The sequence below is a fragment of the Phragmites australis genome, chromosome 8, assembly GCF_958298935.1.
Source record: "Phragmites australis chromosome 8, lpPhrAust1.1, whole genome shotgun sequence".
NCBI classification, from domain to species: Eukaryota; Viridiplantae; Streptophyta; class Magnoliopsida; order Poales; family Poaceae; genus Phragmites; species Phragmites australis.
Genome location: NC_084928.1, coordinates 23483873 through 23555961, shown reverse-complemented (window position 1 = coordinate 23555961; position 72089 = coordinate 23483873). Strand labels below are relative to the sequence as shown.

General features: G+C 44.0%; 2 protein-coding genes and 1 pseudogene across 2 annotated transcripts; 2 read left to right on the top strand and 1 right to left on the bottom strand.

Annotated features, from left to right (window-relative positions):
* Positions 1 to 19165: 19165 nt before the first annotated feature.
* Positions 19166 to 20164, top strand: LOC133925889 (probable CCR4-associated factor 1 homolog 11). Its single transcript, XM_062371630.1, has one exon. It carries the CDS (start codon positions 19191 to 19193, stop codon positions 20061 to 20063), a length of 873 nt encoding a protein of 290 aa, XP_062227614.1. The 5' UTR covers positions 19166 to 19190; the 3' UTR covers positions 20064 to 20164.
* A 2278-nt stretch (positions 20165 to 22442) lies between these two features.
* On the bottom strand, positions 22443 to 24165 carry LOC133926812 (uncharacterized). Its single transcript, XM_062372923.1, has one exon. It carries the CDS (start codon positions 24032 to 24034, stop codon positions 22547 to 22549), a length of 1488 nt encoding a protein of 495 aa, XP_062228907.1. The 5' UTR covers positions 24035 to 24165; the 3' UTR covers positions 22443 to 22546.
* Positions 24166 to 56252: 32087 nt separating this feature from the next.
* On the top strand, positions 56253 to 58884 carry LOC133925888 (uncharacterized; annotated as a pseudogene).
* Positions 58885 to 72089: the final 13205 nt, after the last annotated feature.

Here is a 72089-nt window from a genome sequence, read left to right as displayed (position 1 = left end):
TCCATTTCTAGCGGTCTCGATCATCTCCAGAAATAGTTGAAACGCTTCCGACAGAGCCCACCGGCCTTCAAAAGTGCTCGCGCATTTCGTCGAGCACTTTGAATGCATGCAGTATTTCCATATCGCCATTCTTGAGGCTGGGGTGGCGGAAGCGGAGCTGTCACAGCGACGGGGCAGGAACGGGACTCGGGAGGCGGCTGGCGGCGCGAGTACCAGATATTGTGGCTTCGGACGCAGCTCCGTATGATGGGCTGATTCGGCAGGTAGACTGGCGCTAACAGGCCGAGGCTGGCGGACATGCGGGCCTCGAACAAGCAGGATATCCTGCGGTCGCATTGGCCTGTTGGCTGCGTGCGGGGCGCTTTGGACCAGGCAAGCGTCACATAAAAGTCCAAGGTGATAAACCATCATATGTACACCGTGAAATATGTAGGAGTATGTGGTCTGTTGCCACCTAGATGCAGCCGCGGCCGTCGATGACGTTGATCAAAGAGGACGTGGCGTGGCGTGGCGCTGCGAAGGGAAATTTCCCGGCTTCGGCTTAGTTTGGAAACAAAGGGGGAGAACCTAGGGAAGTACTCCCTCCGATTACAAATGTAGGTCGTTTTAGACTTATACGCAATGATTAAGAAAATAGATCAAATGATCTTGTTACCCTTTATTTATTCTACATTGAAAAAGATAACCATTTATTTATAAGAGTAATAGCATTTATTAAACAAGGGCAAGAAGAGAATAAAAGAGAAAAAAGTACATAAAAATTTAAAAATAACTTATATTTAGATAATAGTTGAGGAGACTAAAACGAAATATATTTATAATCAGAGAGAGTATTCTCCTAGCTGAAATTTAAGTGGCATACAGAACCTGGGGAAATCCCTACTAGGATATATTCCCAGCTGCCATTTAGAAGGCAAAGGGATAAAATCATGAGAAAACAAAAAAGTTAAACAAATCATAAAAAACAAGGGAAATTAAGAGAATATCAGTAACATGATAATTACAAGATTTGCATCGACATTATGAAATGATGAAATATTTGAGAAAAGATGTAGCTAAAATCTGCATAACATTCAAATTACAGTTATGTCATCCATACAACCACATACATCAGCACATCATAGATGAATTCTTGCATTCCTTAATTGCCACTAGAAATTTTGGAACTCCCTTGCTATGATCTAAATATTGGAATCCAATCATCTAGTTCTAGTCTCATACGTTGGTTGATCATCTTCAAGAATAACTAGCCATGCATATATGAATCTAAGAAGCATAGAAAGTGGAAAACATATCATAAACAGAGGTGATCACGTTCAGAATTCAGGTCAGGCTCAAGGTACAACTAGCTAATTTTATTTGGCTTCATTTATGACTGAAATTGAATATGACTTCATTTAGCTAATTTCATTTGGCTTGATTCCAACCCCAAGAAGCATGGGTTAAGCATGCATACAACCCAAAGAAGCATGGGTTATCCCTTGATGATTTATTAAAAACAGGATATCACATATTTTCTGCCACATTCTTTGAGTAGATTCTAGACCAAAACTAACTAGATTATATACATGTATATACATTAACACATCATACCACCCAATCAATCAGTTCTATTAAAAGAACTGCTAACAAGATCTACCAAATTTTGCACAAAATCAATACATGTAACTCCCGGATCTACCAAGAACAAATACCATCCACCTCTCTGTGTTCATAACTTGTTCCTCTGTGTTTGTATCTCACCAGAGATTAACTGGTTCCTAGACTCCTATCATCCCTCCAGACATTGTGCTTCTCTCACTGCGACAACATGACCTCTGTACTAGAAAACATGGTTGACCTTACCTCTCTCCAGGAACTGATCATCGACGGATGCCATGGCATTAATTCTTTGCCATGGAGCATGACTAAACTCAGCAATCTAAAGAGCCTTCCTATTTGGGAGTGTCCAAAACTGGAGAAGTGGTGTGAGCTAGAAGAGAACAGGGCAAAAGTCGCTCACATCCGACAAATATTTACCCAAGGATCACATATGAAAAAGTTTGATACGAACCCTAGCACCTCACTGTGGCCGACGAGCACGAGAGGAAGAAGAGATGACTCACATAGTTTCCCGCGAGCGAGGGAGCGGAGCCGGATGCGGAGTCACGGAAGCCGAAGGTGGAGACCCGAAGGCCGTGGAGGTGGAGACCAGGAGGACAAAGGCGGAGACGGCTTGGGAGTCACGAGAGTCACGGAGGACACAGGAAAGCAATCCTGACCTAGGTTGGCATGCATGTTTTCCCCACGAAAAACAAGTGGATCAGGCCATGAAATCCTAAAGAATGGGCTTACCAAATGGCCCTGAGGAGCTTGCCCCGTGGCACTCCGAGTTTTTTTTATATTTTTTTATTAAAAATTTAAATAAATAGATTCCCTGTAAGATAAATTGCAAAACTAGGCGCCTGTAGCCCTCTGAGATGGCGGTTAGGCCACCTAACTGCCCCCTGAGAGGGTGGGAGGTCTAACCGCCCCCTCAGAGGGCGGGCGGCCCGCCCGTGCCAAGCGCCTCACCGCCCCCCGAAGGGGCGGGTAGGGGTCCTTACCGCCCTCTCAGGGGGCGGTAAGGGGCTTCTCTCCCCCCCTCCGACCTCTTCTATAAAAGGGGCTAAAATTAGCCCAAAATCTCATTTTATTCAGAAAAAAGAAAAATTTGAGAAGAGGGATAAAGATGCGTCTGTGGAGAAGGTGCCAAAGCATTCCACAGCTCACATCAGCACTCAAACAAAAACTCCAACTTGCACACTTAGCACCATAACAAAGCTCACACTAACAATATTATTACCCTTAACGATTACATCGACGCTAGGTTCTAACAAGGATAAGACTACCTATGGAAAGACCACACTACTGGGACTCCTCTCTAGTGTGAGACCCTGAGGGGGAGGAATCAACTGATCCATCCTCAAAAGTGGCAGGGGTGTCGAAGCAGTTCCTCTTGCGCGGGGGCGAGTGGATAGACAAGTCTTCTTCATCATCTTCAGATCCTTCTTGGTTGGCAGCTTGTTCATCCTCCAGAGAAGCGGAGACGAAGGCAAGGTGTTGGCGAACTTCTCCCAACTCCCATAAAGCACAGTCGAGTTCGTTCTCCAAAGCCATAGTAAGGGAAACTTGCTCTCGTAGCTTGGGGTTTTCTCCAAAGGAACTCTTCACGAACGGTTCGTTACTCCCACGAGTTCTGCGGGGACAATATGCATAAGGAGAGTTGTCCATCTTGCTGTTATATTGATCACGAACACGGGATATGGCTTGACGAGCTGCATCTTGAACATCAGCGGTGAAGGTTGCTCTTGGGACCATTGCTGAGTGAATGCCCACCGCTCTTCGCACTTCCATTCCCCATCTTGACTTCGCTTGTAATCATAAATAGTGACTTCAAACTTCCATTCCACATATCCAGAGTGTTGTTTCTTCACTCCCCTGTAGACTGGCTTCTGAGTATGTTCAAGTCCAGAAAGTATCCCCCAAAGGAGGCGCGGAAGGTGTCCAGCATGAAGGCCATCACTTTCATAGACGTCGGGAAAGGGATCCATACTCCGGAAAGTGGGGTCATCAATCTCCTCTTCAATTGGTACACGTTGAAGAATGGGTGGACGTCCTCCGGTTGATTTGCAGGCAGTAAGTAGCTGGCGAACCATCTAACAAGGAAGAGATGGGATATAAGAAATAAACTTATGGATAGCAAGAGACAAGTTTGAGAACTATGGAAAGGCTTTGATGGGTTTAGATGACTAGGTAATTCCTTAGGACGACCATTCTAACTAGACTTACGATCCTACAGTCAGTATGGCTCTGATACCACCTCTTTCACACCCGGTTTTAACGGACAAAACCAAGTACGGCTTATGTGTGCCCAGGAAGTTTAATACACATAAGGACGTCATAGGTGAAGTAGCAAAAGTAATACTTTAATGAAATAAACATTCATTTCTTACAATTAAGAGACTTCACCTAAACAACCTCAAAATTTAACCTAAACGACAACATCTAATCGACGGCAGCGGGACGAAAACATTGGCGACCAACACTCCACAGGCACCGACTGGAAGACACGCTCCTTAGAACACCAGGTCGTCGTCTTGGAAATCCTCAAAGTCTTCCACTGAGCAGCATATATTTTTGTAGGAGAAAGCAAGGGTGAGCACATAAAGTACTCAGTAAGTGTGAGAAAATAATGACATGCAGGCTTATATCAAGAATAGGCTAACATATGGTAATATTTGTGTAAATGCGAGTAATAAAAACACATTTAGACTCAAAAGGATTAATCAGGTATTAAATGAATGTAACCCAAATAATCAATCATATAGCATACAAGGTTCCCCACCCTGCATACCACAATCGTCTAGTACTCCCTGTACTATGACCAAAACCACACCATCTAGTACTCCCTGTACCAGAACCAAAACCATCCACCCTCTAATCATGTGAGGATTCAAGTCTCTCATATCCGTGAGCACGGCTGTTATAACAGTTTTACACTCTGCAGAGGTTGTCCAGCTTTCCCACGAGTCAGTAAATTTCATATTGCCGTGTTTGCAAGACACTTAACACACGCCAGTGGTGTGACACCAAGAATCACTGTATGAAATTTTCCACTAACCAGAGACTAATCCAGTATGTGTCTGCCCACTAGGTTTCACCGCCAGGTTTTACGCAAGCAAAGCTCCTACCCAGAAGCCCCCTTTTGTGCTGACCCAACACACACTGGACATACTCTAATCAGTATGTCATGCCTTACCCATATCAGCCTCGTGGTTGGTACATTACTTCTTGGGTTGTCGCTCCACGAACCGATCCTTACTTAGGTTACTTGAGCAAACACTAATCCAACATCATAACCATGACAACCATCAACACCACTTTGCTCAAGGCCTAAGGTTCCATGTCGCTAGACCATTAACATATTAACTATCATTATTGCATATGTTCATTAGTCAAGATTATGATACTTTTCAACATCACAAAAGTATGGCTAAACAATCTACCCATAAAAGACACCTAACCATAAACCATCTAGGTTCCAAGGGATGATAAGGGAAAATCTAGGGAAAAACCCTAACATAGGTGACTACCCATCATATTGACAGACATTGCATTCAATTTTGTAAAACAAAATATTTAAAAACATAGGTTCAATAAGATCAAGGACACTTGCCTTCTCCTTGCTGCTGCATAGTGTATTCTTGCTCCTGGTCTTGATGTTCCTCAAATTGATCCGGGACGTTGTCGGCTAATCGCACAATAATCGGCAAATAAACAAACAAGATACATGAAGAACAGAGCACAAAATAAAAGAACAACGAGATAAAAACTGATTAGAAAGAAAGAGAACTGAAAACGAATCCATCGACGCAAGAATCGCTTAAATCGGAGTTACGATGAAAAAGTTAGGGCTAAAACAAGTCTAGGGTTAAATCTGGAAAAGAAAAGGGCTTATTTTGAATTAAACAGAAAGTTCAAGGACCTTTTTGCAAAAATAGAGGGACCTAAATGTAATTATGAAAAAGTATAGGGACTTAACTGTAAAAAGATAGGGCTCTTTTGTTATTTTAGAAAAGTCTTGGGGCTAATTTGCAAAATTACCAATTTCCAGGAATTATCAGATTTATTTTTATACTGGAAAACACCTTTTATTGCGTGGCAGCTGATTGGATCTGACTAGGCATGACACATGGACTGAGCATCTGAGGTGTCGCACACGTGGAAGGGTGACGAGGCATGGGATGCTGACTGGTTTAAAGGTGACACGTGGCGAACTGCTACTGGCCAACGAAGGGGTATAGATGCGATCTAATCTCGGCCGTGGGTTTCGGATTCGACGACTGAGGGGGAATCAGGCGACCGGAGAGGAGCGAGACGGCGGCGACCGAGGGGTAGCGGCGGTGCTTTCGGCGGAGGCAGGTGCTGACCTCGTCGCCAGCCTCGGAGCACGATGACGAGCGGCTGAAAATGACTGGAAGGTGACGGCGAACCCGTTTTGAGGCTTACCGAAAGCGGCGCGGCACTGGAGAAGCTCGGCGACGACAGCGGTGACTTCGGGCGGTCAGAGCTTCGCGGGGATGGCGCTACGGCTTCGGGAACTCGTCGATGAGCTGGGGAAAAGTTGTGTGGTGCTTCGGGGGAGGCGTAGGGGCGCACATATATAGGCGGGGAGGCTCGGGTTGGCCGGGCAAGTCCGAGTAGGGTTCGGCGATGGTGGGGCCAAATCCGAGCTCGGTTTCCTCGTTTAAACAGGCAATTTTTAGGGATAAGGCTGGTTAGAGATAGAGGAGGTCTAGGGCTTTGATTTGGCAAATTTCTAGAAGCTCTAGGGTTCGGGATGGCTCGGATTTGAACGGGAGGCAGCGGCCAGCATGTGTTCGTGTCTGAGTCGGAGTCCGACCGAAGGAAGAAGAAAGGCCTGACATATGGGGCCCACATGTCGGCGGCTCAAGAGAAAACGGCTCGGCGCGGGGCGTCTTCGGCTGGCGCGTGGGAGTGGGCCGAGGCAGGGCACGGCCGAGGCGGGAGAGAAGGCCGAGGCCGGCTGCTGGGCTCAGGCTGAAGGAGATCTGGGCCGGGGAAAAAAACAGCCCAAGAAAGGATTTATTCTTTTTCTTTTCTTTCTAAATTCAAATCCAAGTTTCAAATTCAAAATCAAAGCAAAATCTCTTCAAATAAATTCCATCAAAACCCAAATAAAAATCCTATTTGCCTAATTCAGCATGAATGCAAAATAATCAATTATATCCTATGTCAAATATATATTCTTTCATATAAAATAGGATTTTACTCTTTTAAATTATTTAAAGTCATTTTAAATTTTAGCAAATTTTAAGAAATTTCTAAAGGTGGAAAAATTAGGGTGTTACAAACCTACCTCCTTGGAATGAATCTCGCCCTCGAGATTCACATGGAGAAGAGAAGAGATGAGGAAACCCCGCTTTCAGATCTTCTTCTCTTTCCCAAGTTGCTTCATCTTCCGAGTGGTGACTCCATTGCACTTTGCACATTGGTATTACCTTGGTTCTGGTTACTCCTTCCAATCTCTCAAGAATTTTCTCAGGATACTCTATATAAGAGTGATCTTCCTGAACATCCAGTTCCTCCATTAGTAATTGTTCCTCCGGCACTCGAAGACACTTCTTCAACTGGGAAACATGGAAAACATCGTGCACATCTGACAGTTGAGGCGGTAATTCTAACTGATAAGCTACCTCTCCTCTCTTATCCAATATCTTGAAGGGTCCAATGAATCTTGGCGATAACTTTCCTTTAACCTTAAATCTATGAAGATGTCACACCCGGTTTTAAGACCAAAACCAGATGTAAACTATATGTATGTCAGGATCAGTTTAATCATATATATAGCGACTTCATTAGTGTAACAGACACAGTGCTTCTTATTACAACGCTAAATTATTACAAAATGACCACACACGGGTCTAAAGAAAAGAACACCACAGCGGAAAAAAGGAACGGCGCAGCTCCAAGCCAACAGGCAGCCGACCGAGAGTTCCACAAGCCTAGAACTCGGCATCATCCTCGGGGAAGTCGTCCTCAGGAAATTCTTCAAAGGTTTCACCTTCTGAAACAGCAAGCATGAGTATTTCCAATACTCAACAAGTGGGGAAAAAATGAATTTGATATGGTGGCTTGAAACAAGTTTTCCTATTCTAGAGTTTCATTTGCATAAAAGCCGATTTTTAGCCCTAAACTATGGAAAACAAATTTTTATTTTAACCGAGAAAAGATGTACCAAAGATTTTCTTTAACCTCTGAGAATTCAACCCAATTCCCAAACCAAGAAAAACAACCACCCGACTAATCATGTGAGGGTCCATGCTGCTCAAAACCGTGAGCACGGCTGAATATTCAGTTTGACACTCTACAGAGTTTGCACACTTTACCCACGAGTCGTGATCTTCTCTGTTGCCGGCACCTGATGGTACCTTACACACTTCCAGGGTGTGCGCCAAGAGATCACTACGAGGCTTTTCCAAAGAGTCTCTCAGTATGCACTTGTCCACTGAGGTTTCACCGCCGTACATAAGTGGAGTAACCCTCCACCCCAGAAACCCCCTCTTGTGCCGGGTAGAATCGGGAAGTAACCCTTCCTTATCTACACATCCGATTGGCTCATACAACACTGGGAGAACATCTAGTTACTAGACCAAGCCGTACCATATTGGTCTTGTGGTTGCTCTGTTTGCCATGGATGTTCGCTCCACGAACCAGTCCTTAAAATGGTCTGGGCAAGACCTCCAATAACCCCATAAGGGTATACTACCAAACAACCAACCATACTGGAAAAAGTAACCCTTTCTTGCCCAAAACCCCAATTATCTTTGTTGTTAACTCCCTTAACAACATCAGTTTCCATGATATTCTTCCTATATCAATTTTTTAGTTCATAACTCAAGATTCATCACCTACACGCTACATGTTCATCTAAAGCATGGCTAAGCATAAACATGATGATCTTGTATGGATAAAACATCTATATCTAACACTAGTATTTGCTATACTACCCATCTTTGTAAAACAGCATGCGTATTGGACAAAGACTAGCTTTGTGTAAAATCTAGGTTTGCAACATGGTCAAGACACTTTCCTTCGTCGAAGTGTTGCACAGGTCCTTCAAAATCTTCCTCCTGAAAGTTGCCGAACTCCTGGACTGAATCGTCTACACGAGCACACAATCTAACATAAGAACAGTACACAAAATATTCCTAAAACTAGATAAAACCTTATAAACAGATTCTACGCGACGCTATGATCGTATGAGCGCGAAAATCGCCTAAATCGGAGCTACGAACAAAAAGTTATGATTATTTGAAGTTCCAGGGGTGTTTCTGCAAAATTTCCTTATTATCAGAGAAAATCCGAATTGTTTTTATACTGGAAAATTGGATTTATGATGTCATAAATATTATTGGTTTATTCTTCTATTAGAAAGGAAATGGAATAGGTTCATGAGCCGATGGACCAGGGCCGGTTGGCCGGTCCATGAGTCCACGGTGGACCGAAGTTCAAATAATGAAGAGGTTTTAATCCTGGCCGTAGAAGGGAGATCGACAGCCGAGGTTGTTCTGGGTTCGGTACAGTGGCGCGAACGGCGTCGGGGTAGCCGACGGGTGGCCGGAGTTGGCCGGATCGGGGTTCCGGCGGCTGGGCTGCTCCGACGAGCGGCAGAAGGGAGAGAGGGGAGCCCGGCGAACTCACCTTGAGCTAAAGGGTGGCCGGAGGGGCGTCGGGGTGACCGGGCGACGATGAGGGTGGCGGCGGTGGTCGGTGCGGCGGCGGGGATGGCTCTCCGGTGGCTAAACGGCGATGACGACGCACGGGATCGGCTCCGGAGGCACCTACGGGTCCAAAGGAGCGGTTAGCTCGGCTGGAGACAGTGCGCACGCGAAGAACGACGGCGGTGGCGCATCTCACTGGAGCCGAAGAAGAAAAGGGCGGCGACGGCGTTCCAAGCGGAAAAGCGAGGCGTGAGCGAGCGTGTGGTGTGCGGACTCTTGCCGGGAAGGTAGAGGGTGGCTTAAATAGGGGAGATGGTGGTCGGAGTGGCCGGAATTTGAAGGGGAAAGGGGCGGCGGTCATGGCCTTAATGGCCGGCGGTTTCTACTCTGAGTTGAGCTCCAAAACGGCTATAAATGGAGGGGAAAGGAAGGGGGAGGGGCACGTGCATGTGGCGGAGGTGATTCGGGGCGGGGAGATGAACGGGGAGGCCGTAAATGAAATCGGCGGCGGCGGTGTTTAAGCAGGGAGGCGGGCGGACGGAGGAAGAAGAAGGAGAGCCGTCGACTTCGAGGCTCGGCGCGCGTCTTTGGCTCGGGGCTCAGCGGGTCCACACGGCAGCGGGAGCGGGGCGCCGGCTCAGAACTCTAGCAGGCCGGCTCGGCCTGTGGGCCGGCACGGGGAAAGGGGGGTCAGCAGCCCACGCGGGAGGGAAGGAAAAGGGGAGGAGGGGGGGTTTGGGCCGAGGGAGAAGGAGGATTTCGGCCCGAGAGCATTTTCTTATTTTCCAAAACTTTTTCCATTAGAGTTTTCATCAAATTTCAAAAGAGGTTTTAAAGCGGCGAATTCTAGCGAAATTTTGCAAACTTTTTCCACCCAATAAAACCTTATTGCATCTATAACGGCATGAATGAAACCAAACAATTCTCTTAGCCAGGTTAATTTTAGAAATTAATTTCCTATTAAACTAAGTTGCAACACTTGATTTAAATTTCTAGAATAATTTTAAATTATTGCAAAAATTTGAATTTTGGGTGTTACAGAAGACCCCTTATAGGCGAAACCTTAAGGTAGACGAAATCTCCAATTTCGAAAACTAATTCTCTTCGCCTGTTATCAGCATAACTTTTCTGTCTAGATTGTGCAATCCTCAGATTTTCTCGAATTATCTGAACTTGCTTTTCTGCATCTCGTAGAAACTCTGGGCTAAAAACCTGACTCTCTCCTGTCTCATTCCAGAACAATGGTGTACTAATTTCCTTCCATACAAGGCTTCAAACGGAGATATTTGGAGGCTTGTCTGATAATTGTTGTTATACGAGAACTCAGCATAAGGCAGACTTTTGTCCCAACTCTTACCATACTTCAGAGCACACGCTCTCAGCATATTTTTCAGTATCTGATTTACCCTTTCTGTCTGACCATCTGTTTGAGGATGATAGGCATAACTAAAATTCAACTTTGTGTCCATAGACTCATGTAGCTTCTGCCAAAATTTGGAGGTAAACTGAGTTCCTCTATCCAGAACAATCTTCTTTGGTACTCCATGCAAACATACTATTCTTGACATATACAACTCTGCTAGTCTAGCTCCACTATATGTAGTCTTTACTGGAATAAAATGGGCGACCTTAGTCAAACGATCAATTACCACCCAAATAGAATCATATCCATTCTGGGTACGGAGCAATCCAACAATGAAATCCATATCAATCTCCTCCCATTTCCATTCAGGTATCTTCAAGGGTTGCAGTAAACCTGTTGGTCTCTGATGTTCTGCTTTGACTTTCTGACAAGTATCACACAGAGCTACGTATTCTGCAACTTCTCTTTTCATTCCATACCACCAATAACTATCCTTAAGATCATGATACATCTTAGTACTTCCAGGGTGAATTGAATATGCTGATTCGTGAGCTTCTCTCAGAGGGCTGAGGCTGCAGGAGATCTGGGCCAGGGGAAAAAATAGCCCGGGAAAGGATTTATTCATTTTCTTTTCTTTCTAAATTCAAATCCAAGTTTCAAATTCAAAATAAAAGCAAAATCTCTTCAAATAAATTCCATCAAAACCCAAATAAAAATCCTATTTGCCTAATTCAGCATGAATGCAAAATAATCAATTATATCCTATGTCAAATATATATTCTTTCATATAAAATAGGATTTTACTCTTTTAAATTATTTAAAGTCATTTTAAATTTTAGCAAATTTTAAGAAATTTCTAAAGGTGGAAAAATTAGGGTGTTACAGTTTTTCCAACTGGATCCGCAGCAACATGAGTTGAAGTTGAAAGCTGTCCTCAGCCCTGCTAGTCATGGATACTTTGGTGAGCTTGTTCCCATAGAAGCCATATCAACTTGGAGGCAGTATATAGATATATGTTGTGAACGTGGCCTGCCACTGGTTTTGTTAGCTGAGGCGTACCTGAAAAATCAAACTGAGGTGAACTCTGCAGAAGCAGTAGCAGGACCAAGTGAGGCAGTGGAAGATGAATCAGAGGTGGCTAATGTCAGGTCCAGGGAGGATGTTGGTGATATTCCAGAGCTGCAACCAATGGGTGTAGCTGATGAAGGGGAGCACATCCCTTGCATCATTGAAGATATGGAGTTGGAGGAAGGCCTTGCCGATGAGGATTCATCTGACGAGGAGGGTAATGCTCCAGTTCCTGCAGAGTGGAGGGATCATGAATTTTCAAAGCTGGTGGTTATCGAGGCTGACTGGATACCGTGGCAGTACCATGAGAATGAGGTGTCACAGGGTGCTATGTACCCTACAAAGGAGGCAGTTATTGATGCAGTGAAATTCTGGTCGTTGTCTCTTCGGAGGCAATTCAAGGTTGTTAAATCCAGTAAAAGGGAGTATGATGTGAAGTGTTTGGTACCGTAGTGTCCTTGGCGGGTGCACGCATTCAGAGGGAAAAGGGTAGACTACTGGCAGTGCTCAATAGTTAAGGAACATAATTGTCACATTGAGGAAATAGAGTTCGCCCACCGGAACCTATCATCTGCGTTCATTGCAAATGTTATGTACGGGGAGATTTTGGACAACCTAAGGTATGAGCCACGATCAATAATCCATGCTATTGAGCAAAGGTTCCAGTACACAATAAACTATGCGAAGGCATGGATGGCAAAACAAAAGGCTATTGAGATGAGGTTCGGAACATATGAAGATTCATATCACAATCTACCTCGTCAATTAGCCACAATTTGCAAAAGGAACCCAGACAGCTACTATGATATCAAGCATTACCCCTCTACTGATGTGGAGTACAACAGGAAAAGAGTGTTGCAGCGTGCTTTCTTTGCATTCGTCGCAACTATCAAAACATTTTGATATTGCCGACCCATCATATGCCTAGATGGAACATTCCTGACCTGACTGGGAAGTACAAAGGGCAGATATTGTCTGCAATTGGGGTCGACAGTAACAATCAAGTCTTGCCACTAGGGTTTACTTTCAGAGAGAGTGAGAATGGGGACAGCTGGTATTGGTTCCTAGAGCGGGTCAAACATGCTATTGTTCTTGACCGAACAGATGTGTGTCTCATTCATGATAGACATGCAGGATTGTTGCAGGTTTTGCTGGATATGCAACATGGTAGTGTTCGACGAGGTGTAGCAGCACAGTGGCCTGACCTCAAAAGCAGGTGGTGCATGCGCCATATGGGTGCGAACTTCTATATATAGTTTGAAAACAAAGAGTTGATGAAACTTTTCAATAAGTTGTGCAGTCAAAACCAGCAACGGAAGTTCAATGTGCTATGGGCAAGACTTGATGAACTGACTCTAAAACAAACTGCGGAGGCTGCACCTAACGGTGATGAACCAATAGCTCTCGGACCTCTTCCAACAGATACTCTGCAGATAGTAAGGATATCAGGTTTATCTATTCGGAGCTTCTCACAGTGGATACGTAATGAGCCAAATGAAAAATGGGCTCTGTTGTACGACAGTGGTGGTGCAAGGTATGGAGTAATGACTACAAATCTTGCAGAGGTTTATAACTGGGTCATGCGAGGAATGAGATCCCTACCACTAGTTGGAATTGTATAAGGTATTTTGCATGGGACTTGTAAGTATTTTATTGATCGGTATGCAGCTGCTAACATTGTAATGGAGGACAATCGTATGCTTTATGGACGGATGCTATGTGAGTACATGGAGAAGGCCAATAAGAAGGCCCACATGCATCGCGTAAATCAAGAGGAGACTGCGGAGCACAGGTTCAGTGTCCTGTGCCAGGATAAGGGTCGGAGGGGGGGGGGTAGACGTGAGCGGCATGTTCAAGAGTGTGTGCTAAGGAGTGAGACATGCATCTGTAGTTGCCAGAAGCCACAATTACTCTACAAACCTTGGACACACGTCATAGCTGCGTGTACGGAGCACCATATGCTTCCCAGACAATATGTTTCAAAGTATTTTATAAAAGATCAAATACTCAACACCTGGAATCATGAGTTGTATGGTTACGGCATTGTTGACACTTTTACAAGTAATCCAGGGCCTGCAAGAATATATGTGCCTGATTTGGAAAAGATGAAGAACACACCTGGCCGAAGACAAACTCGTCGGATTCGCAACGATATGGATGAATTCAAGGCTGGCCCTAGGGTCAAGCGATGCAGTCAGTGCAATGAAACAGGTCACACGTACAAGTATTGTCCAAAAAATACACTTGGTGATGCACCTATTATCTAGGTGAGTTTTATGGTGCGTTGTGCTCGATTTGTACCATTTTAACCTTCGTTTGTAGGTCACTATCACAGTATGTTAATGTTGCATATAGTGATATAGTGAATTTGCATTCAAAGTATATTGTTACTGTCTATATCTAACAATGCATTAATGTACATGTCTTTGAAATGCAGATATGGCGGACCCTGCAACCCCCGAGCTTCTAGACCCTGCAGTGGACAAGAAGCATCGCAGCTTCTTATCCGCCGAGCATCAGACGGAGCTAGGAGTGTTTCGACCACGGGGACCTGGAGCTGCTCACGATAGACGAGCGATGGAAGCACAGGTACTTCGATAATTTCATACGAAATTGCCATATCACTGATGTAATTCCATATTATTGATATACTGCAATACTTATAGGTTTGCAGTGGTAGGCCTCCTACCGCTTTGCCGGTTGGTCGAGGCCAGATCGACAGAGAACCCCGAGGAAGCGACGCGTCGTTTCTACTTTGACCGATCGCTGATAGCAGCCCTAGTCGATCGATGGAGGCCGGAGGCACATACGTTCCATCTCCCGTGCGGCGAGATGACCCCGACCTTGCAGGACGTAGTCTACCTCTTAGGCCTACCTTGCGCGGGAGCTGCGGTTGGGGTCATCAATATGGATGCTGACTGGATCAAAGTCATGCATCAACACTTTGGCCCGGTGGAATGGAAGGCGAACGCACCCCCTACGTGCCTGAATTCTTGTCCAATGCATGAGGTCCAATGAAGAAGTGGATCCTATAGTTTCAGGTTCGGTACAATACAACCTATCATTTACTATTCTAGTATGTAGTAATGATCGGTTTTGACACCAGTCATATTTGCAACCGGCGTACATACACCCCCATGCCAACGCATACGTGGTCTCCAGGCATTTGGAGGCCTTTCTGCTTTGGTTGTTTGGGTGGGTTATGTTCACCAGTGGCCAAGGACCGGCTGGCAACCTCTGGGCAAATCACTTGGCCCCTTATGTGGCAACATGGACTCAAGCGCTACAGGATGTCATGGAGGAGGCCCGTCCCCACAACGAGCGGAACTTCAACGAGTACCTACGGTGGTATGTTCCACGTACACGCACACATGTCACCTACACCCCTGAGGGTGTCCGGCCCCACATTGCGTCGACAACAGAGGCATACCCGGTGCATTGGGACGAGGACGCTGCATTAGCGGTAAGTTTTTCTTTGAAGTCAGTAGTCCATACTCAACGAACAAAACCGTATACTGTAATTATTTTTTCCTATTCGTATCCGCAAGCAGATATCATTTATGATGTACATAAGAATGCAGCTGGTGCCATGGACCACCTCTGGCAAGGGCAGCACCTCAGTGCGTCGGATGTTGCGAGCTTCATCAAGCGGGTTTTCGACAAGACCGCGCGCGCCTTAAAGCTTACCTCCTGCCGATCCATCACAGATGTAGCAAGGGCGCCTCCCAAGTCTAGTGGTGTCCACGCCGAGTCGTCTCGGTGGTTAGATGTGCACCGTCGTTCATCCGTGTCGGAACCCACACGACCCCTTTTACCACGTCATGGAGGCTCGGAGTAAATTGGAACAAATTTTAATTTCAAACGACATTCAACAATATTCATTACTTACTACTGCATTGATTATTAAACTTTCATTAGGTGCACCTACACAAGCCTCGACAACCTCATAGATCGAGCCCTGTGCGTCCACCCTCACGTACTGACGGCCCCCTTCATCCCAGTTTGTAATACTTTTAGCAAATTAAGTTAATATTGTGGTCAGGTTACTTCGGTAACGAGGCCGGTCCATCTTCAGCGGCCCCACGCCCGACCCCACCCACAACTTTCGAGCCATACTACGGCATGACAACATGACCTTCTTCTGCTGCACCGGCATACCACGTAGGTACAATTATACAATACCACATTGTTCGTATCTAACATAATTATTTGTTCGTAGGCCCCTCTAGCCAGTACACATGGACGCCAGCAGAGCATTCACAGTCCTCCTACCCTAGTTAGGAGGATGAGGCTGGCCCAGACACCGCATATGACCTCGTTCGTGACTTCTTCGGGGGCACACCTGACTACAACGTCCTCCAGCGGTCCCAGGTACCCAGTGCTCCCCTTCGGACATAGCCCACGCAGGATGAGGCCTCGACACCGGTGCTCCCTACTAGGCCTACCAGACACGTCGGTCCACCCGACCCCCTCACCTACTCCAGGGGTCACGTGAGGGTTAACCAGCGGCATCGGGACCACGATGGGGCGCACGGGCGACGACAACGAGGGAGGAAGCAGTAGAATTTTAGATTTTATGTAACTTACATATGCATAACTGCTTCGCGATGTATTCCTACGTATTCAGACACGTTTACTCTTTATGGTCCACTTAGCATGTCGTAACTGCATTTCGTATTCCAAAACGATGGCATTCTAGTTGCATTTCTTAATCCGACACGACCACAAGCTACATTCTGTCGTCGTCATTATAGCTTACAAAACAACTTATGCAACGAGTGATACCTCGCTTACTTTGTTTGAAGTGTTACTTTAATCACGAAGTGACCACACTACTGAACTTTAACCATGACATAACAACACATGCCTCCTTGCGCAAGCTTTAAACAAGAAGTGACAACACTACCCAGCTTTTTCCAAACAATAAATGACAACACAGGTACCAATAAATGTGGAATCTCTGACCATCATCAATGACACAACTTTCCTATTCTTCAAGATGGAATCTAATGCTCTTGCCACCAGCTACGTATTCAGACACGTTTACTCTTTATGGTCCACTTAGCATGTCGTAACTGCATTTCGTATTCCAAAACGGTGGCATTCTAGTTGCATTTCTTAATCCGACACGACCACAAGCTACATTCTGTCGTCGTCATTATAGCTTACAAAACAACTTATGCAACGAGTGATACCTCGCTTACTTTGTTTGAAGTGTTACTTTAATCACGAAGTGACCACACTACTGAACTTTAACCATGATATAACAACACATGCCTCCTTGCGCAAGCTTTAAACAAGAAGTGACAACACTACCCAGCTTTTTCCAAACAATAAATGACAACACAGGTACCAATAAATGTGGAATCTCTGACCATCATCAATGACACAACTTTCCTATTCTTCAAGATGGAATCTAATGCTCCTGCCACCAGCTACGTATTCAGACACGTTTACTCTTTATGGTCCACTTAGCATGTCGTAACTGCATTTCGTATTCCAAAACGATGGCATTCTAGTTGCATTTCTTAATCCGACACGACCACAAGCTACATTCTGTCGTCGTCATTATATCTTACAAAACAACTTATGCAACGAGTGATACCTCGCTTACTCTGTTTGAAGTGTTACTTTAATCACGAAGTGACCACACTACTGAACTTTAACCATGACATAACAACACATGCCTCCTTGCGCAAGCTTTAAACAAGAAGTGACAACACTACCCAGCTTTTTCCAAACAATAAATGACAACACAGGTACCAATAAATATGGAATCTCTGACCATCATCAATGACACAACTTTCCTATTCTTCAAGATGGAATCTAATGCTCCTGCCACCAGCTGCGCCCCTGCACTCACTCCTTTCTTCAAGAGCGAATCCAAAGCTGCTGTCTCCCCTAACCATAAATAGCCGAACCTCCTTACGTTGATGCACCACTAATTTGTCAGATCTTTCAAGTGCAATGTCTTCCTCAGCTCCATCAAGCCCACCAAAGAAACATTGGGGGACTACCATACCTGAAGGTCTCGAACCACCAATGTGCTTCTTTGGTGACCTTTGTAAGCTCTGCGAGTCGCATGACATCTCATACACATATGGGCTGTGCTTCTTCATGTGTGCCAACTACAAGTATGACAAGTCTCAATATGCAACAAATGGTTATCGACCGGTATGACAACAGATACCAGCCTCATCTCTTCCGATTTTGCACCCTGTTTTACTAACCGCTCATTTTGTTCTATTTATTCAATCCCCTCCACCGCTCTGTGATTTTATTCAATGGCTCGACAATGAGAAAAATAACGCACATAAGCAATGGGTCAACATGAACATGAGGTGGAGAAGGGAAGCGTACGCACGTCGGGAGTACGAGCAACAACAAGAGGAACTTCGTCTCAAGCGGGAGGAAGAAGAGCGCATGAGGAAGGCGGCGCACGACCGTACCGTGGCTTGGGCTCGGGAGGCTGAGAGGGAAAGGAGGCGGGAGAGAGCCTGCCGTGCTAAGGCGGTAGGTTCCGATGCCCTCCGAAAGGGAAAGTATCCTAAATGCACTTAGTACAGAGTATCTAATGTAACCCGACATACTTTCACTCCCTAAGGCATGTTATGATTAGGATCAACGCACTAATAAGTAGGTCTTAGTGCGAACCGTACATGCCACCTTTATTTCCTCGTCGTGTTGTCACGGTTACAGTCTTATGTAATATTTTCAGCCTATGTTTAATACTATATTTATCGTCGTTCGCACCCCATATCCACGTAATATGCTGCGAGTGCTAATTACTGATTTTTTATTCTCCGACTATTACATAACCTACTCCAAATTTAAATTCCAAATTTTCTTAAAACCTTTTTTTATTTCTTGAATTACACAAAAATTGACATTTTTAGAAAAAAAAAAAAGGCACTAACCGCCCCCTCACAGGGCGGCAATGGGGCTAACCGTCCTCTCCCGCCGGGAGAGGGCGGTTAGCCCCCTTGCCGCCCTCTGAGGTGGCGGTTAGACCTCCCGCCCTCTCAGAAGACGGTTAGGTGGCCTAACCGCTCTTTCAGAGGGCTGCAGCCCCCTGAGAAGACTGCAGACGTCTAGTTTTACGATTTCTCCTATGAAGAATCTATTTATTTAAATTTTTAATAAAAAACATAAAAAAAAACTCTGGCCCTCTAACCCAGGAAAAAGGGACGATCAGGCCTCCCAAACGGGTCCTTCGATTGGAGAATTTTCCCGTGGCTTCATGGAAGATTCCAAGGCATGCACTAGGCCTTCCGGGCCCGCGTCAAACCGACTGCATGCCTCCTCGCCGTCCCCGCCCGAGATCGCTTCTTCCGAATCGAAGCTGCAACACAATTTCCGATACGGTTCTCTCGCAGTTCGACTCCGTTCAGTCAACTGACGACGCGCCGAAAAGAACGCCAAGTCGCTTTATATATGGGGAGGAGAGAGCGTGCGCCATCGACTGCCGCAATCGATCGACAGCTTTCGCAGCCATGTTCAACCCGGCGGCGCAGTCTTCCGTGAACCCGGTCGCTATGCGGCCACCGTTCCCCTACGCCGCGGTTGCGCCGCTTCCGCCTCCGCCGTTCGGCGTCCCGGTCCGCGTGGTGTGGGCGCACAACGTCGACGCCGAGATGCACGTCCTCCAGGACTTCGCCAGGCGCGCCCGCTACGTCGCCTTCGTCGTGCACTACCCCGGCGTCGTCCACGGCGCCGCCGGGCAGCAGGACCACAACAAGCTCGCCGCGGAGAAGCGGTACGCGATCATCAAGGCGAACGTTGACGCCCTCAAGCCGCTCCAGGTCGGCATCGCCGTCGGCACCGACGACGGCCGGTGCCTCGCGTGGGAGTTCAACCTACGCGGCTTCGACCGAGAGACCGACCCCCACGCGGCACGCTCCGTCGAGTACCTCGCGGAACGCGGCATGGACTTCGACGCGCACCGCCTCCACGGCATCCCGATGGCGACGCTCACCGCATGGTTCCATCACTGCCGCCTGCTTCGCCGACGGGGGCTGCCGTGGATCGCCTACGCCGGCGCCTACCACGTGGCCTACCTGTTGAAGGTCATCACCGGCGGTAAGCTGCTCCCTGGCGACATAGCCGGGTTCCTCGGCGTCGTGCAGCAGTTCCTTGGCGTGGACGTCTACGACGTCGCGCGCATGGCCCGTGACTGCCCGAGCTTGCCGGTGGGTCTGGAGCGCGTCGCCTACATGCTTCGCCTCGCGCCGCCATTGGGGAGCCCTCAGCTCGCTGGTGCCGGCGGCGTGCTTGCGCTGCAAGCGTTTGTTACACTCAAATTCGGTGTGTTCGGTGGAGACGTCAACAGATACAGAGGTCTTCTACACGGACTACAAATTACGTGAAGTTCCGATGGCTAATTAGATACTCTCTTCCTTCATGAATAGTAGACGTATATTTTAAAAAATTAAATTTTATGTACTTTGACTAATATGTAATTAAATTATAAAAAAATTTAGTATATAAAAATTGTACAACTAGATTTATAATTCAAAATAATTCCACACTATATATATTTTTATAGCTATAAATGATATATTTTATGAAAAAATTTATTCAAAATCTAACTTTAAAGACTGAATTAAAAAAATACGTCTACTATTTCTAAACGGACAGAATAGTTTGAACCATTGATGATTGGTCGGATGATGAGGGCTGTTTGAGATTAGTGCCAGAGATCGATGACAATGGTTTCCTCTGCAAAGTGCACGCACGTCGAGGCGAGCCGGCTATGCACACAACTAGTTTTAGCCTTTTTATTTGGTATCATGGATTCGAGGAAAAGCTGCACAACTTACTAGTGCAACAATAGCTGATCGGATGATCTTCACCAATTTGGAGAGGAGAGATGTAAAAAAAAAGTGTAACGAGCCATGTAAAATTAAAGTTCACCGGATGCAGGCTCGGTGCCACCCATTAGATTTTACTAGTGTTATTTCCTTTTTTTCTTTTTGAGCTGTCGAAGTTTCGCTGGCAAGAGAAATGAATGCTCGAAGCCACTCACTGATGATGATACTGTTCTTATTCTGGTTACGAACGTTCTGGCACTTAATATATATTTTTGTTTATCCCTTTTTTTTCTGGACATCAGTTAGAGAAATAGAGTTCCTTAAGTACTTTGTCAGACAAAAGTTTTCCTTTGAAGGGTCTGACCTGATCAAGCTCTGTTCTGTTGTTCCCTGTTCCGTCGTGGCCTCGACGATTTAATTTGATCTCTGTGAAAGCTGCATCAGCTCCTCAGTATCCGTTCTTCTATCAGGTTACCGAATGATGGCAAAGTTCTGATGTAAGTTAGGTAGGCCGAACATTATGCTAGTGTTGTTGTATCTTCCTATTGCAAGATCTTATCAGGTGCTGCAGCTTTTGATATCCTTGAATTCGAAATATAGATGAGCATAGGCTGCAGTTCCTCAATGTGAGCGAATGAATTGATGAATGGAGAGTATGTTATGACTTTGCGTTAAAAAAAAAAGATCATGCTATGACTTGTGAACAGATCAATAGTTTAGCAACTAATGCTGCTGCTAGCAGCTGATTAGGTTGGAAGCAGGTCTCTATAATTTCTACCATTACCGAGTGCCATGCTACTGCAAATGCAAACTTATTTTTTAATCATTCTTGACAAAAGAGGATCACCGAGGGTTCAACAGTGGGTTCTGTTACATTACATATAGAGCTGAATTCATTTGGATCATCTTATACCATGATTTCATTACAACTTACAAGGAGTCGAGAACTCAAACCTCTTTCACATGATTTGCTACACATTTACATTCATTGGACTGTACCTGAACATAATCTATGACAGGACCACAAATAAAAACACACTAGTTGATGCATCAAAATATGATCCACGTGCACCAGATCATCATTTTCTTTTCCTGAGATGGAACACAGTGATTCCGTTACAAAGCTTGGGAAATCTTCCAGCCAAACATGGCCTTGCTGCTAGAACATGGGCAACGCTATTACATGAACGAGGGCCATGAGAAACTTCCATTCAAACCGATGAGAAAGACCTGCACACCTTACACAGGCCAGTTGAATTCTGACACCAACCCAACAAACTAAACAGGCGAATGACTAACATGAACTAAAGATTGCAATAGTGAGACTGTAAGTGAAACTACCACAACATGCATGAACTCACCTTTTCTTTATTCCAATATGACATGACCTAATTATTATACTACATATCTCAAGCAAGTATGACAAAAATCGAACTATCCAAGGTGATAAACCATTTTGTACACCTGCTATCACATAAATCCAAGGTGATAAACTATCTTGTACACCTGCTATCACATTTCTTTATTCCAATATGACATGACCTAATCATTATACTACATATCTCAAGCAAGTATGACAAAAATCAAACTATCCAAGGTGATAAACCATCTTGTACACCTGCTATCACATAAATCCAAGGTGATAAACCATCTTGTACACCTGCTATCACATAAATCCAAGGTGATAAACAATCTTGTACACATGGAATAAGTTATTTGGATTTCTCCAGCATTGCCACCAAAACACATCCATTTATATTTTTTGATATTTATGTAAGGAATGGCAGCATAGAAAATACACCCGCAACTATTATAGCAACAGGATATACAATGCCAAGGTAATTTTTGTAAGATCATTGAAAATCATGATGTACTTTCGAACCTGGAATGCAAAGAGAAGTTCATGCCAATGATTTGGTAAGGTTGACTCTATGATTCAAGATAAATACGAGTCACTTCCATTCTTTTCATTATACAATTTGTTACAATACAAAAAAATTATACATTTTATGAAATAACATTGAGAGGTCTATTAAAAATCACCAGGGAGGGGTGGAACCCTGCCTCGTTGATGGAGACCGTGATCCTAAGCCTGGGTCTCTTGAAAACCTTGTCTTCGGAGTGCTTGCAGATGGGCTTGAACCTCTGTAGCTTGCCCGGAGCGACTCATCAATGGTGTTTGAGGACTTTGCTGACTTTGAGATGGCATTCCTCACAAACTTCTGTGCTGCTGGCGAGAGGGTTTTGGGGCTTGCACTGCCTCCCCTAACAGGGGAAGGTAATGGTGGCTTGTGGAAAATTTTAGACCGCTCCTTTATCTTCCTTGCAGCATCCCTTGAAAGCAGGTGCGCCTTCACATCCCGAGCAGGTGGAGGTGGGATCTTGAAATGCGCCGCCTCACTGCTTCCAGAACCACCGGGTGTATTCTCAGGGTCCAACCTCAGCGGTGTTCCCTCAATCTCACCCCATGTCATGAATGGCGACTCATCCACACCAGGTGCCGGCGATGGCGTCCTCACAAAATTATAACCATTCTCCGCCTTTTTGTCTGACTCAAGATAGAATGGGTTCGGTGTCTTCCTCAGATCCTCCAAATCATACTTCCTAGCTTTGTCGGGATCATGGTAAGCCATCCCTCCTGGAGTGGAGCCTGCAACCAGTGCATACAGTATGGCCGCCGCCTCCTCATTGGGCCTTGCATCATCAGCCGTAGCCCTCCCATGCAACCTGGTGTTTGACCTGTCAATCTCCTTGGTCATACCATTGAGCCGCTCAGCACGCTCCTCCTCAGTGAGCGGCGCCTCCCCACGGTCAGCCGGGTAATACATGAGCAGGTTCTTCGCCGTGAACTTGGCACCCTCCAATGTACTCGGCGGCTGCCCTGATGTACCATACCCGTCAGTTATCCTGTCGCGCTTGGCGTCCTCTAACAGCGGTGTGTTCTTGGCCTCGGCAGGCTCCAGGAGGTGGGCGTAGCGCTCACGGCGGCGGTGGTTGACCTTTTCGAGGATGCGCGAGAAGGACTCGTTGTCCTCGCTGGTGAAGCGGCGGAAGAAGCCATCGAGGGAGAGCGCGGCCGCCACGTCCTCCTCCTCGGCGCCCTCGCCGGCGGCGGAGGGGGCGGCGGAGGGGGTCGTGAGGAAGGACGGGGAACGGAGCGCCGTGGAGGTGGCCGGCGTAGGGGTAGGGACGGGTCCCTGGCCCTGGAGACGGCGGCGGCGGTCGAGGATCTTGAGCTGGGCGTCGCGGAGGATGAGTGGGTCGCGGGAGCGCACGGCCTGGAGCCAGTCGAGGCGGTCGCGGAGGCGGGGGAGGTCGGGGAAGAAGTCACGCTCGATGATGCGCTCGATGGTGGCAACGTAGGTGTCCTCGTCGAGCACCTCCGGGCGCCGGCGCTTCGAGGAGGTGACGGCGGTGGCGAGGGCGGAGGCGGAAGAAGAGGTCGGGGACGCCGGTCGAGGGGTGCAAGGGGCGGGGGATGGCGACGGCGAGAGGTGGCGGGGGGAGTGGCCTGGCGAGCTGAGCATCGTGGCGGCGGCGATGGGGATAGGGTTAGGGATTCGGGGATTGGCCGACTGGGGATGGGAGAGGGCAGGGAGACGGGTTGTGTTTCGCTATGGAGATGATTGATTTGGGTTAGAATCGGCCGACGCGGCTGCTCAGGCATTATTGCTGCGTAAAACCGAGTGGGAATACCGTACGAATCGGAATTATTTTATATATATATCTCTACTATTTAAAAATAGAAAAAAAATATAAAACCCCTCAAAAGTCACGTGAATTTTAACTTTTCTCTAGATTTTGTTTAGTTAAAAAAACATCTAAAAGTTTGACTTTGTTAAAAAAATCTCTAAAAATTAAAAAAATTAAAAAAAACTAGAGACAATTATAAGACCTTCTGTTAAATTTGTTTTCGAAAATAATATCATTTGCATCATATTTCATAGAGAGGAAGTTTGGAAAAAAAAGAAAAATATGCAGCTTATTTATTAACTCATGTTATTTTAACTTTGTCTTGTCTACCATTATTTTTTCTACACAAATAATTGTTTAAGTAAACTAATAAAAGTGGTTTCACTAATTTTGGGTGTTATGGATTAGTTATGAATTAATCTATCTGCAACATATTTACTCAATCATACACGTTAAAATAACTATTTCAAGATTCATGTATTTTTAGAAGATAGAGGATCATGTAAGAAAACTAAAAAATTGGTTTGATGATTTTTAGATTAGTAAATAATTAACTATGCATTTAACTCGAATTAATAAATGAGCTGCACGTTTTTCTTTTTTTTTCAAACTTCCTCTCCATAAAATATGATGCAAAGGATATTATTTTTGAAAAAAAAAAGTCACAAGGTGGTGGTGGTGGTGAAGAAAATATGAATTTTTGATGTTTCTGTGGGCCTTTTCTCCTTTGGTCTGGCTGGCCCATTTGGCCTTTGGCACTGCTGTGGCCCATGCAGTTAGAGTCCTTGTGCTGTTGCTGGTTCAGCTAGGGCATAGAAGAGAAAGAACGAGTCTAGGGAGAGAAAGGAGGCGGTGGCATCTGGGAGCCGACGGTGGTGTAACCGCCCTTCCCGTTCCCTTTGGGGGACGAGTGAGGATTGATGGCGTCATGGCTCCCATTTTGTAAGCCCTCTCTCTTTTCCTGGTTCATTGATTTTGAAATCCCCTAAAAGGTTCTAGCTCCCTCACATTTTCTCCTTTGGTTTTGGAATTCACCTCCTGAGCTCGACCCGAGAAGAAGCTCGTGCTTTTGGCTTGGTGATCTTGAACCGCAAGGGATTGGCGGAGGAGCTCTATGGTTGGTCTTCATCGGAGCTATGGTTCCCGAGGCTCGTCTGCACGTGCCGATGCGATGCGGTGAGGCCTTGTATCTCCGTCTTCCTCGTTGGTGGCAATAGCGGTAAATAGGATTTTTGGGACAGCGGTTGAATCGCCGTGTCTTACCTCTGTGATCAGTGTTTTTGAGGATATCTCACTATGAGTATTCGAGTTTTCCTCTCCCTCTATGTTTTGGACAGCACGAGATGCTCGATGAAGATGTGGAATTGTTATGAGAATGGGCAAGTTTGCTGAGTATACTAGCAGTTACCTATTGTTTCTCTTGCTCATTGATTGAATCTAGTGGTTCCTATAGGCAATTTGGTGTGTATCTCCTTTCTGTGCCTATATATTGTGATACAATTGATTTGGAACCCTAGTTTATGCCTGTTAATCTTGTCCTTTGTTGGTGCTATAGTGAGATCTGAGCATACTTAATATATCTAGTTGTAGATGGATTGCTAGCTCGAATTGCAGTTACTGTCTTTTGCCTTTTGTAGTTCTCTAGTTCTACTATGCTGATTTTGGTGTTCTCTGTTTCTGGGCTGCAGCACTGACCAAGATAGGCAATTGAGTTTGAGATTTCAGCTTAGGTTATAATTGTGCTAGTTGAGATCTTAGGAACTCTGACCATTTGATGAAATACTTGTTAGAACAATTATGTGCAATTGTCATCATGTTCCTGGGTCCAATTGTCATCCTGTTTCTGAGAGCAATGTCACAAATGAAATTTATGTGCTGTTCAGTTCAAGTTTTACACATGTTGCTTTTTGTCCTTTCATTTGAACAACTATCAATATCATGTCAGATCATGTTTTATTGTTATGTGCTGTTATGTTGTTCTAGTTTTATATGTTGGATTAAGTTCATGCTCTTATTATTTTCGCATTATTTACAAAAATCCAGAAATCTTAGTGCTTCTGAGATGGCTAGTTCTAGCTCCTCTAGCCTACCTCTATCGTCCTCGGACATGATTAAGCCTGAGAGTTTTAATGGGACCAGCTTTAAGCGCTGATAGGCCTGGACGAGGCTATGGTTGATGGAGCTCGGACTTCTCTGGGTCCTCACCGAAGAGCCGCCTGCCCTTCCGGGGGAAGTCGTGCAAGACGAGGTCGAAAGAACATGTCTCAACACGTTTAGGGCCCGTTGGGAGAAGGCTAATGCCTCAGCCCTAGCACGTCTCTTTGACGTCCTATCGAACAGGTTATTCGACGTCTACATGGGGTTCAGGGAAGCACAAAAGGTGTGGACAGAGCTGAATGACAAGTATGCTGAAAGCGACAACGGCAACGAGTCCTTCATGGTGGCCAGTTACCTGAACTTTTGGATGGGAGATGGCAGATCAGTCATGGAACAAATCCATGAGTTGTAGCTGATCGTGCGAGACTTAGGCCAGTACAGCTATGTCCTCCCTGAGAATTTTCAGGTTAATGCCATTCTGTCCAAGCTGCCTACTTCTTGGCGTGACTTTATCACTACATGTCGATTGACTCTTAATGAGCTCATTGTTGCTATAAATATCGAGGAGAAGTCTAAAGCAGGCTATGGTGGGGTGAAGGCGTGCTCCTGCTCAAACTAACCTTGTCGAGCACAAGAACCAGCCTGGAAGGATTATGAAGAAAGAAAAGAACAAACCTAGACCTTCATGACCGAAGGCTAATGTTGAAGAAGAAGAAGAAGCTTGAGATTGTCTGCTACGTCTGCAGCGGGTTGGATCATAAGGCTAACAGATGTCGCGACCGTAAAGGCAAGGGGTTGACACTTGAGCAGCAGAAGGCAGCCATAGCCCAAGTGCATGTGATAGTTGCAACGGCCGACGATACTGACAAATGCGACTCCACTAGTGGGTATGTATCTGAGGCCTTTATGGCAAATTCACTAGTAAGTTGGTGGGTTGATACAGGTGCTACAAGGCATATTTGTGATGATAAGACATTTTTTACTTCCGTACAGGGCACAGATGGTGGATCCGTATTGATGGGGAACGGGGTCTCTGTAGCAGTACACGGAGTAGGACAAGTGAGCCTGAAGCTGACTTCCAGCAAGACTTGTCCTGAAGGACGTGCTGTTTGTGTCTGCCATGATCCGTAATCTACTTAGCAGATCAATGTTGTGCTGGCAAGGAATAAAGTTAGTCTTCAAGTCAAATAAAGTAGTGTTGACCAGGTGTAGGTCATTTGTAGGAAAAGGCTATGATTGTAGAGGCATGTTTCGCATTTCTATTCTTGATAGTTCTGCAAATATTTTTTACTCTTTATATTCTAATAAGAACATTGATATTTGGCATTCTCGTCTGTGTCATGTTAATAATGAAACAACAGTGCATTTGAGCAAGATGGATCTTATTTCTTCATATAATTATGATAAAAGACATAAGTGTGAGGTGTGTGTGCAAGCTAAGCAGCCCCCGCAAACCATTTCACTCGGTCGAGGGGAGAAGCACCTCGCCACTTGAGCTGATCCATTCTGATCTATGTGAGATGAATAGAATTTTAACTAAGGGTGGTAAAAGATACTTCTTTACTCTTATAGATGATGCTACTAGTTTCTGCTATATCTATTTTCTTATAACAAAAGATGAAGCGTTAGAACACTTTAAGATCTATAAGACCGAGGTGGAAAACTAACTGGGGAAGACAATAAAGAGACTGAGGTCTGATAAAGGTGGGGAATACATTCCTAGGGATTTCCCTGAGTTCTATGAAGAAAGTGACATAATCCATGACTTTACGCCACCATACTCACCACAGGTCAACTGAGTAGCTGAGAGAAAGAACCGAATAATTTGTGACTTGCTTAATGCCTTATTACAAAGTTCTGGTATGGCTAACTTATGGTGGGGTGAGGCTGTTCTCACAATTAACTATGTCCTGAACAGGGTCACTCCTCGAAATCGCGAGGCAACCCCTTATGAAAGATGGAAGGGGAGAAAACCAAATCTATCCTTTCTTCGCACTTGGGGCTGTTTAACAAAAGTACATGTTCCCCTGCCGAAGAAAAGGAAACTAGGACCAAAGACTGTTAATTGTGTCTTTCTAGGGTATGCACACCAAAGTACTGCCTATAGATTCCTAGTGGTCCATTCTGAGGTCTCAAACATTATCGTCACCTTGATAATGGAATCTCGAGATGCGACATTCTTTGAGCACATCTTTCCTATGCGAGTGAAGGAGGTTGATATCCCTGATCTTTTAGTTGATGACCCTGCTTCTCATAATGTCATTGACATGGTTCCTGAATTGGAACTTCGAAGAAGCAAGAGGCAAAGAACTAAAAAATCACTGGGAGATGGCTTTGTCACTTATGTCATCAATGATGAACAACGAAACCTTTCAGAGGCATACGCTTCTCTAGAAGCGGAGTACTAGAAGGAAGCAATCCATAGTGAGATGGATTCAATCATTACTAACGGAACCTGAGAGTTAGCATACCTCCCATTAGGTTGCAAACTGGTCAGCTGCAAATGGATCTTCAAGAGAAAGCATAAACCCGATGGTACAATAGAAAAGTATAATGCCCGATTGGTGGCTAAGGGTTTTACGCAAAAGGAAGGAGAAGACTACCTTGATACGTATTCCCCTGCTGCCAGGTTGTCCACTATCCGCGTGCTATTAGCACTGGCTACTTAACATAATCTCCTTGTGCAGCAGATGGATATCAATACCGCTTTCCTTAATGGAGAGTTGGATGAGGAGATCTATATGTAGCAGCCAGATGGATTCGTGGTAACAGGACAGGAGAGTAAAGTATGCAGGTTAATTAAATCCCTGTATGGTCTCAAACAGGCCCCTAAGTAGTGACATAAAAAGTTCAATACTACACTAACCTCGGTCGGCTTCTGTGTTAATGAAGCTGACAAGTGCGTGTATTATCGCTTTGGTGGGGGACGAGGTGTCATTCTATGTTTATACGTAGATGACATATTGTTGTTTGGGATAGACCTGAAAATGATTAATCAAACCAAGTCTTTTCTATCTCAGAACTTCGATATGAAGGATTTGGGAGAGGCTGATGTAATTTTAAACATCAAACTACTAAAGGGTGAGAATGAGATAACTTTGAGTCAATACCATTATATGGATAAGGTGCTTACACGTTTTGGTATGATAGACTGTAAGCCTGTAGCCACGTCCTATGATCCAAATGCTAAGTTGAAGAAAAATATAGGCCATGAAAAAGATCAATTAAAATATTCACAGGTGATAGGTTCCCTTATGTACTTGGCCAGTGCAACTAGACCTGACATCTCGTATGCAGTATGCAGGTTGAGTCGGTATACGTCCAACCTAGGAGCTGATCATTGGATAGCATTGGAGAGGATACTTAAATATCTGAAGGGGACAAATAACCTAAGGATTCATTTTTCTAGCCATGTGGCGGTCATAGAGGGATTCAGTGATTCCAACTGGATTAGTGACTCGGATGATATGAAGGCTACGAGTGGATATATCTTCACTTTAGCAGATGGAGCTGTGTCTTAGAGGTCATCTAAACAGACCATCCTTACTCGCTCCACGATGGAGGCTGAGCTAGTAGCGTTGGACTCAGCAGACGTAGAGGCAGAATGGATTCATGAGCTCCTTTCTGACCTACCAATATTGGATAAGCCAATTTCGGCTGTTCTCACCTACTGAGATAACCAAACCATTTTGGTGAAGGTGAAGAGTAGGAATGATAATATGAAGACTTTGAAGCATATAAAACGATCACTAAAGTCTCTCGGGCATGTAGTAGAGACGGGTATAATCACTGTGGATTATATTTAGTCTGAAAGGAACCTTATAGATCCTTTCACAAAAAGAATGACTAGAACAGTCATTCAGGCAGCGTCAATAGGAATGGGATTACTATCCACTAATAAGGTTCACACCGGCGGCAACCTATCCTAGGAGATCAGAGATCTCGTGAACTAGGCTCTAGGAAAATGTGTTGTGTGGATATAAGAGTAAATTGATCCCATTTGCTACTTTGCTCTTCTGTAGGAGAGGGTGAGTTGTTGGCTCTTAATGAATTCAGTGTCGTATGACAATAGATGTTGTCCTACATGACATCTAGGAGAATTCACCTATTGAAGTGTGATTGTGTGGTCGCAATCATAGAGAAGCCGGGTACTTCTCTAGGTGACACTTATGAACTAAGGTACATGGACAAGACTGTAACGTCAAACTCGAGAGCTATGGCAAAAGTAGCCTCGTATAGAGTGTTGTATATGAGGAGGCTCTCACACTAAGGATGAGGGTCAAGGTGTAGTCCTCCTCATCCTGTGTGAGCTGATTTATATAAAACTAGGTAACTTGTTCATACCCGAAAGGTATTGTTACTCAAATACTGTATATCAAACTGATAACTCCAGCATTAAAAATTTGGTGGGGATTGTTGAAGAAAATATGAATTTTTGATGTTTTCGTGGGCCTTTTCTCCTGTGGTCTAGCTGGCCCATTTGGCCTTTGGCACTGCTCTGGCCCATGCGATTGGAGTACTTGTGCTGGTGCTGGTTCAGCTAGGGCACAGAGGAGAAAGAACGAGTCCGAGGAGTCGGCGGCGGCGGCGTAACCGCCCTCCCCGTTCCCTTCGGGTGACAGGTGGGGATGGATGGCGTCATGTTTCCCATTTTGTAGGCCCTCTCTCTTTTTCTAGTTCATTGATTTGGAAATCCCCTAAAAGGTTTTGGTTCCCTCATGATTTTATCCTTTGGTTTTGGGATTCACCTCCTGAGCTCGACCCGAGAAGAAGCTTGGGCTTTTGTCTTGTCGATCTTGAACCGCAAGGGATTGGTGGAGGAGCTCTATAGTTGGTGCTCGTTGGAGTCGTGGTTGCCGAGGCTTGCCCGCACGTGCCGATGTGGTGTGGTGAGGCATTGTATTTCCGTCTTCCTCGTCGGCGGCAACAGTGGTGAATAGGATTTTTGGGACAGTGGCTGAATCGTTGTGCCTTGCCTTTGTGATCAGTGCTTTTAAGGATATCTCACTGTGAGTATTTGAGTTTTCCTCTCCCTTTATGTTCTGAACAGCACGAGATGCTCGATGATGATGTGGATTTTTTATGAGAATGGGCAAGTTCGTTGAGTACACTAACATTTACCTGTTGTTTCTCTTATTGATTGATTGAATCTGTTTGTTCCTATAGGCATATATACTGTGATACAATTGATTTGGAGCCCCAGTTTATGCCTGTTAATCTTGTCTTTGGTTGGTGCTGTAGTGAGATCTGAGCATACTTAATATATTTGATTGTAGATGGATTGCTAGCTTAAATTGCAGTTACTGTCTTTTGCCTTTTGTAGTTCAATTTCATATGTAATTGGCTACCTTGTTTCTACTGTGCTGATTTTGGTGTTCTCTGGTTCTTGGCTGCAGCACTGACCAGGATAGGCAATTGAGTTTGAGATTTCAGCTTAGGTTATAATTGTGCTAGTTGAGATCTTAAGAACTTTGACTATTCGATAAAATACTTGTTAGAACTATTAAGGAGTAAGAACATTCTGTTTTTGGGGCCAATTATCATCCTATTTCTAAGAGCAATGTTACAAATGAAATTTATGTGCTGTTCAGTTCAAGTTTTACACATGTTGTTTCTTGTCTTTTCATTTGAGCAACTATCAATATCATGCCAGATCATGTTTTATGGTTATGTGCTGTTATGCTGTTCTAGTTTTATATGTTAGATTAAGTCCATGCTCTTATTATTTTCGCATTATTTACAACAGGTGGAGCTGCTCCGGCACCTCGACGTCGAGGGGGTGGCCTCGAAGAACAGGTCTGGGTACGACGCGCTGCACGTCGCGGCGAGAGAAGGGCATCGTGAGAGTCTATACTCTGGAACTCTCTGTTACGATTCGTGTAATGTTTGTTGCAATTTCTAGCGTTGAGCTTGGAACTGCTTGTTTATTGCTTGCTGTTGCTGGTCTACTAATTTCCCGGTCAGTAGCACTGTAGCACCATGCTTGTTTCCACTCCGAGATATATTAACAGTAAGAAGTTTTGGATAGCTTCTGCTACAATTGGCAAATCCGTTTGGAAGAAAATGACCTCTTCTCAGTTTGAACAAAATAATTGCACAGTGTGTGCTCGTAATTTCGTATTTGATTACTTTGATATTACGATTACGCACATAGAGCACACTTCTGGTGAGAATGCGATATTTTGTGTTATTTTCACTTAACAGGAGAGCAAGAAAATATGCAATCACAGATCTCTTTTTTATTTTAACAGATTTTTTTGTTATGATTCTCTGTTAATTTATCCATAACAACTAGCTGTTAGAAGCTAGATCCCTTGCAAGCGTGTGAGCTTAGTGCCTCAATATATTTGCACAGCGCACTTACGAGAGATGTATAAACTGTTGCTCTTCAAAGATCCTTGTAAATTCAGGTAGCAACATATGTGCACAATAGGAAGCACCTTTGAGGATAAGATTCCCCTAAAATAGTTTGGTCTGTGAGAGAACTGGGGATTGGAAATTTGGGATGAGAGGAAATGCTTTTAGTTGAATCGGGACATAGCCATATCGAAGTTGTGGCCTTTCAATGTGTTCTGTAGATTCTGGATAGGTTGTGATTAACCCGTACATTCTAAATTTATATATGGTAATTTTGTAGTCTGACTTACTGTTCAGAGTATCTTTATGTCACCCGTTAGTTATATAGGGAGCGAGCGGAGGAAAAAACATGTGCCCTCTTGAGGGCTTTGGCGACTCCGCCAAATCGGCTGCGTTCTCTACTAATCCCCCTAAAATCTAACTTAGATCCACACCAGGTCCCCCCACTGCAGATCCGCTCTTCACCACCACCCTCCACGCATCCCCGCAGTTTTTGTCCCAGCTCACCGCCGCCTCCCCCATTCTCACGGTTCAAAGATGTTTCGTTTGGTCCGGCGGCTTCAATGTCCGACCCAGATCCGGAGCCAGATCCGTTGACCTACACTCTCCCGGGTCAGATCCTCAGTGCACCGGCCATTCCTACGTCGAGTTTGTTCAGACAGGGCCTCCTCCTACTGATGCCCATGTTTTCAATGTTGCTCGCTCTGCCCAAGAGTCACTCTCATGCCTGAGAGAGCTTGTTGATGCAGCTTCGCCTGCAAGCGCTACTGGATCCGGCACTTGCTCCGTTGTTGAAGATTAGTTACCCCTCATCAAGACACCTGCGGACAACCCAATATGTCCGTCAATTCTGAATGCAGATCTCACTAAGGTCCGACAGCTCAAGCGGGTTCTTCGGTCATAAATCGGGCTCACCAACCCCCTCATTGCTCGTCCACGCCGCACATTCATGGTGTGCTTGATGCTGCACGACGTGGTGAAAGGAAGCCGGCTGAAAGGGATTTTCATGAAGTGGCCTTTGAAGGCAGTCACCATCTGTCCTCGATACAGCCAGAGGTGAGGAGTTACATCCCAACTTCGTCCAGTGACAGAGAGCGTTTGCAAGATCTTTCGTACGCTGAATCCCCCTCTATGGTAGAGCGGGGGGCTCGAGACAGAGGATTTCTTGCTGGGGAGTGGAGCATGGTGAAGCCAAGATTTTGGTGGTGGAAAAAAAGCTTGCATTCAAGGCCTCCTCCTACTGGTAGTTGCACAGTTAAGCTGGTGCAGAGCTCAAGATCAGCCATCTACTTGAGAAGGTTGCAAGGTAAATGCTTCAATTGCTTTACTTCGGACCACCGTGTTGCCTCTTGCCGCGACCCTACAAAATGCTGGCGTTGCAAAGGTTCCGGGCACCGTTCCAGTGACTGCTACTTGAAAGTGCCAGGTTCACGCTTCAGCAACCTCTCCCACTCAAAGCAGCTGATACTACCTAAGCATACCCATCTACCTCCACCCATGCCGTCTAGTACTGACTCAACCTCATCAAGGTCTTTGTTCATCAAGCTGGCAATCCCTGCCGTTCACCCTGTGATGGCCACAACAGCAAGGCCTCTAGAAGAATATGTAACGGTGGCCACAACGGGCGACATCGAGCAGCAAAAGGAAATGCTCCTTGATCGAGCAGCCGTCTGCTGGTTGTCTAGGACCAGACCGGAGATTAAACTGTCCATTCTCTCAGATGTGCTGATGACGACTTTCCGCATTGGTGTGCATGACTGCCAACTAGTGAAGTATCATCCTGAAGACTTCCTCATTATCTTTGCAAGCAGATGCGTCTGAGATGAACTCATCAACGCTCACCACCTGCCCTATCAGGGCCGGGACTTTCGCTTTGCAGCTTGGAGAGAGAGAAGGTACGCCGACTCATCAAGATGGAGCTTCCGCGTCAGGCTGTGAATTGAAGGGCTCCTGGTGCATGCTTGCTTTGAGGAGGTGGCTGCTCTGGTGATCGGAAGGCAGTGCTCGTTGCACTACATTGAAGAGCAGACAAGGAGGAGGGAGCGCACATGCACATACGACTTGTGGACTTGGTGCATTAATCCCAATCTTATCCCCAAGTTGGTTTGGTTCACAATCACTGATGCAGATTATGAACTACCGCCAATCTCCATCCCACTGTATAAAGTGGAGATTCACCATGACAGGTCATCAGACTTCAAGGGAGTAAAATCTTACAAGCTCTTCATCCATCTTGAGGTAATCCAAGATTTGGCCTTCCTCATAGACAACCCACAAAATCCTCGCCACAACAATCGGCGTTGGGAGTGGTTGCTAGACTGGCATTATGGGTCTCCTAACGGTGGTGTCCAAGCTAACCACATCCCTCACCGCACCTGCTGAGCAGTGGTAGCGGTCATCGAGATCGCTATGACGACACTGATGGGGATCATCACCCACGCAGCACCTGTCAACATCGTAGCCATTCCCTTTGTCGTGTCTCTCGCGCCCCTGTTGCGACGAGTGCAATGCTGTTCGTGGGGGGGGGGGCAATCGTGGTCGATATGGGCATCATCGGGCCAGCGATGCCTCTCTGTTGTTAGCCTTGCCTCCTAGAAGCCTGGCTTATCGCCAGCACCACAACATCCAAAAGAGGCTTTGGTGCAAGAAAGTCACCTTCGCTTCACTAATCGCTATGGTGTGCACGCCACGACATCTGATGCTTCGTCTGCTAATAGATGGAGGTGCCTCGACCCTGATCGACCTCTTCCCTAGCACAGCACCTACCTCAACAACTTCTGTCTTCGATCCAATGTTTGCTGAGTTGGATTCCTTCAATTCTTCTGCAGGGCTCATTAGCCAACCATCTCACCTGCTCCCAGCTCATGGCTCCTCTGCTGGGATCACGGACATCGATGCTGGGATGCAAGTCACCCCCACGGGACAAGGTGGACAGGCATCTCCAGTACAAGTTCAACTGCAGAAGTAGCCCCGCCATTAGTCAATGTCTTCCCTGCCCTCATCCCAAGCTGGTGACTCATCGATTGTGGCCACGGTCGCCCCTGCTGTGACTCCAATCAACTGTGATGGCCACGGCGGATAGACTACTCCAGTTGAAGTCAAAGAGCAACAATAGCTTCTCCCCCAGCCGATGGCTTCCCTGACCTGGGCCACATCACAGGGCATCCTTGAGGTGGCCACAGCTGTCTCTACTGGGGAGGCGCCTCCTCTGGAAGTTAAAGAGCATCAGGTATTCGCAATGCTATCAACTGAGCTTTCTACTGCTGCCATTTCTCTTGAGTTAGAAGACGACACCAATCGAGAGAGCACCCAGATTAGTGTGAATGAGAGCAACAACAACACCGACCACACAAACCTTGAGGTACGAAATTTGAAAGTGTTCGTTGATTCAATCGCCTTGACCCCTTCTCCTCCTCTGTGTCCAAAACCTCTTGTCTCAAGTCCCCCTCCGTGTGCCTCTTCTCAACATGCTCTGCAGACGCCTCAACGTAGCAATAGATTCGCAAACAAATGTACACGAGGCAAAACCACCGAGCAGCTTGCGCAAGAAGTGCTTGCCAAAAAACTTGTTGAGCTTTCACCGCCCAATTTGCCTAACAAATCCTTATCTGACTGTTACTTGCAGCGCTTTGAGTAGCCTCTTAGCAAATCCGCGATGGAGGTTATCACCATGCTGGTGGATAAGGGAATCACCTCATATCAAGGAAATCCAAGAAGGTGGCTCCCATGGAGGAGACTACAACGTGATGGGTTGGAAACTGACAAGAAGGAGTTGTATCATATATTCTCTCATTGATCTTGGTATTAGTGTTATGTTTGTATTTGTTTGTGATGTCAAGTGTATCTCCCCATCTGTGTTCAGTTGTAATGGGTTATGTCATGGTCAGTTAGCCTTTACCATGTTAGTTTTGTGTCAGGGCCTATATGCCACTAGGGCATTTCCTAGACCCGCTTCAGTTATCTTCAGTAGTTGTTTGCTTCCTATCAACGTGAGGAGCTTCAAGCGGACAAGTGGGGGGATACAGTGGAGACGAAGACTACAGGAGAGAACATCTACTTGCTGTCAGATGTTGTTTTCATCAAATTTTGTACCTTGTCACCCCCTCATTCAGAATCCAAGTAGTGTGTTGTGTGTTTTCCATGGCTCAGTGTAACTGCAGTATCCTTTGCTGGAACATGTGCGGGATGAACTCCCCGGCAAGAAGATCCTCTATGCGCAACATGGTTTCTTCCACAGGGGAAAAATTTGCTTGTCTACAAGAAACAAATATGCAGGTTTGGTCTCAACAAGATGTTATCGAAACTCTAGCCTGATTTCGTGCAAAAATTTTCTTCCCTTCCGTCCATGGGGGCTAGTGCTGGTATCCTCCTTGCTTGTTCTTCAAACCATTTCTCCATGGGTAATGTTTCAACAACAAAACGCACCATCTCAACTGACATAACAATGCTCAGTCATAATGTTTCTTAGTTGATTACCATGGTGTATGGACCACAAATAGAAGAGCAAAAGTTGGCTTTCCTTGAAGAATTAAAAGAAGTCAAGAAACAAGTGTGTCCTGAATGGCTTTTATTAGGTGACTTCAACTTGATCTATAGAGCCGAAGACAAAAATAACGGTAGACTGAATCACCGTCTAATGGAGAGATTTAAGAGGACTATCGATGAACTTCAAATCAAAGAACCGCCACTTGAAGGGAGACGCTACACCTGGAGCAATGAACAAGAGTCCCCAACACTCATCCGCATTGACCATTGTTTTGCCACCCCAGAATGGGACCTCTTGTTCCCTTGAGCAGCTATACACTTGTCTCCTCAATGGCCTCGGACCATTGTGCGCTGCTTCTCCATCGCGATGAAGCCATGGTGAAATTTTTAGGCTTTCGGTTCGAATCCTTCTAGGTCAAAATGCCAAACTTTTTGGAAACCATTTAGAATACCTAGGACCAGCCGTTGAACATAATTAACCCCTTGCTGCGCCTATGGGTCAAACTAAACAGAACATCTAAGGCGCTGGAGGTTTGGGTATGCAGATCGACCGGAAACACTAGGTTGTGTTTGGCTATCGCGAATGAAGTTATATTCAGATTGGATGTAGCACAGGAACAACGAATGCTCACCACAGAGGAGAGGTGAAGGGTTCGGTGACTTACTAAGAAGGGGGAGGGTGAATTAGGACACTTAGAACTATTTTGGCTCCAAAAATAACACAAGATAAACCTATATCAACTTCTATCTAAATGTGCTCTAGATTTATCCAGTATGTCTACCCTACCGATCAAAGCACTTGCAACCTATCTAAGAAGGTAAATTTCAAGAATGTAAAGGCGAAAACGTAAATAAGGTAGATAGACAAAACTCGGCACAAGAGTTTTTTTCACGTGGTATCAATGGCATGAATGCCACCCTTAGTCCACATTGGAGCTCCACAAAGAATATTCTCCCAGTCGGCACCCGGTTATGGTTCTTGAGCCATCAAGTCACAAAGACAATGCCTTCACCTAGATGAGCCACCAAGCCACTAGGGAAAGGTCTCACCACTAGTCCCTCTTCCGAATCCTTATCCCTATGATCACTTTAGAGCTTAAGCCACCAAGGCAAGGGTCTCCACGTCCCCACACAATCGCCTTGCCACAGCTCCACACCAAGTCAGAGGGTCAAAAAGTTTGCCGACGAGTCACCAAGACTCCAGGGTGCCAGCATACCACTTGGTACACGGTTGGATCACTCCTTGATCCACTCTCTAGGCAGCAATCACCTAGCAACACTCCCTCTAGGCCTATAAGCACTAATCACTCTCTAATGGTGTGCTTAATTGTCTTGAATGATCACTTCGAGCACTTTTATAGCTTGATGTCTTCTCAGGTGTACATGAACTTTTTTGGACTCCAGCAACATGCCACAGCTTCAAATGACTGAGTGGAAGGGTATTTGTAGCCTCAAACCTGTGCACTAGCCATTAACTCAACGACTTTGAAAAGCTGTTAACACCGGATGATCCGGTGAGAATAGTAGTAATAACACCGGATCATCCGGTGAGTACTCTCACAAACTAGCAGCTGGAACCTCACTCAAACCTCTGTGAACACCGGACACTCCAGTGTATACTTCATCTTCATCACCGGATTATCCGGTGAGTTATCCTGAGCCATCCGAGCCTTTCCTTCTTCTCTGTGTAATATGCTCCGATGTATTCATCCGGTGCACATCACTTCATCACTGGATTGTCCGGTGGGTTGTCTTCAGCCAACTAAGCTAATGCAACTCTCTTTGGAAATAATGCTCCGGTGTTTCATAGCCTTCATGACCGGACCATCCGTTGGGCTGAACTTCGTTCTACTCTTTGCACTATTCATTATCCGGTGTATTGTTCGGTATTCACTCTATTCACACTGGACAATCTGATTGGTTGAACCTTCGATCTTCAGCGGCTGCGTACTTCTCTGGTAATAATTCTCCGGTGCATTAATCCTTCTCAACACTGGACCATCTAGTGGATTGAACCTTCTCTTCTTTTCTCTGGAAATGCTCCAGTGCAACTCCCATTGATCATCGGACTATCCGATGAGGCTTAACCTTCATTCTTCAGCACAACACCTTCTCTGGAAGAATTGCTCCGGTGAGCACTCTGCTCAAACACCGGACCTTTCGGTGAGGTCTTCAGGCCTATCTCCCATTTGCCAAATATGCTCCGGTGAGTTCAAACACCCAGAGCATTAGACCATCCGGTGAGGCAAATCTTCATGAGACTTCTCTAATTCAGTTCAACTTTGTCTTGGCTGTGGTGGCTTCTTCATGTATTGTATCCATGAGACCTACTAACATATACTCTTAACAAACATGTTAGTCCCATTGACTATGTTCTCATAAATCACCAAAATCACAATCATGGCCTAATGGGACCATTTTCGCTACAAGAGGGAATCCAGGCGGGAGCTTAAGTGTTGGGCCTTGTGTCGATTGAGGGTACCTATTTGAGACAGCACTCTAGATTGACTTGGGTTCGGAAGGGAGAAACAAGTTCGAAGTTTTTCCAAATCAGAGCTAATGCATGTTGGAGGGAACACTTCATTCAGTATCTTCAAACAAAACAAGGGATGCTTATAAAGGCTGAAGAAAAGGAGGCTGAACTTCTAAGGTACTTCAAGGGTCAATTAGGCACCAACAAGTAGAGAGAGCTGAGCCTTCATTGGGACCAGCTGGGCTACCAAACGATGGACCTTTTGGATTTGGAATTGCTATTCACAGAGGAAGAAATCGAACAATCTACAAAGAGCATGCCAAATGAGAAATCCCCAGGGCCTGACGGTTTTATGGGGATCTTTTACAAGACTTCATGGAACATTATAAAAGATGTGATGGATGCCATCAGAGTTTTTACAGCCTTAATAGTCAAGATTTGAATCTCATGAATGAGGCCTTCATACTTCTGTTGCCGAAAAAGGGTGAGGCTGTGAGGGTGGCCGATTCCCGATCGATTAGTCTGATCAACAACGTCACTAAGATCATAACAAAGCTCTAGCAAACCATTTCGGAAAGAGACTAAATGATATTGTTTCAACTAGTCAAAGTGCTTTCATAAAAAAGAGATGCATTCATGATAATTTCATCTACATCCAATGTGTAACCCAGGAGCTACATAGATCAAAAATACCAGTGTTGTTCATCAAACTTGATATCTCGAAGGCCTTTGATTTCATAAATTGACCCTATTTGCTAGAAGTGATGCAAGCCATTGGTTTCGGTCAGAGATGGAGGAATTGGATATCACAACTACTAAGAACTTCCACATCTAGAGTACTCCTCAACGGACAGCCGGGCTAACAAATCTGACACGCCAAAGGCCTTCGTCAAGGGGACCTTCTATTGCCGATGCTTTTCATAATTGCAATTGATCCTTTGCAGCGTTTGATAGAACTTGCGGCTCAAAATAACATCATCAAGCCAGTGTTGCCTCGAGGGGCAAGTTTGAGGTGCTCTTTATATGCAGATGACGTGGCCATTTTTGCCTGTCCGGACCCCCCTGATCTCATGGCTCTTAGCATGATCCTTTCAGTGTTCAAGAAATGTTCAGGATTGGCAACGAACTTGCAGAAAACAAAAATTTACCTGATTCGATGTGAGAAAGATCATATTGAATCACTATTGCAAAATTTTCTGGGCAAGATTTGTGAAATTCCCTGCCGCTATTTGGGTTTACCTTTGTGCACCAGAAAGCTCAAGAGATCAGAAATTCAACTAGTAATTGACAAGCTAGGAAGCAGGTTACCGGGTTGGAAAGGTAGATTCCTCTCCATGGCAGGCAAAGAAACGCTTGTGAAGACGGTCATGTCATCACAACCAAATTATTTTCTAACAGTGTTCCCCCTTCAAAAATGGCTCGCAAAAAGGTTTGATCGCATTAGAAGAGCGTTTCTTTGGAGAGGTGAAGAACCAGAGAAAGTCACAGGGGGACACTGTCTGGTTAATTAGGACATGGTGTGTATGCCTAAGACCTTAGGAGGTCTCAGCATACTAGATCTGCAGAGATTTGCTCGTGCTCTTCGTCTTAGATGGATATGGTATAGTTGGAAAGAAGAAGCAAGACCTTGGGCACAAATGCAACTTCCTTGTGATCAGGTGGATCAAGATTTGTTCAGTGCTTCAACCATCATAACCCTTGGAGATGGTAAGAAAACTTTTTTTGGCATTCTAGCTGGATCAATGGTCAAGCACCGAAGAACATTGCACCGAGTATCTATGCAAAATCTAGAAGAAAGAAACAGTTGGTTTGAAAGGCGCTTCCAAATCACAATTGGATTAGTTGGATTGGGCCAGTAGAGATACAGTTAGAGCTCATCAGCTGGCACTCCTCTCGAAAACTTTACATTGGCTGTGCATCAACGAAGCCTCCCAGGACTCCATCGCATGGAGATGGACTAAGAATGGAGAATACAATACGAAAAATGCAAACCACTTGCAATTCATAGGGAAATTCAGAAGGGACAACATATCAAATATATGGAAAGCTAAAGCGGAGCCCAAGTGCAAAAACTTCTCATGGATCCTTCTCCAAAACAAAATTCTAATGGGAGACAACTTGGCTAAGCAGGGTTGAGGGGACACTATAACTTGTTGTCTATGTGATCAAGAGGAAGAAATGGCAAATCATCTGTGTAAGGATTGCCCATTCGCCAAGGAGACTTGGCAACTCATAACCATCTAGTTTGGTCATGACCGAATCCCTCATATGGCATCCTTCCAGACAATTCGCGCTTGGTGGCACAGAACCAACAAGCACATCGATGAACAAGCACATCGATCATGATCACAGGGGAGACTTCAATGGTATCGTCATATATTTTTGGTGGCACATTTGGAAGGAACGGAATAGAAGAATTTTCCAGAATCAATCTTTACCCACAAATAGAGTGGTTGAGCTGATTAAAGTATCTGTCGAGGTTAGGAGAGATGCTTGGAGGGAGCAAGTTTGATGTTTTAAAAGAAGTATAGTCTGTTTCCTGCACTAGGCCTTTTGTAGATTGCTTTCCGTCCCTGTTGTTCGTGCCTGGGTAGTTTGTGACTTGCTTCTCCGGTTCCATTGTTCTCCCGAACCGGGAGAAACTTGTCTCGGTTCACAGGATGCTGCCTCTTCCTTTGTATTGACTTTCTTTTCCTTTTTTTCTTAACTATGAAAAAATTAGCAGAGCTCCCGCTGTCCCTTAAAAAAATAAGTTATATAGGGAGCAAATTGTCCTAATGAGTAGGAGTACTTTCTGTCAGCTGTTGTGCAGGAAATGTTACTTCACGATAGGATGCTTGCCAAAACATTTGGCCCTGCAAATACTACTCCGCTTATATCAGCAGCTATGAGGCGCCATATTGAAGTTGTCAGATTGTTACTGGAACAAGATGACTTTGGATTGGTTGAAATTGCCAAAGATAATGGGGAAAATGCCTTACATTTTGCTTCTCGACAGGGACATATTGGAATTGTTAAAGCATTACTTGAGAAAGATCATCAGTTAGCAAGAAGAATTGACAAGAAAGGTCAAACTGCCCTTCATATGGCAGTAAAGGGAACAAGCTGCGATGTGCTTAGGGCACTTGTGGATGCTGATCCGGCAATTGTAATGCTGCCAGATAAAAATGGGAACACGGCCTTGCATGTTGCTACAAGAAAAAAAAACGAGCAGAGGTATTCATAATAAATATTGACAAACTTTTTAAATCGCTGTTTGCAAAAATTATATGTGCATGTATTTGTTGATAGCTTCTCACAGTCTCTCCCTATGATAATTGTTTCCTCTATTCTTATTAGACAATTTTATGCATCATTCCACATGCATTGACATTCGTTTTCCTGTTTTAAAGAAATTCCATGCAGAAAATAACAACTCAAACCAGGGATGAACAAAATAATTGTACCTGCTCGTTATACCTCACAGCTCAATGATCAACTACCAACTAAGATTTACTTCTCTTTTGGAAAAACTGACATTGAAATTTGAATCAAATCAAATCGCTGGCAGCTGCCTTCCATTGCGTCTTCTAAAAGTTTCCTGAAAAGCTACATGGCAATACAATCAGGTGGATGCATCCTCCAAGGAAATGCATCAGAACCAAATTATTCTTCAGTCTGATCAAACTGCCTAGAATGAAATGCAAATGCTTTCTTAAGCTGCACTAAGTAAAATCTGTGCCACCAACCCATATGCGTTGGGTTTTAATCGTCTCTTCATCTATCATGCATGTTTACTCTAAAATTTTCCAGTGTTGCACTAGCCTCGAACTAGGAAGATTTGTTATGAAATTAGCCATCAGCGGAAGCAACGGATAGATCTATCGAGATGATGTACACAATCACAGACGACTCCAGAGACAAGATATTTGTTAACGAGGTTCAGCCGAAGCCTATATCCCCGGGGCATGACTACGGGCGCTCCTCCCCAACTAGCAATACCGGCCGCTTCCCGAGGTTCCTGTAGACTTGCTACCCCTTGCGAACCTGTCGCTATGCCGTCATGTTTACAAACAGCGGCCCTCCTCTCATATTTATGAGGAGGTCTGGTTACAGCAATCCTACTAGGATTCCACTAGAGTCCTACTAGGATTCTGCTATATACCGCTAATACAACTCTAAGTCCTATACGTAACCAACTTCGTACAATTATTCGACACATATCCAACAAACTCCACCTTAGCGAATAATTTGCCATCTTGAAGCCATCATGCGCGAACCTCCTTGTACACCGGACTTGAGTTGTCGCATTTGCCGCTCAACAAGAGCTGCCTGATGAGTTTTACTCAGACTCACTGTCTTCTAGAGACACTGCTATCTCTGCAACTTCAGATACCATGACTCCACCTGCAATTGAGCACCTTTCTCTTCTATCAAAACAACCTCTTTGAGCGAAATCAGATTCCTCCTTAGCTTTGACACATGTCTGACTCCCCGAAGCACACAACTTCAATATAGATCTTGATTTTGATAATACCTTACTCCAACAACACAGTAGCCCACATCGTCACGTAAGTAGATACAACCAGAATCACCAGATTTCATGAAGAAAACCACTCCATGTTGGGTGTCACATGGAAAAACTAACTGAATCCAACATTCATGCTCACAATTGACTGCTTCTTGATACTGAGAACTTCACTGTTGTTTTCCGAGTCACACATAGAAATTACAACACAAGCATTACTCTTTCACCTGGCTGTTTAGGTTACGATTCTCCGACATCTTACACCGTAGCCTCCAGCAGTCCCAGACCAACCAGATTACTCCAGTTGCAAGTAAAGATCTCCACAATCTCTACTTCCTTCCAATTTAGCCCTTAAAGCTTCTTCACACCCATCGATCCATACTTCAGAAACCCGTACGTGTACAACTTGAATCGATCCGCGCCCTTGCTGAATTGGAAACACGCAAGCCCTCCCCAATTCCATCTTGCATCCTAAGCTCGCGCCACGTGTTGCCACGTGTCGGTGAATGAACACCGCAAGCGGGGATCCTGAGGGACCCCCTTTGAGATTCGGCCAGAGGGCTGATTCTGGATCTACCTCGTATGTGGGGTTAATGCGTGTGTATGGGACTTAGGCGGGACGAATGATTGTCGGCTAGTAGGAGTAAATGCACCAAGGATTTAGACAGGTTCAGGCCGCACGGAGGCATAATACCCTACTCCTGTATGTCTAGTGTGTTATTAATGCTCTTGGAATGCCTTTCTCTGGATCTCTAGAGTTACAAGCTCTGGCAATCTCAAGTCAGGTTTTTCGCCTATCTATCCAATTGGCCTCTAGATCTCTTACTCGGTCTCTTCTTCTATGAAGTGCTCCCCCCTCCCCTTTTATCTACGGGGGGAGGCCCTCCAAGGAGTGCCCAGAATGAGGGCACAAGTTCTCGTAAATAATAAATGGAAAACAACCATCATAGGTCTACAGTTGAAGTTACAGAGGGTTGAAAATGCGCCCCTCGGATGGTCCCGTCGGTCTTTATGCCCCAACTTTAGCAGGTGCAGGGGGGCCACCGGCCAGCCTCTGAGTATGCTCTCATACCCATCTGGTCAGAGTAGGTCTAACACGGTCTGATGCAATGGGGCGATAGGCGATAAGCCTCGAGCCCCTCGAAGATATCTTCAAGCCATATGTCTCCATGGGCCCCGCGAAGGGACATGCGATGGGACCCGCCGCATTAACTGTGCCCACGCCTCCCTACCAGGCGACAGCAAGGGCTGGTGTAATCAATACGGTAGGCATGAGGGGGAGTGGTTGGATGTGACCGTCCACGCTCGTCATTAAATGCAGCATCGGGCATCCCACCGATCGACACCTCATCGTGGAGTCCTGGCGGGGTCCACCGGTAAGGGGCTTCTCGGGTCCTCGGGGAACTCTGGGTACTCGGGGACCAACTGTTCTTGGCCCCGAGCACCCCTCCTGGGCCTAGCCCTTCTCGGGTCCTCGGGGAACTCTAGGTACTCGGGGACCAACCGTTCTTGGCCCCGAGCGCCCCCTCCTGGACCTGGATCTTCTCGGGTTCTCGGGGAACTCTGGGTACTCGGGGACCAACTATTCTTGGCCCCAAGCACCCCCTCCCAGATCTGGCTTTTCTTCGGGTCCTCAGGGAACTCTGGGTACTCGGGGACCAACTGCTCTTGGCCCCGAGCGCCCACTCCCAGATCTGGCTCTTCTCGGGTCCTTGGGGTACTCTGGGTACTCGGGGGCCAACTGTTCTTAGCCCCGAGCACACCCTCCCGGACCTGGCTTCCCTCGGGCCCTCGAGGGGGTGGTCCCCGAGGGAAGGCGCCATGTGGCACCGCGCTGTCCTAGCCTCGGGACGCGGGGACCCTTGGATTCCATATCGCCGACACCACGCCACAGAGAATAACCACCACTAGCCCTCACGCTCCTATGTCATTGTTGTCAGTCTCTTCATCTCTGCCACCACGGTATGACTGGCCTGTCACCGCCAGCTTGTTCACCCTGCACACGGTATGTTCACCCTCCAAGTGAACTGTCCGCCAGCCTTCCCTGGACCGTCTGCCATGTGCCTGCAAACTGTCTGACCACCACTGTCGAATTCTTATCAGTTGCCATGCGCATCACGACCGAACACCATCAACAGCCCATGCTCTTACCGAGCAACACAACACCGGCCTGAGGTCTGGCCAACCGGTTGACTGCCTCTCCTCCTTCGCCTGTTGCAATATTCATCAACATCTATGACATCCTGTTATGTTCCAGCACCTGCACAACTCGTGTCTGCGACCTCCTATCGCACTCCAACACATGCGCATCCCGTGCACGTCCGCACGACAGACCTTGCCACCTGTACGCCGATCCATCCGGCGCTTGACCAAAACTTTGGAAATACTCTTCAACTCTGGAAATGCCTTTGCAGGAAATACTCTTGTGTAGGCCTCCGGTGTTCACACTTGTTCACATCGGACCATCCAACGTATGACTTCTTCTCTTCCTTCCTTTGGAAATACTTCGGTGTGTACTACACATTGAGCACTGGACCATTCGGTGAGGTGATCCTCACCCACTATTAGAAATGCTCCGGTGAGCACACTTCCTAAGCACTGGACCATCCGGTTGGGTCTTCTGCTTTCTCTTTGCAGTATTCATTGTCCAATGTGTTGAACTTGCTTAACAGTGGACTATCCGGTTATGTCAACTACATCTGGACACAAAGCTCCGGTGTGTACAAACTTGTCCAGCGCTAGATCATCCGATGAGGATATTTTCTCTGGGTCTTCTCCAATTCAACCAAACTTTGTCCTGGATTCAGTGGCTTCTTCATATATTGCATCCATAAGACCTACTAAAGCACATACTTTACACACATGTTAGTCCCATTGACTATATTGTCACTAATAACCAAAATTACATACATGCCCTAAAGTAAATGCTACAATCTCCCTAAGGGCAAGTTTCCTACAACGTCTTTATCCACCTTCTCATACTTTTCTGGATCTATACATGTATAGCTAGGATCACCCTTGACTCCACCCGGCCTCCTTGGTCGTCCAGCACTAAGCACCCCGCTTAGCCCCGATCATCCTACTATTGATCGTCAAGTTGCATCCATCACTTACACATCATAAAACAAGCACACAAGTTTCTACAACTCCATCTCTATTTAGTCAAAATCAAGGTTCTCAGTCAAAGAGGTCATACCAAAAAAATCGTAAACACTGGATATTCTGGTGTGTACAATCTCTGATCACTGGATAGTCCGGTGTGTACACATCTTTACTCCACTAGAAACCTTCTAAAAAAACTCTGGCGATGCCTCCGGTGTTCACACCATCAATCACTAGACCATTCAGTGTGTGCAATCACACTAGACAAACCATTTTCCACCATCTCCTAGAAAATGCTCCAATGAAGCATCCGGTGTTCACCCTTCAGTCATCAAACCATCCAGTGTACGCAATCACACCAAACACACCATTTTGCACCTTCTCTTGGAAAAATGCTCCGGTAAAACATCCGATGTGCACACTGCTCATCACCAGACCATGCAGTGTGTATACATTTTCAGACACATATTGACGCACCCCTGGAAATAGTCTAGTGTACTCCTCACTTGAACACCAGACCATTCGGTGAACAATTCAAATTTTGCCTCTGAATTGAAATGCTTCGACATGAACTTCATATGAACATCGGGCCATCCAGTGTGGTCAAATTCCCACACACCAGATCATCCAGGGAGTGCAATTTTTCCTGGCTCAGAGACAAACACTCCAACTCCAATATCTTTGGTTGGTCTCAAACATAGACAAGCACAACCATGTTCATGTAATACCCAAAATCATCAAACTAAATCAACAACCTTATCAATCACTCATCACATATAAACCAAAGCCTCATTTCAACTTAGTTTCTCAAGGTGGTAGCAACCTTCAAAAGTAACAAGTCAATGACTCTTCCTTGAAGAATCAATAGTGCCATAAAAGCTCAGAGTCTTGATTTAAAGTACTAAAATACTCTAACTCTTACAAAGAATGCAAAACTAAACAATGAGACGGAGAGATGGATTCAAAGTTCTTAAGTATGCAATACAAATGGCTAAGAAAGTCCCTTTCTGAACCTAATTGGGACTATTTATATGCTACACCTTGAAAAGTAACCGTTGTAAAAACATTCATGAGCCCCTATGTTCTTGGCACTCAAATTGCAGTACAATTGGCAATTAGACTACCGCCAAGCCCAACGACTAGTAGGTGCATTAAATGCACATGATGGCAGTCAGATCATGAGGTTCCACGGTCAGGCCACAAACCAGTCTAGAGACCACCTTTGCTCTAGACTCATTAGCAGTCAGATTGCCACCTATGGCGGTTAGACCACCAAACCTTTTAGCTGAAGAAATAATCGTGTTCAAGCTCCAAGAGTCAGTTTTCCCACATTGATGGTCAAACCGCCTATGTATCCAGTGGCCCTCTACCTCTCTACATGTGTGGCTATCAAACTGACCACCTTGACGATCAGACCGCCCACGGGTCTAGAGATCCTTTGCCTTCTGCATATGTGGTGGTTAGACCATGAGACCTTGTGGTCAGACCGCCAATCTATAATGACTTAGGTTTTTCTAAGGGCAGACTTTTCACTTTCTCAAACTAATATTTTTCTCATGAATGAATAGTAAGTTTAAGCAAAGTGGCAACTATAGACACCTTAAGTAAATGAACATCAACCTTTTAATAGTACGACATCTATCCTATCATTTTTTCTTCTTTAATCACCTTTGATAGATATAAGAAAAATGCTCTACATTTATACATTTGCCTTGAGCTAGTCATCTTCATATCTTTCACACATGCATCTTCTAGATCCTTCATTAATTATGAGACTAACATTTCTCATATCTCAATTAAACAAGTTTTAGTCAATAAATAAGTGTTATCATTAATTACCAAAACATCAATTAGGTGTCTAGATGCTTCAATGCGGTAGTGGCATCCCTAGAGCTGAGGTCATCGACTGATCGAACTTTGAGAAGGAGGCAATGGCAAAATCTTATGGTCGTCGAGCTTGGGCAAGAAGGCGACAATGACAACATAGGGATCTCGTGGCTGCCGGACTTAAGAAGGCCACGTTAGAGACAACAACGGGGCCTCACGACTAGCATACTTAGTGAAGAAGGCGAGGATAGTTGCATCTTGTGGCTGGTAGCGGTGGCAGAGGCGGGAAAATGCAATTCAGCAGTCTGCTGCGATGGCAAACCGGTGGTGAGATCTCATGCACGCTGGTGGGTGGACATTGCTAAAGTATTGAAGCAGAGGAAGTAGGTCGGAAAGAGAGAGGGCATCTGCATCCCATAATCAGTGGGTCCAAGCTCTAATTGATGGAGGCTCTCCTTTAGTTGTCTTCCAATTCATGTTGAATTGAGCTCCAATTCAAATTCCACCCACATAGTAGAATTTAGCCTCCCTGATTCTAATTCACCAATTCCTTGCCCAATTCAGCAAACCAAACGAGCTTTATATTTTTCTCTTAGTACACGTCAATGCACACAACATTCGTATACGTACACATACCCACATGGGTGTGTTCGAACAAACAACTAAATAAAATTAGAAGCTTAACATCACGTAGTGCGAGAACACACTTGGACTACTTACACTACCTCAGAAATCCACGTTAGTGACAGGTAATAACCCTCATTAGTGACAGGTAAAATTCATATCACTTCGAACACGTCACTAATGTGGACTCATTAGGAATGGGTCTAGACCTATAATTAACGACACACATCAGTGACGGGTCTAGATCTAGACCCATCACAGATGATCGTTAACAGTAACGAGTCTAGATCCAAACCCATCACTGATATGTGTCATTAGTGACAGGTCTGGATCTAGACCCATAACTGATGAGTAATTAAAAAACAAAAAAATATAAACGAGCAATACAAATATGAGTCATACAGTAGCCGACAAGTTCCTCTCACGATTTCCTTCTCTTAGGTCTTCCACTTAGAAGCTCCAATATGGATTAGTTGGATATATTGGGAATAAATAATATAATCATATCTAACATGTGTTTGTTATAGTTTAGGTCTCAGTTGCACTCTCTGATACTATAATTTGTATATGTACAAATTTGTCCTCAACCTAGTACTAACTAACCTAGTACTCAAAGCAGATATACTTCCAGTAATCAAATAACTTGTGATCTTCAGGTACCACCTCTTTTGCCCATCCAGCACAAAAGATTACGTAAGCATCAACTGCATACTTGGAGTAAGAGGCAACTTTCTAATTACTAACACGACTGGTTAAGAAATAGCATTATATGAATATCCCATGTACTATGGACAAGTTCAAGAGGCACCCAACCCACTCACCCGGTCAACACCACAAAACTCAGTAATATATTTCCATTCTTCTTCAACATAAGCCTTTGAGAATCTCTGGATTCTGTATGCTTTTACACGCTACGATCCTAGAGGTGCCAGATACTCCAACAACTTTTTAGGATCAGCATTATATACAATATGTGCATCAGGATAGCTTTTGAAGAAGCCCTTCACTTTCTTCCTAACCTGCATCAGTAAGCAGAAGGCATTGAATCTATGCTTCAACAAGTTACTGAGGTAGCACTCAGCATGGGAATATACTTGGTAAAACAAATGTAAATGCCAAATGTCAAGCTAAATCAGTGTTACACTAGAAACACACAAGATTTCATAAGAATCTTCATTCACCTCAGTAGTCGATGCCAGAGTTGAGCTTGACAATGACGAGGCACCCCCTGATGGACTTGAGGAAGTCCGACGGCGTCTTCACTGCGCCATCGGAGTTGAACTTGTCAAGAAACAAGAAGTTTGTCTTCTAAACGATAACTATATGATTGAAGGATATTGAATCTTGTTCCATGGTGGTGCATAATATGGGTAAAAACAAAAAAAATGTAGTAGTAAGAGAATAGCCACTCGGGCAAAAATAATAAAAAAATAGGGATATATGTTTAGAGGGTAATCCTAGATGGAATTTAATCGATACCTTCTGATATCTTTCTTCAGTGTTCATTCTAACTCTTTCTCATCAAGTTGCAGCATGCATCCATAAAGAAGAAAAGTGAATAGAGTGAGCTACGGAGTTTAAACTACAAAAAAAATCACAGATCAGTTATTTGATATGTTGCTTGATATGCATTGAAAATGCTAAAAATAAATAGCTAATTTAATTAGCTTCATGAAAGGATCAGTGACATCCTAAGAGGTGGGGAGTGAGTTAGGACACTTAGAATCTATTCGGCTCCAAAAATCACCCAAGATAAACCTATATCAATTTTTATCTAAAGGTGCTTTAGGTTTATCTAGTGTGTCTACTCTACCAATCAAAATAGCTTGCAACCTATCTGGGAAGGTAAATTGCAAGAATGTAAATGCGAAAACGTAAATAAGGTAGAGAGAGCAAACTCAGCACAAAGATTTTTATCTCGTGGTATCGATGACATAAATACCACCCCTAGTCCATGTTGGAGCTCCACAAAGGATATGCTCCCGTTCGATACCCGGTCATGGCTCTTGAGCCACCAAGTTACAAAGACAAAGCCTCCACCTAGATGAGCCACCAAGTTACAAAGACAAGGCCTCCACCTAGATGAGCCACCAAGCCACTAAGACAAGGTCTCACCACTAGCCTCTCTTCCGGTTCCTTACCATCGGGATCACTTTGGAGATTAAGGCACCAAGGCAAGGATCATTGTGTCCCTGTACACGCTTCTCATTGTCACTCCACACCAAGTCGGATGGTCAATAAGCTTGCTAGTGAGTCACCAATACTCCAAGGTGCTGGCATACCAAAAGGTACAAGCTCGGATCACTCCTTTATCCAATCTCTAAGAAGCAATCACCTAGCAACACACTCTCTAAGTCTATAAGCACTAATCACTCTCTAATGGTGTACTTAATCACCTTGAATGATCACTTTAAGCACTTTGGTGGCTTGGATGTCTTCTCATGTGTACATGAACTTCTCATGACTCCAGCAACCTCAAAATGACTGAGTGGAGGGGAATTTATAGCCTCAAACCCGCGCACTAGCCGTTAACCCAACGGCTCAAAAAAGTTATCAACACCGAATGATCCGGTGAGAACAATAGTACTAACACCGGATCATCCGGTGATTACACTCACAAACTAGCCGTTGGAACCCTCACTCAAGCCTCCGTGAACACCGGATACTCTGGTGTATACTTCATCTCCATCACCAGACTATCCGGTGAATATATATTTAGCATCCAAGCTAAATGCATCCTCTATGTGTAAATTGCTCTAGTGTAAGAATCTAGTGCACATCATTTCATCACCGGACTATCCGATGCTTGAACTTCGTTATACCTCTTTGCACTGTTCATTATCCGGTGTAGCCTTGCTTCATCACCGGACCTTTCGGCGTGTTGATCTTCAATCTTCCACGGCTGCAACCTTCTCTGGTGGAAATGCTCCGGTGTGTATCTTCCTCTGATCACCAAACTATCCAATGGGTTGTTCCATTCTGCCTTCTGGACAGAAACACTTCGGTGTTGCCATGCTTTGATCACCGGACTATCCAGTGAGGTCCAGCCTTCATTCTTTAGCAAGGCAGCATTCTCTAGAAGAATTGCTCCGGTGAGTACATTTGCTAATAACCAAACCTTCCAGTGAGGTCTTCAGGCCTCTCTTCCCCTTTGTCAAATATGCTCCGATGAGCTCAACATCCACAGCACCGAACCATCCAGTAAGGCAAATCTTTCTGGAACTTCTTCAATTCGACCAAACTTTGTTCCGACTATGGTGGCTTCTTCATCTATTGCACCCATGAGATCTACTAACATATATTCTTGACAAACATGTTATTCCCATTGGCTATGTTTTCATTAATCACCAAAATCACAATCACGGCCTAATAGGACCATTTTTTCTACACTTGAATTAACAGTTTCATGGAACAAGATCCAGACAGAGTAATCACGAAGGACTAGAGCTTGTAGCACAAGTGCAATTTGATTCCTCATGCCTATTGATAAGCTCATCATCGAAGCAAACATGAGGTAAGGTGAGATCAGGGACTATATAAACCTTCTCCTTTGGAGCCTTCTCTAAACCCTACGCCTCGTACTGCTGCATGCTGCACAAGACCACATCCAAATCAGTCCCATGAATAGAAGCAGAGGGGCGGACTTCCAACCCATGTCCTCTTACCTTCTCCATGCTCTGGTGGCATCGGGAGCAGCTGGAGGGCATTGGGGTACTTGGCGATGGAGGGGAGCTCGAGGTAGTTGGCGGAGGGGTGAGAAGGAGAGCTCGAGGTCATCAGTTAGGGAGGGGACCTCAATGGGTTGGCTCTTCACTCCACCGATGACCCAAACCATGGGGGACATCATCCATGGCCACAGGGAGGGTCCTCCGCCATTACCACAAGTGCCGCCACGGGTAGGGATTGCACACGGGAGTGAAGAATCGAGTGGAGGAACTTGATCGAGAATTGAGTGGAGGAACTTGGTCAAGAATCGAGGCAGGCCCTTGACATCAGATCTGGGTGGCCTTGGCCTTACGGCTGCTGGATCCGAGCGGGTCTGGCCTCTCCACCGCTGGATATGTGTCAACAACGGGCCCAGCCATGATGCACATGCTCCCCATTCGAGGAGAAGACGCTCGCACTGCCGGGTCCACGCTGGAGCGATGGAGCGAGTGGAACTCCTTGGTGAGCAGTGTGGCGAGGCAGTGGCTGGCTCCATGCGCATTGGGCGCCACCTTGCTGCTAGGCCAGAGGGAAGCGGGGGAAGGAGGCAGGGGTGCTGGCTTGGAGGGACTCTATGGCGGAGAGGAGCGTGCTACAGCGGCTTGGCCAGTGGAAAAACCCTAACCCGTGCCCCTTTTATCCATGTGCGAGCGCATAGGCCGCAGCAGCCTAGGCCTAAGTAGAGATGGCTTGCAACCTGTCACGGGAAAGAAATAAACATTAGTAATGGGTGACAACTGATACGCGTCATTAATGACTCAGTCATTAGTGACGACTTGTCAAGTGACCTGTCACTATTATCATTAGTTACGGGTGATTTTTTCACCCGTCACTAATGATACGTCATTAGTAATTGGTCTGATACGGGTCCTAGCCTAAGGTGACATTAGTGACGTGTCGTCACTGGACCATCACTAATGAGTCATTAGTGATGGGTTCTAATCACTCGTCACTAATGCGGTGTCACTAATGTTGATTTCTTACGTAGTAAAATAAAAATAAGTGTGCATGTACTATACATATATGAGATTTAATATTGGGTAAAGGTGATCACTTGTGCCGAGTTTAAGATTCAAACATGGGTGGGTATGATCACCCACTAGGATTCTAAGCAACTGAACTGTTATCACATTCTTCACCTTATGCCCTAAGTGGTGGATCCAAAACCAAAATCTAGGGAGGGGGAGGGCACTCTCCCGCTTCTTCTTCTTCCTCCTCATTCTCTTCTTCTCTTCTTCCTCCTTCTCCATGCTTAAAAATTGAAGGGGGGCTTGGGGGGCTCCCAAGTACTCCCGGGGGTAGGGGCTTGAGCTCTCCTAGCCCCTCTCGGTGCATCCTTCACTGTTCTACCTCCTTCTTTGGTCATCTACCACCATCATCTCTTCCACCATGCTCATCCATCATTGCCCTTGGATCGAAGCTCTTGCAGATGCAAGCACCGGGATTGCCCGTCGCGTCACCGCCCCACCTTCCGTGACTAGTGTTTGATGGTGCCCCATGGCAGGGCCAGCCGTGAACCGGAGAGGGGGGTGGGAGCAAGTGAGACGGCCACCCTAGGCCCCTAAAACCAAGGCCCCCCATATGTCCTTCAGGCCAGAGCCCAGAGGCCATATGGCCCATATCGTAATACGGGCAGCCCATATCCTGCGGTTCATTGATAAATTTTTTAGCCGAAGTGCCGATTTGGTATGTGGTTAGCAATAGCCAATAGCACGCCGGACAGACCCGTTGAGTAGCAGGGGCGAGGTGGGCTGTCGCACAGGGCCCCCAAATAATTGGGGCCCCCAAATCCTATTCAGCTCGACAGCTTGACTGTTCCGCTGGGCGCTGGCGCTGTTCAGCTGGGCCTGATCGACTGGTCGTATACTCGTATTCGTCCAATCGTCCGTCACTCCATCTCCCAGGTCGTCGAGGCCCTAGTGGCTAGTGCCCTGCGGCCTGCGCCCCTGCCGCCTTGCGCCCCTGCCGCCGCAGCCGCACTGCCGCACGCCCGCACCTGCCGTGCCGAGTCCCGTCGTGGCGTCGCCGAGTCGCCGACATGATCACGTGAGCATGCACATTCATTCGATTTCAACTTGCAAGTACTGTTTTTCTTTTTTATGTCGGATACGATTCATTTGCAACTTGCAAGTACTGTTTTACATGCTTGCATTCTGAAGCATATGTGAAATACATGCATACGTTTGTTTCTTCATCTATTATGCGTGTTGCAGGCCTGGCGTGTTGTATCTAGTCATTGCCATCATATGGACATGTAAACTATGAATAAAGGATGTTTTCAAATCTTCTGTAGATTGTAGAATTTGGAAAATACTGAAAGTACTGCTGGCTGTAAACGGTAAACAATTACAAACTGAACTGTCGGTACTACTAGTTTATTAGTTCATTTTTGACATATCTCTGCGTAACTTATACCTCCTTCATCTTCTGCTGAATTTATAGAGCACACAGTGCCTTGCTATATAGGAACTCACATATCTATCTAGTACATAACCAGAGTTGTGTTTGGCCACTTCCACGCTGCCAATTCTCAATTGCTCTCAGGTAAGCTGGACGGGCTGCTCGGGAGGCACCGGAGTCTGGAGAAACATTGGCCTGGGCGCCTGGCCTTCAACTGCACGTTGTTGCTCTTTAATTTGGATTCACAGAATTGGTATGCATCTTTGCATGTTTAAATAAATTCGATCTTGGCTATGCAATTGGTATGCATCAATGCATTTTTTAAAAATTCCCTTGGATTCATAGACGAGAACGGCAGCGACCACTGTCCAACTCGGTACACCGACGGACGAACTAGTGCTGGGCAGCACGTTCCATGCAGGTTCGATCTTCTTTTCTTTTGATCTTTTTCTTATCTTGCTAAGTCTAGAATTCATGTACTGTTTAAATCATTAGTGTTGTTTGATTTATAAAACAGGAAGACGTTTATTTTCTCAATCCTCATCATGTCTTCTAGAAATAGGAAGTATGATTCTGGTTATGAAAAGCGTAAGAAGAAACAAAGACTAGAAGCAGCAGCTCAATCTCAAAAGGGTGCTCTTGATAGATTTGTTATGAAAGAATCTCAATTTAATTCTGAAAATCAAACTGCAGCTGCTAATGTTGATGGGGTTCATAGTGATGATGCTAAGATTGCAGTAGAAGTTGAGGCTCACGCTGCAGAAATTGTTCAAGGTGACGATACTAATATTGCCGATGAAGTTAGTGGACATACTGATGGAGTTGATCTCAGCTTAGATAGATCACCAAGTACTGAAAGTAACAATGACATCAATACTTCTTTTCAGCCTGATATATTTGATCCAAGAACTTAGGGTGCACTTGATCCTAAAATGATTGATATTTTGGTGCAAAAGGGTCCTAAAAGAGATTTGTCTGTTGAGAAAGGTCCTAAAGACAAATTCTCTAGAAAGTTTTCTGCAGTATCATACACTAGAGTTCTCTCAAATGGAGAAAAGTGTGACAGAGAATGGCTTGTATACAGCAAAGAGCTTGATAGAGTATTTTGTTTTTGTTGCAAATTATTGAGAAAGGGGTATGGGAAAGGTCAGTTAGCAAATGAGGGTTTCAATGACTGGCATCATCTTGGCACTAGACTTAAAGAGCATGAAACTAGTACATAACATGTTATGAATATGGCTACTTGGTATGACTTGCATCTCAGGTTGCAAAAGAATCAAACAATTGATAAAGTTGCTCAGCGAAAACTTCAAAAAGAAAGGGACCATTGGAGAAAGGTTTTGTTTAGAATTATCTTGATTGTAAAATTTCTTGCAGAACATAATTTAGCATTTCGTGGCAGTAATAGCAGGTTGTACCAAGACAGCAATGGTAATTTCTTAGGATTGATTCAAATGTTGGCTGAATTTGATCCAGTTATCCAACAGCATGTTTAACGCATCACGAATGATGAAATTCATATTCATTATCTTGGTCTTGGCATCCAGAATGAGTTAATAAATTTGATAGCTACTGCAATCAGGTCTCAAATCATTGGAAAGGTTAAAGAAGCAAAGTACTTCTCAGTTATCCTTGACTGTACTCCTGATGCAAGCCACCAAGAACAGATGTCTTTGATCATAAGGTATGTTGATGCATCTTCAGGTTCTATTTGCATTGAAGAATCCTTTTTAGGTTTTTTGGATGTAAATAATACAACTGGGCAAGGATTGTTTGATGTTCTACAAAATGAATTGAAAAATCTTGACCTTGATGTAGACAATGTGAGAGGACAGGGATATGATAATAGGTCAAATATGAAAGGAAAACATCAAGGGGTACAAAAGAAACTATTGGATAAAAATCCTAGAGCTTTTTATTCAGCTTGTGGTTGTCATAGTTTGAATTTAACACTATGTGATATGGCAAAGTCTTGTGGTAATGCAAAAGATTTTTTTGGAGTTATACAACGTATCTATACAATATTTGCTAATTCTACTAAGAAATGGCAAATTCTTAAAGATAACATAACAGGATTGACTCTCAAGTCATTGTCATCTACTCGTTGGGAGAGTCGTGTTGATAGTGTTAAGGCTATAAGGTTTCAGATTCAAGAAATAAGGGAGGCTTTACTACAAGTGGCTGAAAATGATAATGATCCATTGACAAGTAGTGAAGCTAAATCCTTGGCGGACAATGAATTTGGTGGCTTTGAATTTTTAGTGGCAATAATCATCTGGTATGAAATATTATCTGCTGTTAATTTGGTCAGTAAGCAACTACAAGCAAAGGATATGCTTATTGATATTGCAATTGAGAAAGTACAGGGGCTGATTTCTTTTTTCAATAAGTATAGAGAAACTGGCTTTTCAAATGCATTAGAAGCTGCAAAAGAAATTGCACTTGAGATGGATATTGCTCCAGAATTCCACACCAAGTGTAAAATCAAAAGAAAAAGACAATTTGATGAGAGCAATGGTGATGCATCTATTGCTTCACAATCTGCACATGAGTCATTTAGGGTTAATTATTTTATAGCTATTGTTGATCAAGCTATAGCTTCACTTACTAGGAGATTTGAGCAATATCAGGGGTACGAAAATACTTTTGGTTTCTTATTTAATTCAGATAAGCTACGCTCCTTGGATGATAAGAGTTTGTTTTCTTCTTCTGTTAATCTTGAAGTAGCACTTAAGAGTGGAGAACATTCAGATATTGACGGAAAAGAATTGTATGTGGAGTTAAAGTTCATCCAGGATCTTATTAAGGAATCTATGAGCCCTCTTGATATTCTGAAATATTTGAAACAGCTAGGCTGTTTCCCTAATGCCGTTATTGCATACAGAATTTTGTTAACCATTCTCGTGATTGTTGCATCTGCGGAAAGGAGCTTTTCTAAACTCAAGTTGTTGAAACCCTACTTGCGTTCTACTATGACACAAGAATGACTCAATGGATTGGCGACAATAGCACTTGAAAATGATATCTTGGAGAAGATTAAGTATGAAGATATAATTGAAGATTTTATTTCAAGAAATACTAAAAGGATGATGCTTTTCAGTAGAACATGAGGTCAGTTTATTGCTTGAGTACTACCTTTACTGTTTAGCATTAATATTTGATATATTCCTAAGTATTGTAACAAATAATATATCTTGAAGTTATATAATTAAGTGAAAGTATGCTTTGGTTATATGAATTTTTTAATTTTAGAGTCTCATTTTGTATTTCGTATTGGGGCCTTAAATTCCTAGAGACGGTCCTGACGCCGGACAGCCCATATCCTGTGGTTTGTAGTATCCAATAGCACGTCGCACACGTCTACCGACTAACCAAAGTGTTGATCTGATCTGGTGTCTTCCCGTCTCCTTGACTCCTCGTCTCATCATCTACCGCCTGCCGCTGCCGGCAGTAGGCCACAATGCACAGCGCTGCTGATGGCGGTGACCGTGATGGCCTAAATTCTCAAGGTACTGGTCAACACAACATGTCCGCTCTATCGTGCATGTGTCATCCCGGCTAGTTCAGATTAATCTATACTCCTGGTTTCTTTCTTCAAATTAAGCTAGATAATTTCATATGGCATTACGTGCAGCTCATGATTTTTCAAAGCACAGATTTATTCTCCTCTCTTTCATGTGTGTACAGGGCCGGACCTAAGATTGCACTTGATTGCTTGTACAATTTAACAATTAGCACGTCAGCACTTAGCACATGATGACTTGATCGATTGCACTTTCGAAGCAACCTGATTATCTCTGCTGGCGACTTGGCCTAATTGGTAAGATTTGTACTTTTGCAGTAAGATGCCATCAATTGACAACACGAGTTGGGGTCTCGGGCCTATAAATTATTGGGAGTTCCACATCACCATGTGCTAATTGGTAAGATTTCTTAAAGTTGGTTTGGTGCTTTATAGCTTTTCACTAGTTTTCAACTATTAATGTATTTTTTCTTCAATTTTCAGCATGTTCTTGATATCATGTCTTCTAGAAAGCATACATCTGGTAGCGAAAAAAAGGAAATTAGTACATGAGATTGATATTGATACTATTATCAATGACTTTGCATCTACAAATGTTAGAAGGAATTATTTAAGATGATCTCTATAAAGTATTTGAGATGAGCGTTATTTTTTTATATACTTTAAGTGTTTATCGGAAATAATTTTTTAATGCACCAAATATTATCTTTAAATTTTATATATTAATTATTTTTTTAATGTTTCAATTCAAATGGGCCCGGCTTTAGTTTTGCCCTGGGCCATCAAAATCTTAGGACCGGCTCTGCCCCGTGGGCGTGCCACACTACCGCCACTAGGGATGAAAACAAAAACTGTAATTCTCGGTATTTCGGATATTGTTTTTGAACTTTTCCGACCGTAGCAGTAGGAAATGATATAACGAAAAAAATGAAAATGGAAACGTGAAAACTCTGCGGAAACGATTTAGCCCATTTCTGGTTGTTTTCGCGTTCTTCCATTTTTGGCCAGGAATTACAACCGGGAATTCCCTTTTCTGCTTCTCGTGGCCCATCTCAACTCAGGTATGGCCCATAGCCAAACATGCAACAGGCTCCCACCCTCCCAACCTAGTCTCTCATTGTCTATTCGCCCAGTCGCCCATGGTAGGTTTACGATCAACCCCACTCAGTCGACCAGTCCAACCCTAGGCGGGCAGACAGTCGTCGCCACCATAGCATCTCCCTCCGCGTGTCCATCGGCAGCCAAATTCCACATCCCAGATCCACCACCTCGAGCTCTCGATGCCCTTCCTCCTCTGCCCTCCCCTCCCTAACATGACACGACATCGCCCCATCCGGCCGTCCCCACTTGAGGCGAAGCCGCACATGTGACACAACGTGACACTGCTGTCGACGCCACGAGCCTGCAAAGCAACATAGACAAACTTACCCATAAAACAGTCAAGTTTGGATATCACAATTCATCTTTTATGGTTTGCTATTATCTGGAATCTTCGAATCCATTCTCTTTCACTTTCATATCAAAAATCCTTGCAATCTTGAAACAATTTAGTTACTGTAATGAAGCTTGAGGTTTGGTGCTTTCGAGTTTGGATTATCAATTCCTGATCAATGCCGACATATTTCTGTCCCGACAACACCGTTTCTGATTTTCTCATATTATCAAAGTCGTATTCATTTCTAGCATTATCATTATCGATTTGTTTTCAAGAGAAAATATGAAACTGAAAGTGGTTTAGGCCTTTTTCAATCATTTTTGTGCCATTTTTATCCCTAACCGCCACGTCTAATTCTCACTATTTTATCTGGTGGCGCTAATGCCGCCTTGTTGCCTACACCCTGTTGTTTTCCACTGTCAGTTTTTTGCAAGTATCATTTCTGCTATTAACATTGATTGATTACTTTATAGTTTTCTTCTTGATGGAAGTATCAAATATATAGTAGGAAGTCCCGATGGGTAATCACCAAATGTTGTAGTACAAGTACATCAAGTTCTAGGTGGTCATTTAGTATGGGACTTGAGAGAAGCCCTTTTTAAATCCTTTTATTAATCCCTTGCTAATCTCATAAGGAAATCCTTCAACGTTGTAGAAAACAGTTTTCATTACAAAAGCACACGGAAGCTTTGGACCATGAAAGGCAACCTTTCGCTCGGTTGAGTGAGAGATGTAGTGTTAGCTTGTTAGATTCACAAAGAAGCTCTAATTAGCGGGTGACCACCACTGCCTTTGCATTCAGGGGCGCAACCAGGCATCAGCTAACCTAGGATCCCCCCCTACCGTGCAACAATTTCTGAAGAGTGAAGAGCAGTTTGTCCAGCCATAATCTGCACAAGAAATTAACCCGTGGACCACGGCCATTGACACATCGAGGCTCCTCTCGTAGCCTTGCACTTGCACGACACATCGAGGCTTGACCACTTGAGCCATTGACATCCTCTGTGATCTTGTTCATCGACCATTGTGGTTCCCTGGTGGACTCACAGAATTGGAGATCAGGGAGCTCGCAGCATCGCATTCGCACGACACATCAAGGCAGGCTTGACTATTGGAGTCATTGATGGCCTCCTCGGTCGCCTTCGCCGGCCTCGGCGCTCTCTAGCCACCACAATTCCCCGGTGCCGGCGTTGTGCCCCACCCCAACCGCAACGCCACAATGCTACCTAGGCGCGACAGCCATGTAGCCATCCAGGTTCTCCTTCTTCTCCCAATTCCCAAACACATTTATTAGACCTAATTTCATAGTTCATACATGATACATGACTGAGTTCATGTGATTTGTTTCTTTAGCAGTTAATGACTAGTTGGTAATTTCTTTTATTTAGGTGGCAATGGTTACTCAGAAACCCATTTATTCATTCTTCAAAAGAAAACAAGAGATGAACCTATGGAGCAACCTTTAGTGCCTTCCCCCTTGACTGAATTGGAATGTCAAAGGCAAGATGAAGAACAACCAACAGATGAACCTATTGTATTTCGAGGCAATGGATTGTTAGAGCGAAATCTGGCAAAATGTCTGCAAATTTGGGAGCATCCAAGCAACCAGCAAGATGAAGTGCGATGGGCATACTTGAAGTTGGGTCCAATGCAACTCAAACTGAAGAAATATAAGCCTTTAGGACCACAAGGGCATCAGCGTCGTTTCCAGTGCAATTGGTTCAGTGAATTTTCTTCTTGGTTGGAGTACTCGGAGAGCAGTGGATGTGCATATTGTATTTTTTTTGCTTTGTTTCCACAAAAATATAAAGAAAAGAAGTGGTTTTGATGTCTTCACAGCACAAGTTTTTGACAACAGGAAGAAAGTTCATGATGGCAAAAATTGTGCATTCTTGGTTCATATAGGATCTAATTCTTGCTCACAACACAACAATGTAGTGAAAGAATGTCATACTTTGTTGAATCGATTGAATTGTTGAATCGATTGAATCATATATAAAATATCATGGAAGTGATAAGCAATCGAGAGAAAGAAAGAAACCGTCTACAGCTAAAAATATCAATTGCAGCTATTAAGTAGCTAACACTTCAGTCTTGTGCTTTTAGAGGTCATGATGAGATGCCTGAGTCAAAAAAAATAAGGAAACTTTGTTGAAATGATAAAGCTTTTTGCAGAATTTAATCCTAAAATTGCAAGTGATGTTTTAGAGAATGCTCCACTTAATGCCAAATACACGTCACCTGATATTCAAAAGGAGATCTTGAGTATCTTTGCAATGAAATTCAGAAAGCATATCCATGAAGAAATCATGGATGCAAAGTTCTCTATTCTGGTGGATGAAACACGTGATGTTGCCAAAATAGAGCAAATGGCACTTGTTTTCAGATTTGTTGATGAAGATGGTGTTTTACAAGAACAATTATTTGACTTGATACATGTAAAGAACACAAATTATTGACACTAAAAGAGGAATTGTGTTATGTATTGTCCAGCTATTCCTTTGATGTACAGAACCTTTGAGGCCAAGGGTATGATGGTGCTAGCAACATGAAGGGAGAGTTGAATGGGTTGCAAGCACTTTTTCTTACAGAATGTCCCTATGCATATTATGTTCGTTGTTATGCCCATCGTTTACAACTTGCTCTTGTTGCTGCATCAAGGGAGGTGGTTGTTGTTAGACAATTTTTTTAGAAACTGCTCTTTATTGTAAACATAGTTGACTCATCATCAATGTATCATGATGAGCTCCATGATGCCCAAATGGTTGAACTTGCACGCTTGCTAGCTATTGATGAGCTTGAGACAGGTCAAGGAGCAAATCAAATTAGCTCATTGAAACATCTAGGAGAGACCAGGTGGGGTTCACACTTAGGTTCTATTTCCACCCTTATGGATATGTTCAATCCTGTAAGTTCAGTTTTACAAAATTTAGCTGTCGATTAGTCAGCTGGTGCAAACGTTGCTAATGGAGATACTTCTTTAAATTACTTGATATCTTTTGAGTTTGTATTTATCTTATATATGTTGAGAGATATTTTTGAGATCATTGAACAACTTGGTCAAGCTTTACAAAGGAAACGGAAGGGCATAGTGAATGCAACTCGTCTTGTGCAATCCACGGAAGTTCTTCTTGAAAAAAATGAGATCAGATGATGGCTGGGAAGCTTTTATTTGGAAGGTTGTTGAGTTATGTATGGCTCATGACATTAATGTTCCAAACATGGAGGAAACATACATTTTGCATGGTGGCCATGCTTGTTGTCAGGCTGATCATTTTGCCAATGATTGTTATTTTCGAGTGGAGATATTTCAGGCAACACTTGACACTCAGCTGACTGAATTAAATCTAAAGTTCAATGAGACGGTAATGGATCTTTTATCCATTAGTGTTACATTGGTACCAAGAAATGGATTTGCATCTCTCCAAGCTAGTGAGATATGCAAACTGGTTAACAAGTACTACCCAACTGATTTCAACCAACAAGAAAGAATTGATGAGAGTATAGTTAAATCATTTTGTTGCCGAGGTTTCCAACAGTGAAGATCTAAAAAATATTGCAACCTTAGCTGACCTTTGTTGATGCCTTGTTGACACAGGATGCCATAGGGTTTTTAACTTGATTGATAGATTGCTTTGTTTGCTTGTTACTCTCCTAGTTTCAACAGCTAATGCTGAGCGTGCTTTTTCGAGCTTGAAGATCATTAAGATATGGTTGTGCAACAAGATGGATGACAACTACCTCACAAATAGCTTGTTGGTACATATAGAAGGTGAAATCATAGGACACTATAGTTATGAAGATATTATCAATGATTTCAAGGATTTGAAGGAACGAAAAGTGGATTTTTAACAAGCATTACGGTTCTAGTCCTATGGTTTACTGTATTTTATATTTGCTACTTTGATAGTCTCCATGGCCAGTTGGTCACCTATATTTTGTAAATTGTGACCTTGTTGTGTATATAATGTCAATATGTCATGAAGTTATCCTTAATGCTTTCATCAAATTCTACTAACTCTTATTACTCTAGCACTTGTGTACTTGTTGATTATCATTAGATTAAGTGAAAATTTGGATCCACAAAATTGGTCTTGTTCGCTGCCCCCCCCCTATGGTTTATGCCTGGCTCTACCATTGTTTGCATTGGTGAAATGTCATATTATATATATACATATATACGTATATAAACCAATTGCCTAATTTGTTAGTAAATTCAGCCACCCATTCTCACTTGCTAGATCCATATCTAACCATCAACATCTTTCCCTATCTCAATATTTATTCATCGCAGCTCCCCTCAATCCATAGCATTGGACCAGACTTCCATCCCTCCTGGGTTCTGCAACTGAGGCTTGAGGCAAATAATGTTGTGTTCAACCTTGCGGTATGTAACCGGAAACCATAATATTCCAGGATCTTTTAGCACATTTTGGCTCAACCAAAATAAACAATAATTTATGTACCCTGGATTCAACAACCAAAATAAATATGCATGCAAGCTAATTATCTCTACCGCATGCATACACTCAGCTCACTATACCACCTGCTTAATGCTTTCACGCTTACACCACCATCAAGATCAAATAACTTACTTTGATATTTGATTAAACTATAATAAACACAATAATCTTCAACCCATAGATTCTAATTTTTTAGTTTAGCAGCCATCACACTAAGACCTTTTATATTACAATCTATTAGTCACATGCGCCACATCTTATGAAATAGTCTTACAATATTACCATACCACAATACCATCCAAGTTCGAATTTGAATACTATGGGTTTTTGTTTTATACAGCTAAGGGTATGTTTGGTAGCTTGCATAGAGATGGCAATGGGGTCTCGATGCCCGAGACCCGGTGGGTAATTACTCCATTAGGGGCTAGGTATAGAGCAAATCACCATGGGTCTGTTAACAGGCAAAATCAGCACCCATTAGGTGAAGCAGGTGTGGGTCAGTTTTTCTACTCCGCATACCCATTAATCCATGGGCCCTAAGATCCCCTATTCCACTAGTGACCTAGCCCAATAGCTATTGAATGGCCCAAGCCCAAAACAAACATGAAACCCTAGAGCCTAAATGACCCACCCTTATCCTCTCCCACCCACCCCACTCAGCCACCAGACGCATCACGCACATGCCACACCTCACGCAAATGAGTAAGGCAGGACCGCGAGAAAAGATGATGATGCTCGACGCAACACGGACCTCCCTGCTCTTCCACAGCAACAACTACGATGCCTCTATCGAAAGCCAGTCGTAGCCTTAGCGGCAAGAGTAGGACACGGGGCTTCCTCAATGGTGCAGTGGGAGGCGTGGACGACCACCCGCCACAAGCGTCTGCATCCTTGCGCAAGGCCAAGTCCCCATCATGTCCTTTCTTCTCAGTGACGCGGTCGCGATGGCGCGCGAGCTTGACGGAGTCGTCTGCCATCCTCAAGCCTTTCCCCTTCCTATCTCGACTGGTTGTCGAGTGTGGGTAACTCATCGGGTCCCCGTTACCTACACACGAGGCGGGTACAGGGAAATATTGTACCCATGTGCAGGTACGGGGTGGGTAGCAGGAGTTTTTTATCCTCATGGGTGTGACAGGTCCAGCCCTATTGCCATCCCTAAACTTGCATGACCCCAACCTGGCCCAAACTCATGCAATTTGGGGTGATTGGTTGGCTAGACCCACTCGGGCCAAAAATGGCAAGCTCGAGCTAGGCCTAAAAAGAACGCAAAAATCCATCTTTGCTTGACAGGCCCAAGCGATGTGGGTGTAGAATGGGGTATATCGAGCAATATGGTTGCTTGTCCTCACCTCATTTCGCACCCCCCCTCATTAGGGTTTCCAACTCCCTCTTCTCTCTCTCTCACCCCCGCCGCCTCCATTTTCCCCCTTCAATCCAACCACTTTGTTGCACCCCAATCCAACTCGTTTGTTGCACCCAATCCAATCCAACCCGTTTGTTGCTGTTGTCAAGTCAGAAGGTTGAGAGTTTGGTTCGGCAGATGGTGATCTGGCAGGATCCCAAGCCTTTGAGGTACTCTTTCTCTCACACCTTGATGGCTTTCTATCCCTGCTCTCTATTCGATTTTGTGTGTATTTGGTGCTTGCCATTTCTTGTAATGTATCTAGCTTATTACTCTGGATCTATGCTATTTCTCTAGATCTGGAAGTGTGTTCTTGATGCTGTTATTAGTAACTCCCACACATTGTTTTCCTTTTTACATGCTATAACTCGGATTGATGGTGATTTGTTTGTGCTATAGCATGTGGAACACAGTAGATTTAATCATGTGGGGCAGTATTCCTAAATGATTACTTGGAATCAAATAAATCTTGGCTCTGGGTGTCTGATTTGGTCTTGGATCCATAGATCTTTGCAGTTACCTTTGTAGCCTGATTCTTGTAGAACTTCTTAGTATGTTCTGTTAAATCATGCCTTGCTCTATTCTATGACCTGCACTCGATGTCATGTTAGATGTGTTTTGATCCTGGACCTGTAGATTTGTATACTAAACAAGATATTATCCCTTAAAAACGCTATGCTTCTACTTTTTTTCAACATGCTTTGCTTCAATCCACTAGTTATTTAGCTATTGTGATTTCCTTCTGCTTGATTTACTTATGTTCCTGTGATAATAGTATTTTGTTTACTAGTATGGGTTTCTTGTTATGACTGAAATGCATGCACTACATTCAGACAAGTTGTTTTATGAACTAATATGCTTCTGCAATATTTTTGCGCATATTTTTCTTATGGAAGTTTTAATTTTTCTCAGCATAATAGCCATTTTCGATGATGTTGTCGCAGGAAGGTACATCCCTTGGATGTTGCAACCGTGACATAAACATTTCTATGTGCTGCATAATTTATAGCAATAACATAGTGCCAACACACAAGAAATGTTTTGATACTTACGGAATATCCTACATTTCATTAATAGATGGACGAGGTGACGTGTATGGGAATTCAGCTAATATTGAAATATGTTGCTCTTTTATATGTTATGCCTGCCTATCTACTTGCTATCCACAGAAGACGTTGAACACAACGGCAATGAATCACCTATAGTCCTATGATAGAAACGGATATTGCTAGGATGTCTAATCTGAGCTTTATATAGGACACAAATGATACTAATTGTGTCATCTAGCATGGGATCCATCCGGGTGATTGCCATTGCCCTTTTGCAATGGTGCCAGAATGCCAATCTATCTTCTTTATACTATTTTTTATACTTTTGCACCTAGAAATCTGTAATCTGATTTGTTACTATATTTCAACCACCATTCTCACTCGTTGGATCTATATCTAACCACCAACATATTCCCCTATCCTAATATTTATTCCTTACAACTCCCCTTAATCCCTAGCATCCAACCACAGTTTCGTCACTTTTGACCATCATTGTCCACTTCCCCGGCTCCACGGACTGTCTGTCATAGCCTCATCGATGTGCTCTTCCAGCTAGCACCTTCCTCTGCTATGATACACCCCCAGCCAACCTTCTTCTATCTTCAATCGCTCACCGCCACCAGCACCGGATCTATCGCCTTGTGTGTTCTTCCTTGGATTTGCCATTGTCAATTGCACCCTCTTCAGGGTCCTAAACTCACCAGGGTGAGTTAAGCCCTTAAAAGGTAAGATTTATGTCAAAAGTATAAACGTTTGGATCATGTATTGTCTCTCCTCAAGAGGAATTTTACCTTAACAACTATAAAGCTGGCTCTCCGAAATTCCACATATGCATAATTTGTTAGGAATAAAAAAATCCACATCATAAGTAAGCCTCGATGCATTCCCATATTAGAAATCTTATAGTTGATTTCTACATAACAACACATACTAGCCCATGTCAATGTACATATATAAAGAACCTATGCCAAATTGGTAGCTTGCTTGACATTCTAGACAGATATTAGAGTCATAAACGTTTCATCCTATAAAAGATAATTGGCTTGCTTATTCACTTCAATAAGGACTCAACTGATGACACATTTTTTATGTCGTTGGGAAATTTGTGTGTACCCTATTAAGAGTTCACAGTATTGCTCTTATGCCATCATAATCTGGCAATTTGTGTATATGACACTTGAATTTGTGTGTGTGCCACTACCCTCGATGTGGACTTTATGTGGCATACAAATATTGAGTTTGGATGCACACGAATTTTCTTCATTTTGATGCAAAATAGATTAAGCTCAACTCACTCAGAATATTCCCTTGAGAAGGACGAAGACACAGATTTCCTCAAAGGTTGAATTGAGTGCCCGATTGGATGGCGAAAAAGGAGGGCGCTCCAGGGGACGGTAGGAGGAGCCATGGGGGCTGCTGGTGCAGCGGGGCAGACCCTGCGCAGCGGAGCACCACACGGAGCAGACTTCTTGCAAGTTTGAGAATTGGTACTTAGCCAACTGGCAAAGTAGACACGATCGGCAAGGCTGGAAAAGGTGGAGGACAATGACGTCGAGCAGCTTGGATGGGAGGCCGTCCAACCACTTGCGACCGGGTTTGCGATTTCGGGCCATAAGAATCGAGAGGGATCTGGTTGGGACCCAAATGGTCACTTTGGTTTGGGCGTAGTGTGCAGTTCTATGCTGCATAAAAAGAGCAGAGTGTGATCATGTATCCAGATCCCTATATCATTCAGAAGCAGTGTGGCCCGCTGCCCTGTCATTTGAACCGACCTGACGACGGCTAGAACTGTGACCGTGCTCCCCCTAGACCTTACTGTTTAACCCGACAACATTGCTGCATGGAAAATATTGAAATGTTAACGAATTCTCAAACACCTACGGCAGGAAGTTCATGTGCTGCAACTACGAGTACAACCTACTGGAGGGTAGCATCCGTGGTGGCTATTGTAGTCGGATACTCAAATATTGCAAAACTAAATCACAATTATATGTTGATTATCACTTACGAATTTTTCCTTCTTTAATAGTCTCCACCATCACTATACGATTTCACAAAGTGGATTGACACTAAGTAAAGTCAATCATATGTGTTCCACCTGCACAGCTAACACCAGGCGGTATGGAGACAATTCCATAAAATAGAAGCCGATGAGAGGAGTGAAGCGACTAGGAAACGCCTATAAGAGGAAGAACATAAGAGGAGAGAGGAGCAAAACTGCCTCAAAGCGGAGGTGTGTGAGGCAGATAGGGAGTGGAAGCATGAGAGGGCATGTCGGGCTCGTAAAGATGGACCTGAGGCGGCGAGGAAGGGACCCACGCAGCACTCAATAGAGTGTTAGTAGTAATCAGCTAGTTTTAATTCTCTAACGCATGTTAGATTTAGAATCGGTACATGTCTAGGTTCCTTTTATAATTGTTTCATATATGCCAATATCATCGTTAGTTTCTGTATGCGGCTTCTTTAATTTCCCTAAGGTATGTTAGGTTTGCTATCGGTACATGTTTATGATATAATCAAAAATGTATCGAACATGCCATTTTCATTGTTAGAGTCGGTGTATGGCCTGTGATGCTTCACACACTTTAACATTTCAATATAACAAGCGCACATTAACATATTTGAATTTATCTATTATTTTTCTAATTTTCCAATAAAATAATATTATTAAAAACAAAAATTCAAATAAAAATGGTAAAAGTGATGTCGCCAATCCATATGACGACAGGAAGATTGTCGCCAAATGTTGTGGTCTTGTCGCCATATGGATGGCGATAGAGCCTCTCACCACACATGCATAGCGATTGAATCCTCCTGTCGCCGTATGATTTGGCAACTTGTACCTTTTGCCAGGTGGTATGGCGACATGTGACCAAGGTTTACAAATTCGTTTGACATTAAAAAACCGGAGGTAAGCGTTTTTCCAAAATTCATAAATATCAAAAAATACAGTTGAAATTCGGCGAGAATTTGATCGAATTCAACCAGTCAAACTCATTTGACCAAGGCAAAATCCGGTTGAATTCAACCAAAAACCGGCCAAATTCTTCACAAATTCGTTCGATATTCGAAAACAGGAGGTAAGCGATTTTCCAAAATTCGTTAATATTAGAAAATGCGGTTGAAATTTGGTGAGAATTCGGTCGAATTCAACCGGTCAAACTAATTTGACCGAGGCAAAATCCGGTTGAATTCAACCGAAAACCAACCAAATTCTACCATAAACTGGTCACATTTCCCACATTTCATTTGTGGTCGAAAACTGCTTGATTTCCATCAAAAACCGTTCGATTTTATTGAATTTTAGTAAAGTTCAAGGAAAAAAAAAGTAGCTCAACCTTGTAAAATCGATAACTAAATCTGCTAAGCTTGAAATCAAGTGAAATAAATTTTGTTGGTTTTCTTGTAACATGATTTATAGGATAAAAGTATTTATACTCATGAAAAAATTGTATATTTTCTGTGAGAAAATTTATTTGCCGACTCTAGTTAAATACATAGTTAATTATTTGCCAATCAAAAAATCATGAAACCAATCTTTTTACTCTTCTTACATGATTCTGTATCTTCTAAAAATACATGAAATAATGAAATAATTATTGTAACGTGCATGATTGAGTAAATGTGTTGCAACTAGATTAATTCATAACTACTCTATCACACCCCCAAAATTAGTGAAACCATTTTTATGAGTTTACTTAAATAAATATGTTCACTTTATGCTTGTGAACTTTGTAAAAATCTTAAGGTACATCCTACACACAGAAAATATGTGTTTACATGTTAATATTTTTCTTAATATGAACACTACTAAATGAGGTGCACGCTTTTGAAGCATGCTTTTTCTTTTTTTTTTCCCTTCTAAACTTCTTCTCCATGAAACATCATGCAAATGACATTATTTTTGGAAAAAAAAAATCACAGAAGGTCTTACAATTGTCTCTAGTATTTTAGATTTTTTGTGATTTATTTAATTTTTTATTTATTTGAATTTTTTGAATTCAAATTCGAAAACCAGTCGAATTCAAAATTTGGTACGGATGAATGATCATTTTTCATGATATTCAGCCGGTTTTTGATGAATTTTTGAACCCTGCATGTGACTAGCCCCCGACTGGTCTGGTGACAATATGCTATTCTTGCAATTTTATGAATTAGGCTATTATTGTTGCAATTTTTCAAGAAAATAATATTATTAAAAAAATCCCACTCACTGCCTATGACATTAAATATGTGTCTGTGCCACTTTCAAGTGGCCACACACAAATTTTGATCCAGTGTCATACACACAAAATAGCGAGTTGGCATACACACAAATTTCACTAATTGGTTGGCGCACAATTGTCGATGATTAGTAAAAAGTTGATTATGCAAATACTTATTTAAACTAGAGATACATATTCATCAATTATACGAATCAAAGAAGAGGACACGCGATTT

Bases quoted from the DNA above. Each gene is read 5' to 3' on its own strand.
- LOC133926812 (XM_062372923.1), bottom strand. From the start codon at position 24,034: ATGCTCAGCTCGCCAGGCCACTCCCCCCGCCACCTCTCGCCGTCGCCA.
- LOC133925889 (XM_062371630.1), top strand. From the start codon at position 19,191: ATGTTCAACCCGGCGGCGCAGTCTTCCGTGAACCCGGTCGCTATGCGG.